This window comes from Acyrthosiphon pisum, chromosome A2, assembly GCF_005508785.2.
Source record: "Acyrthosiphon pisum isolate AL4f chromosome A2, pea_aphid_22Mar2018_4r6ur, whole genome shotgun sequence".
NCBI lineage: Eukaryota > Metazoa > Arthropoda > Insecta > Hemiptera > Aphididae > Acyrthosiphon > Acyrthosiphon pisum.
Window position 1 is genome coordinate 6,700,700 of NC_042495.1, and position 54,971 is coordinate 6,755,670.

At 31.9% G+C, this 54,971-nt stretch overlaps 3 protein-coding genes across 3 annotated transcripts; 2 read left to right on the top strand and 1 right to left on the bottom strand.

Moving 5' to 3' along the window:
- The first annotated feature begins 14,754 nt into the window (after positions 1–14,754).
- On the top strand, positions 14,755–17,722 carry LOC100168547 (uncharacterized protein C3orf38 homolog). The gene is given in 3 exon segments (NM_001162318.2): positions 14,755–15,019; positions 15,284–15,567; positions 16,903–17,722. Coding segments are annotated over 3 exon segments (981 nt in total). The 5' UTR covers positions 14,755–14,895; the 3' UTR covers positions 17,476–17,722.
- A 3,263-nt stretch (positions 17,723–20,985) lies between these two features.
- Positions 20,986–25,218, top strand: LOC100169224. The gene is made up of 6 exons (XM_008191982.3): positions 20,986–21,962; positions 22,038–22,329; positions 22,417–22,671; positions 23,234–23,506; positions 24,077–24,600; positions 24,661–25,218. Exons 1-6 carry the CDS (start codon positions 21,661–21,663, stop codon positions 24,977–24,979), a joined length of 1,965 nt encoding a protein of 654 aa, XP_008190204.1. The 5' UTR covers positions 20,986–21,660; the 3' UTR covers positions 24,980–25,218.
- LOC100159654 (tubulin beta chain) lies at positions 25,031–49,267 on the bottom strand. The gene is made up of 6 exons (XM_008191981.3): positions 49,064–49,267; positions 32,547–32,655; positions 28,842–29,086; positions 26,672–27,231; positions 25,624–25,948; positions 25,031–25,402 (listed from the first exon to the last, which is right to left on the bottom strand). The coding sequence occupies exons 1-6, from the start codon at positions 49,118–49,120 to the stop codon at positions 25,337–25,339; spliced, it is 1,362 nt and encodes a 453-aa protein (XP_008190203.1). The 5' UTR covers positions 49,121–49,267; the 3' UTR covers positions 25,031–25,336.
- Between the last annotated feature and the right edge of the window lie 5,704 nt (positions 49,268–54,971).

Below are 54,971 nucleotides of genomic sequence, written 5' to 3' on the forward strand. Positions count from 1 at the left end.
AAGGTGGAAGTGATAATGATAGGTAAATAACGAAAATCTATGACTCCGAACGCGATTAAACATACCTACAGTATAGTCGACTCGAATCGAGCTAGGATATTTTATTATATAATTAATATTTCTACGTTTATTTATTATAATAATATATACATGTGACTACCTACAGAACGATACAGTGCCTATATCGTGTATATTTATGTCAAATCAATCAAATATATAAATACCAATATAAGGAAGCCACGGCGTGACCGAGTAGGCAAAAGGACAAAAGGCAGTGAAATATAATATAATATAATAACACAGTTTATTGAATCAAAAAAAAACATGTAAATATATCAATAAAAAAAATCGAACTTTTCGCCGCATTTATTTAGGGCCTGTATATAGTAATACCTACGCGACGTAAAGTGGTAAAACTCTACTTTTCTAAAAATTTATCGATAAACACGCGCACGGCGGAACTCGGTTTGCACGTTATGTCCGCCGCGGTGGGCCCGCCGGGAACAGAGTACGGCCGTGCGCGGCCTGTAAATTTAGGGGGGAACGCGAATAAGGGACGCAGAAAGTCCTCAAAGCGGGTAAAGACGAAAAATCTGAAGAAATTGATACCTTCAAATTATTTATATCAATAGATATTATTAGATTAATAAATAAGCGAATCAATAAATAATAATAAAAAAATGCAAATTTCTCGGTAAATATACGTTTTTTTTTCTGATAATATTTTCTATTGTGTAAAATTTATATAACCTTTTTTTTTTTCTGATAATATTTCTATTGTGTATTATATTTTATAAAAGTGGAGACCCGGGAGACCGCCCATCGAATTTTTTCATTGGCCGTTTCCTTACGCTAGTTTAAAATATTATACATAGTCGGAATAAGAGCGCCACACGGGTCTCCGTTTTATAGTTAAGGAAAATGAGAAAAACATATTTTTTGATATTTTTATTGAGAATTTATATTAATGTTGAAAAAATCTGTATGTTTCAAATTTTTTTAGTATAACTTCCAATAATAAAAATGGGGTGAAAATGTTTTCATATATTATTCAGAAAACATTTTGAAAAAAAAAATTGAAAAATGAACATATTTTAGGTACCTACTAAATTACATTTTGTTTTTTGCATGATTTTTTGCATTTAATATTGCCGTTCGCTAAATATAGGTTTTTTTCCCCCTTTTGAAGTAATATATTAGTACCTACTATATAGGTAGATCATATATATTACAGGGGCGTCACGTCATTTGGGGTAAAGTCAGCATCATTTTTTATTATATTACACGTAGTCTAATGAATCCTGGAAGTAGTCGGTGGGTAAAATAATAAAATTGGTGGGGTAGCAATATTGCTACCCCTAATTACCCCGTAATCACACCTATGGATATTAGATACTATAATAATAAATAGTATCTAAATCGGTACAGGTAAAGGTTGACGACGTACTTCGGTGTTCCGGTTATACATGGTAATTAGACAAACATGCACCCTCTCTTTTCTTTAAAAATATAGTTGTTCAAATTGAGTTTTTGGAATTTTTAAACATAGATACTTGAGGACCATATTATTTTCAAATGCTTGGAAATATTTCGAAGAATTTAAGATGTGTTCTGTGTCAATACAAACTACAAACTTCCATTTCTCAAATAAAAACCCCCCTTTTTCTACTCTAAATTATATAACTATTTTAAACATTTTTATGGTTCTAAATTAAAATTTGGACGAGTAGTATCCAACTTATTATACAAGACTCACAATAATTTTATATTTAAAAATGCATCACACAATTACATAATACACACACCCATTCCACATAATTTGTATTATAAATTGTTTCGTCCATCGTCCAAATGGTATTAGGATTATTTTTTTGTTACAAACAAAACAAAACTTGGGGCTTATAGATTGTTTATCAACGAACTCTGTTTTTGACAATAGCTTGAGTATAGGTAACGAATATAATACAATATAGGAAGGTACAAACTCCAATTGTCCATAAAAATTGATCATTTTTCTTATGAGAAAAGTTTTACTCGAAGTATTATCAAACAAATTTAAAATATTTTAACGATTGTTTTCTTTGAAAAATATCCCTACTAACAATATCCATTTATTGTAAGTCGTTACTCCTTATATACCGGGTGATTCTTTTATCATTGAACACTCAATATTTCAAAAAGTGTAAATTTTTTAAAAATATTTTTTACACAGTTTCAAGTCGCTTATAAAACAACGTTTTTCTTAAAAAATATATTTTTAAATATTTTTTATCCTTATAATTTTTAAGCTATATTTACTTTTTTAAATGACAACATTGAGTTTTAATTTTATATTCCAAAGCAGAATATTTTTCTTAGTATTTTGATACATGAAAATCGAATTTGGGGTGAGTAGTTTATGAGTTATAAATATTCAAAGTTTAGATGAGTGGAGTGGAGTGGAGTGGTACGGGGTTACCCCACGAAATGTTTGTCCACTTTTCCGCTCATTTAAACTTTGATTATTTATAACTCATAAACTATTCAACTACTACTTGTTTTATAAGCGACTTGAAACTATGTAAAAAAATATTTTCAAAAAAAATGTACTTTTTGAAATAATGAGTGTTCAATGATAAAAGAATCACCCGGTATAAACTTATAATCTGTGTCTATAATTAGTGTGTGTCTATAGGTATAATGTATATATCACCTATGAATGACTAGTTAAAACCCAAATATAAAACCTTAAGCACGCTAGGTACTCAATATTGTTCCTCTACATACAAGGAAAATCTATGAATCATAAATATATTTTTGTTAATAAGTAACCTGCAAGACAACGAAAACCTTACAAAAAATCGGTCAGAAACAAAAAATCTGGGACACCGGCGTATGTTGGTAATAATTATTAGTTTTCATCAAAATATAAAATACTATTTACACGAAATCTGATATTTGAAAATTGTATTTATACAACATATATTTATTAAATAAATATCGATGTGGCTTTTTAACATTCATAGCGGAAACTATAAAAAATTGTCAACACTTTATCATGAAATACGCTCACTGTAAATTATAAACTATTGTACTGAAATTCAAAATATTAAATGTGTTTCTCATGGCGTGAACTGGGCCACTGTGCTACTGTGCAATTGCATAGTGGTCCTGTGTCATATTATGTGATGTCCCCCGTGCTGGTACAAAATAATCCAGCTGGTATAATATTATTATTGTTGGCAATTTTTTTAGAACCTTTTTTATTGAGAGCACCTTGGTAAATGGTAGTAGACCAACATGATCCACTAGCCGCTCAACTAACTTTAAATAATTATAACTATAGGTCCCGCGTTTAATGCGAAATGCATTATTTTTTAACAATTCCACGGCAATGCTTTTTAAATACTAAAATCCGTTTTATCCGTACTATTCTAACCAGATTCACTTCCCCGCACTACTAAATTGCATTGATTATAATATCAATGGAAAGCAGAAGCTAAATAATTTCATCACTTCTAAATTATTTACTGTACATTTATTGATCTAAGTAATTATTAAACCTAAAATCAATTAAATTGTATCTTGGAATAATTCATCTGCTCTCCGAGCAGGCTGTTGACAATGGAACTAGACTGCTGACAGCTGACAGATATTAATAATATATTATAATTTAGAGTATAGACTATCCAACGCTATTTTATTTAAAGAATTAAATAGGTAATACAATATATTTTATGATTATTTATGCTAACATATTATCATAGACCTGTAAACTAATGAACAGCCGCGCATTTTATTAATCTGCTCCGCCCTGCCATCAATGCTAGGCGATGGTATAACCATATAACTGAAAAAAAAGAAGAGAGGAAGAACACAATGTAGTGAAGGAGCCCGCATAAGGTTAGGTTAAGCCTAACCTACATATTTTTTTTAACATAAAAAAAACTACCAAAAAGTCAAGTTAAATTTTTACGAGCATTTGGAGTTGGACATTGGATATTCACCCGTAAATTAACAAATTCTCATTCACCGATTTTTTTATTTTGTTGTTATTCAAAAACGAATAACCGTAGATAATGAGGTAGGTACTTAAAATTTATACAAATGTTTATATTATTTCCTAAACTTGATAAAATTTTAAAAATATTTTGACTCATTTTGAGCTGTTTACGGACATTTACCTATAATAAATTTTAATTGTATAAACATTTAACACCTGTTGATTATGGCGATTGTCGAGTAATCAAAAGTCAAAAATAAAGTTCTAAAAGTTTAAGTTAGTGGCCGACTGGGACTAATCTAACCTGGTGTATCTTATCTATAATTTATCAAAATTATGATTTTTATGCGTAGCAATATAAAACGCATAATATTAGATTATAATATTATTGGATAATAAATACGAAAACAATTATGTTGTTTTTAATCCAAACATGTGCGTCTGCAGTAAAAATGGTATCTACTCGATAAAACTTCACCAATGCACGAATATTCCCCATTATTATTTCTAGTGTCTAGATACTATTATATGAATACCTATCATTATTAGGTATCTATTTATTGTAATATTTTTGTTATTGAATAAATCCAATAACAGTGAAGTGCTCGGCGCAGGTTATCTATCTCATTTCAATTGGGACGAGTTGATTGATCGAGTGACGGATCTCTCATTAAACTCAGCGGTCGTTAGATCTGTTCACGGTTTTACAGCGTTGCACACACTTGACAGAAAAAAAATAATTAAAAAAGTTCTATCGTGCGCCTATTCAAAGTTGTCTGTACGAGATAACATGTTGTAATATATTATACATTATACATACCACGGATAAACAAAAATGGGTAAAGGCCAGACTGCCAGAGGGAATGAAAGACTTTGGAGTGGGTATTTAGTTTTACTATGTACACACAGACATCCCACTCACATGACGTGCCGGCCACTATAACGACGACTCGCCTTTTAGCTCTTGTCCGCTGTCAAATTACGAGTGCGTGTGCGCAATAATAAAATAATATTATGCTCTTTAAGCAACAATGTACCTATACATGGTCCATTTTTAGTATGCTGGCCGACGATAACTTTTAATCATCGATTATCGATGTAGGTACCAAATTTTTATCACACCGATATCGCATATAATCGTTGTAATCGATGTGCAATTATAGGTAAGTGACAATAATATAAGTTATAGTTTTCTTCTTTCGCGATTTTGAGTGGCTTAAAATATGAACAATGACGCTGACATTATACTCATGTAGTCATAATATGGAGTAATGATGTTTACCTACACATATTATAATAATTATTAAATCGCATAAGACGTCATGATATCATTATATATATATAAGAAAAACATTTAAAGAGTACGATCTACTAATTTACGTTACTGCAGTAACCATATATTAATTTTATTGGCACTTATCATATTAGGTATATGTGTACACGTACGTTCTCCAACTAGTTGAGTCAAAACACCATCATATCCTCATATGTGGGTAATAATATAATTTATATTTTACCATCGAATGTAGACGTAACGAATACAACGGTCAAGAGTATATAGGTACGTAAAATAATATTACAATATCTGGTAAGAAATGGAGCCGTGTACATGTCATTTCAGTCGCTGTTTACCAAAACGACTTAGGATTTATTTTTTATTACCGATTCTGCTGCGGTATTTGCAGTTGGCGGGACATTTTAATTTTTAATGTTTCACGCATCACCGATGCTGCGTCGTCACTCGTCAGTCAAGTAACTTTCCGGCTATTAAAAAATATTATTTACTATCCCTCCGATTTAGTATTATTTATAATAACATCATATATTATTGTTTATATTAAATATTCGCAGTACCTAGTTAAAAAAAATAAGGTCGATAAATGTTAAAAAAAAGTTATAATATTTCACATACATTGGATTTAATCAAACACAATAAAGCGGTGCAGACCTACCTGCAAACCGTATCATATTTATATTATATACTATACAAAAGCGATACTGCTATATATATACGATACACTATGCATTTTCAATTCTCTAGCTATTAACTCACAAACCAATGTTTTGGTAATACATTTTTAAATATCCACTGGTTACTGACTACTGAGACGTTGATACGTTACTTCACGAGTATTTACTCATAAAATAATTACTATTCGGTATTTAACCTATACATATAGGTATGAAAACAATAAACAAGCATATATATTTAGTAATAATATTTTGTTTATTTCCATCAACTTAATAGCTTTGTAAGTTTTTGATAATTTGATCACACTACTGAAATTTAGTACTCAAAATTATAGTTATTAATTTATACTTTTTTCTTTGCTTCAGCCGTTCTTCCAATGTTAATTGGAATGTGAAATTTGCAGTTAACTTGATAGTTAACACTTTTTCACAAAGTCCGACAACAATCGTATACGTAGTACCAAAAAACAAACAAAACAAAAATTTACTCGTGTGTAAATTGAAACATCAGTGTGATTAAATCATTTACCGGAAGCCCGAAGAGCTTCAAACTACTATCCACGTCTGTCAAAATATGGATCTGCAGATCTACTAGACTGGCCAAAGACTCGGACCTCCGCTAAAATGTATTATTTCAATAAAATTACAAAATATAAGTATAATGTGTAACACATCGCCGTTCACAAAATGTTATACCGGAAGTAATTCGGGCTTCCGTTTTCCACGCATCAATTGTTTATACATACTGAACGACTGGACCAAGTGCATAAATAGTTATAGTGCGCCAATGTGGTCACATGTATAACCACGTATATGTGAGACCTATACTAAAAATATGTGCAGGGCATCCGGTAAAAAGCAAACATTAACCAAATATTTGAAAATTTAAAGCTTGAAACTTGAACGAAAAATGTAAATGAAAGTTATATAATATATGTTTAAACTTTGTTCATCTCTTTATTGAGTGTCCTGTACATAATATGCATAATATATATATATTTATACATATAAATGTAAGTCCAATCAAAACTTCGTTTAAGACCAGCTAAGTATACTAAATTAACTATACGACCTGACAAATAGTGATGCGTTGACCTGAAGAACCGCGAACTAAGTTGAACCTACACAAAATATGTGCAGGGCGTCCAGTAAAGAGCAAACAATAACCAAATATTTTAAATTTAAAACGTTAAATTATAGTTTTGTATTTGTTAAAAGTTTGGTCATCTCTTTATTGGGCGTCCTGTACAATGTACATCTTATATAAAAAAAAGTAAGAGACTCGGCAAACTTCGATCGGGCACTATACAGCTGAAGGTAGTCTCACTAAAATTCCAGATCATCTCTGTGACTGAATGTACTACGTCACACCATCTTGCAATCAATTTTGAAATATCCATTTGACTGTCTGTGAAATACTGAACAAAATTCTAATCAAAATATAAATTGTTTACAACTCTTTATTATGTAGTGAACTGTTTACCGTTGCGTTGCTACGCGATGCCCAATTCTATGGCTGGAATCGAAAAGTTTATACCTACCTAATTATAATATTTCTTTCATTATTAGAGTAAATCTTATTGTAAAATAAAATTGATAACAGCATATAACGTACGAGGGGATCGAGAGCAAAAATCATGAACCAATCATTGCTAACCATTACTGAGCATGCGCTGGGACTTATAATATTAAGTGATTACACGTTATCAACTTTTTTCAAACTTCGTCTAGAGCCTATAGACCATGATATTATGAAATATTGAATATAGAATGACACATGAATCAGTTTTCAAAATTGCCTCTACCACAGAAAAAAAATTAACATATGATATCAGTAAAGTGCAAGATATTTGTGACACAGATAATTGTAAATTGAAATGCCGTCTCTGTAATATTTGTACTCATATATTTATTTGTGAATGCCCTGATTTTTATTCGCTCGAATATTTGTAAGCATATTCATCTTATTGTATAGTCAGAGAAAGATTTATTTCAGACTGTATATTCACACAGCCTGTTGAACCGACCAAAAATGTTGAAACTTTGGAAAAAGATCTTGTAAATCAAGAAAACATAGAACCAATTGAAAAAGAAAAAAATTAATCATTGAGAAATTAATAGTTAGTGTTAGCTTATTGAAATCAAGTGATTATTCAATAGAAGAATGTACTGTCATGAAACATAAAGTTGATTCACTACTAGATATAAGAAGGAAAAAAAGGAAGTTAACAGATACAACTAATTGTGAGCCATCCAATAAAAAGATTGAAAAACAATTTCGAGTTTTACAAAAAAAAAACAATCGGCAACTTTAACTTAAAAACACTACCACTGCACTTGAAAGAATTGAAGTAAAACGCAGATTCAAAACTCCTATAGCAGCAGGAGAACAAAGAATAATATTACACATTCATAATACCAATGACCATTCATATTAATCAAATAATTTATCTAACTATACTCCGGCCCACGAGAGTCCATATGTCAGAACGCGCCCGTCACTGCGCATCGGCACGTTGCCGAATAGTGGGAATGGCATCATGGTGGGAGAAAACAGACGTCACGTATTACTATATGAATGCGCGGTTTACGTATGGACTCTCGTGGGCCGGAGTATAAAAAAATTTGATCATGATAGTTTATAACATAATAATTGCTTATTTTATAAATGACAGGTATAATGTAATATACCTACCTACTAATTGTAATTGATACATACCTTAAGCCTCTAAATATAAACTACAGAATAATATGTAATATTGTGATAATAATATGTAAATTAATATTAATTTACATATTAAAAACAGTTACATTTGGTATGGCCTTATATTTTAATAATAGCACCAAATAAATATTCCAAGTTCTAACAAAAAATTTTAAAAGTACCTATGTAGGTACAATGTTTATTCTGTAATACAACCCACAAGTTATTTTAACATTAAGAGCAGTACATACTGGAAGTATTTGAAAAAAGCCTTTTTGCCAATTTTTTTTTTTCATTTGCTTATGACTTGCTAATAACTGAATGATTTTTAACTAAAATCGTTTCTGTTAGGTACAAAGAAATTATAATAATATAAATATTAAAATTTTTCATATAATTCATATTATATATTTAAAAAAAAACGTCATTATAATATTAGGATGTACATACCGCAAATCGCAATAAATAAATAATATACCTACTATTGCGATTTGCGGATACATACCTATTACAATATACTACATACTACCATTGATTATAATATAATATTGTGTATAATATACAAGCAATACCACAGTGGCAATACTACATAAGTCATAAACATAAAGCCTAAGTTGATAACGTGTAATCATTGAATATGATTGGTTCATGATTTTTGCTCTCGATCCCCTCGTTATAACGTAGACCTATCGATAGTAACGAGTAAATCGTGACCGTATTTCTGACTGCCCATGCGACCTGCCGACCGCGTCGAACGGATTTCGCGTTCAATACAAACGCTTTATACACGGTTTTTAAATGAAGGGTACCTAGCTATACGAATGAATACGAAACTAGTCATGAAATAACAAAACGGGCTTGAATTTCGGGTAGACTGAAGGTGGAAAGATCACAAATATAATAATAGTACCTAATAAAACAGCTAACATTTTAACGGCGATACGGTACGATCTCGATGATATCCATAGAGTACCTATATATGATATCCATAGACTTACCTAACTTATAGTCTATGGCCGGTGGGTGACAGAAACAGCGCGATAGTTTCAGTGAAAGTACAGAACTGAACTTTTCTACACCTGGCATCGTGTCAAAACGAAAGGTCTTCGTGATGTATTATATAAGAGATAGAAGTAAATCACATATTATTATTATTATTATAATTATTATTATTATTAATACGTACCTACGCTATAGTTAAAAAAATAATAAGCCAACAAGTGTTTTTATTTAAAAGTACATTTTGCAATATTGTGTAGGTACACTTCGGTTTTAAATTTTAATCCGTCTTAATAAAGTGGTGCAAATCTGCAAACCGTATCACATTTACTATGCATTTCCATTTTCAAACACTCGCTTTAGTCAAATATATTTACATATATCAAATAATAATATCATCCAAACTGGATACACGCACTTACGCACATGTGCAGAATACCTAATAATTAAATAATACTATAGATACAATACTATAATATAATATACTATACTATAATACTAAGGATACCGATAAATTCCTGCGTAGACTACAACAACTGCAAGCTGCACTATATACGTTATACGTAAGCACGTTATCGAATTATTGATTATTGATTTGTCATTTCTTCACTGAGATAATAATGCGACAACTGCAATGACAAATGCATTATCGTCGCTGATGCAGTGATGCAGTATTTAGAAGTCCGTATTCCCATGTTCAAACTCGTAAAATAAAAATAAGAAAAAAACGAGTTTCTATATAATTTAAGTAGGTACCGTCGTAAATATTTTTAATTTCTACAGCTGGGGAAATGAGTTTTTTTGAACAATTTATGAGTACTTTTCGGCTGATGGAAAAACAATTAGGAGGCAAGTCTATAAAATTATGTATTATGGATATTTAATATTATAATAAATTTATAATACTTTATAGGATCCGCAATAGTAACGGCCGAAGCAATGGAAGCATTTTTACTGATGAAAAAGTGATGACAGACACAAAAAACACATAATATTGTGTGTAGATATTAATAACCATGTCGTTATTGATTGTTGATCTTATTTTATAAACACAAATAAAATAAATAATACATTTCTATGTTTATAATTATGATATGATACCACATTTTTCTTATATTATCTAATAATTATATTACATTACTTTATCAACGTAACCTACGGTTACCCGTTCTCTCACTATAGCGGTAGTAAAACACTTGCGTCTTGCGTCTACAGAATAATATGTAAGTTGCATCCACGTTTTTCTAAAACATAATATTATAAGAATACAACTAATTTAAGAATAAATACGTCATATTATTTTTATTACATAGTATATATCATTATATACATAAGTAACACTATATTGCTACATACGATCGTATCATAAACTTCCTTAAACTATAATATGATATTAGTGTTGTAATTTTAAACATTGATAAATTAACGATTTAAGTTATTTTGTTGTAATTTATAATATTTATTCAACTTACAGGCTATAATAAAATATAATAACAATATAAAATATACAGACTGACGAACCTTCTCAGCTCAGAATCGTTTTTCGTATACATTGATATGATATCATTAAATTCAAATTTAATACCTACAATCCGTGGACCCCCCTAAATCCGGCCTTGTACTTGGTTAGGCATTATACATTTAGATATCCCGTGGGTCATGGTCAATGGTTATATAATATTATAGTAGTATATTATATGTTACTGTTCATCAACACGTTTTATTTTTTAGCATTTATTGTGCAACGCCAAATTGTGTGTTATTGTTTATAAGCCTACCTACTCAGTACCTACTTAATACAATACGGTGATACAGTGTATTAGACATCAGCGTGTATGTGAGTGTCGTTCTAAAATATAAGTAGACATTTTAAACGTTGTTAATTATTCAAATTTCAAAGGCTTATACATGTTACATCTATTATCTATTTAGAACTTAGAAAATATAAAACTAGGTACTAAGAGTATTTTAAACATTTGAATGTGTGCTACTATAATAGCTATTGCCTATTAGCTATGCTATGTTAAATTAGGTAAACCAAATTATTTATCTGAATAATCACTGTAATTTTTGAAAAAAACCCTAACCCATGTACTAAAATATCTGCTGCATTCAACAGTTCAACACCACCGGGAAAAAACTTCTAGCTCCGTGCCTAGGTATCTTCTGGATATATTTCTGTAAAATACCATGTATTAATAAACTTCTTATTGAACAGTCCTAACGCAATAATATCGCCAATAATTTTCGTAAACCGATAATTAAAAACATTTTCGGTATTTTTCGTTATGACAGTAACAATATAACTATATAGGTAACCGTTATAAACAATTAGTAATGTATATTTTTTTTATTTTATTAATTAACATGTTGCATAGCAATTAGTATCCATAAAAGAAAATTGCGCAATTAGTGGCTTAAAAATGAATCTAGTATCATAGGTGGCGCATGTAAATATTTCTGATTTACAAGTAGGTTAGGACGTTAGGTCGATTTAAGCATCGGAATTAAGACACATGAATTCCACTGGTACAATTTTTTTAAATTCCACCTGTATTACAGGGTACACCATAAAAAAAACGGAATAGCTAAGAATAACTCAAAAAATGTTTCGAATTATATTTTTATTATAATCAAGAAACTGTAGCGAATACGGTTTATGTATGAAACACAACATCACCCATATGGTGGCCATCTTAATTGGATACGGATGAAAATTTAATACAAGGGACCTCATCAGTAGTTTTTTCTGAAAAAAATATAAGCACGATCTTTGTATAGACGTTTTAGGTTAAAATTTGGACGAAATTAGAAATTCAAACGTATAGAATAGTTTTAATTATTTTGTTGCAATTCAAAAACATTATTTGTACGTACTTTTACGTATATGTTATTATTTGTTATATTTCATATAAACAATGATATTTTCAAATCAAATATATATATATATATTTACCATTGTACGGTAAAGCAGTTTTAGATTAAAAGTTAATAAAAATAATAAATTATATAATAATATAGGTAATATGCTATATTAATAATAAAGAAACTAAATCAACCTACCATAATAGAATAATATAATAATAAACTATGCCTACTATAGCTACTAATGAGTCATTAGTAATGACCAAAGTTTCCGATTAAGAAGATCAATATAAAAAAATAAATAAATACTATAGGTAATATATTACCTATTGGTATAGCAATATCGAAAAAAGGTGAGTAAATGGGTCAAAAGGTGTCGAATGGATTAGATAAATACCGTTGTATTTGTATACGAAAAACAATTCTGAGCGGAAACACTGTCAGCCTGAAGTATACATCATAATATGTTTTTTGAAGTCGCTATTAAAGTAACTTATTTAGGTACTATTGATACTACGTACCGAAAACATTGCATATTTTAATAGTGTGTATACTTTTATTATTTTACATTATTGATATTAACTTTTGAGTCAATACCTCTTTACAGTAGAACAGACTAACAGAGTGAATAGGTTCATGGTGTTATAAATAGGTATAAGAGCTTAAAATTATGATATCAAATATTTTTTAAATGTCATTGCGTATAGAACAAACTACAATTAATAATTTTATGAATCCTTACGAAAAACGTTTTTAAATTACAATAAAATAACTAACAACTTTATTCTTTAAAATATTGATATTTAAACATGCTTATAATTCACTTAAAAATAAAAATTTTGCTAAGAACCAACAAGAGAACATAAATAATTTTCTTGCATTTAAGTTTGATAATAGGTAAATTCACTCTAATCCTTAAGCTAGCAACATAAAATTGGAGCTGCTGGATATACATTTTGGTATATTCTGCGTTAGTAAGACGGAGACAAGGTCACAACGAATGCGGAAACGACGTCCTCAATCCTCACTACTCTTAAATATACAAATACAACATAATATGCATTAGAACATTAAGTAGGCAATAAAGTAGCTCGTTAGGTATCTCATTCCTAACTCATTCCTGTTTCACGTAATATTTTTCATATTTTATAAACTATTTGTATTGTATTTTACAATGATGTGTGTTTTATTTTATTTTAATTTTTTTTGTGTCTGTTACCGCCGTTTGGGGCAGTAAAACTGCTTCGATTTTCTTAAACAGTATCTTGTTCGATGGGAAAGTGAATCTAGTTGGTGCATTCGAGAGGTTTAAATTCCCAATAGATTTCAAAAGCACCAGAAAAAAAACATAAAAATTAAGGAAAATGGGTATTTTTACGCAAAATCAGTTTTCGACAAAATCGATTTTGGTTTTTGGTGTAACTCTACAACAAATGACCCTAGATACATGAAATTATTACTGGTTGTTTATATTAGCATTTTCTATACACGATAAAATTTTATCTATAAATATCAATAAAATTTTATTTGTTGGGTAAAAAAGTGTGAAATTTTAATATAAGGCTTTTGATATATTGTCACAATAGCAGTTAAAAAATATATAGACACAATTTTTTGTTATAAGCATTTATAGTTTAAATTTTGACAACATTTATCAAATTTAAAATTTAATAGGTAAGTATTTTGTAGTTAAAAATGTATAATATGTTCAACTTTTGTAGCTAAGGATTGAAAATTTAAAACAACGTTCCACGTAAATAAGTTATATATAAATTACTTTATTCACAATAACATCATCAAATATACTTAGTAATATCATAGGCTGACTGTCAATGACTGACCGTTTCCGCTCAAAATCGTTTTTCTTAAACAATGATACCTATTATAATATTATATCATTGAATTCAAATTTAACAGTTAACACCATCCATTACAGTGACCCACTTATAACCTACTGTACAGCAGAGCGACACCCACTTGCCCACTTTTATAATTAAAGCTTAAATAACAACATAATATTATTAACATTGAAAATGAATGAAAATCCGGGAATTTTCTGGACATTATTAGGTTGGTGTCACAACTCACAGTAAGTTGCGATGAGATTGCTCGGATTTTTACTTTTCTATATTGGCAGCATTGAATTTAAAATTTTTTTCATTCTTATCACTCCGGGAAAACTGAGCTATCACACTATCACCACACAATAGATAAGAAATATAAAATATCACTCATGCCTGTCGATCTCTCGGTTCTACTGTTTTAGCACAGTTTATATAAAACGAAAAATAATCTGATCTTAGGTCGGTGAATATTCAATAGCAGTTATTGCGATTTTACATTTGCCAATTGCTAATTGCTATCTCAATGGTCAATGGATACCGACTGTGAGAAAAGGTTATTAAAACAATTTCTTGACGGGCTCGAAACAAATGAATTATGCAAAATCGTCCGATCCATCTATCATGGTGGTGGAATCTCTGCCAATACCCGACAAGGTAAAGCAATAGCATTTATAAATTATATGTAATATATTTTGTAATATTGAAACTGTTAAATTAACCATTGTTAAAGCATTAAGTATTATGAAACAATTAATTAAATTTAGTGCCACATTACCGAAATCTACAGCTGTAATCATTGACAATTGGCGTTGACAACTGTTGTGGGTGTGGATGTCTATAGATTTATTATATACATGTTTAAATGTTTATATTCCATAAGTGTTGAAGTTTGTTATTATAACTTGTAACTTGTTTTAGATGCTGAATTGTTACTGTTGTCTCAGCCATCTGTACGGGTATTGTCCAATAAAAAAGTTCAAATAACAATGTTGTTGAAGTTTTTAATTTCAAAAGGCTTAATACCTACAACTGATATGACAAAAGCAGATTTGTGTTTGGCTTTTAAGTCATTAGTCGAAAGTCAACCTGATTACATCAGACCACCAGTACAGCCTATGCAAATGTCTGTCCCTAATAATATGCTTGCAATCTCTCAGAATAACAACATAATGCATACTCAACCATACCAAGCTATTCAACAGGTACGTATGACACCTATGTGTTACAATTAATTGTATTTAAAAAAAAAATCGGGTTATTTTGTAGTTTTTAACTATAAGATTCATATGACCATTGACCACCATGTAAAAAAAATATTTTTTTATCGTTAAAGTTATTAATTTTCATACATAATATCAAGCATAATATTTATTATAATTAGGGTTAGGATGTTTATGACTGCATATTTTTTTTTAGGTTGTTCAATAGCATCCATTCTTATACAGAAATATGTTTCATGATATCTGTATTCAAAATATCAAAATTTTATTTTGCATATAATTGCATATTTTACCATTTTTTTTTTTAAGTGCATAATTTGTGTTTTTTCTGTTTTTTAGGGAATATTTAACGGTTTTCGATACAAAATGCTGTAAAACACCGTAATTTTATATTTTACTGAATCTTATATAAGTTTGATTATTTGTATTTCACAAATTATCACTTATTTATTGTCGAGAATTCAATATGGTTAGGTACACTTATAGGTACCTATACTTAAATAGAATTTCCATTAAGCCTCGTCAAGTGTCACAATCAAAACTTATCTTAAAACTGTGAGCCATTACAATTTTATCGGATATTTTAACAGAACATTTAATAATTTATAGTTAGTTTCAATCTTGTCCACGACCGATATTGCGCGTTTCGTGTTATATAATAATTTAAATAATACAATTTTTTACATAGAGATTTTTCGTTTAATAGATTCAAAAACGTATTAGCACCAAACAGACGAAGATTTACAGCGGAACATTTAAAACAAACTTAAATTATTCAATGCAACTTTTTTTAATTTTTTTTTATATTTTATTTAATTTTTTTCAGTTTTTTCAATTTGTCTATATGTTTATTTCATTTTTTATCCAGTAATTTGTTTAATTTTTTAATGCATATTTTTCAAATTTTTTAGTGCATAAATATCCTAACCCTAATTATAATATATAGAGTTAGAAAATACCATACAACATTTACATTTTTAACCGTTACTAAAAAATTACTAGGTAAAAGTGTATAAACAGTTATATATCATAATAAAATTATTAATAATAATTTTGTATTATTGAGGTACTGTTATAATCTGTAGATCATTGAATCTCATGTTAGTTTAAAATAATATTACATAATTAAAACTAAAAATTGTTCTTATACAGTAAATTGTATGATATATAAAAACAATATTTAAGAGAATCCAGAATTTGATTATAATATTGACTGTGAAAATGAATAGTTATTTTTGTTATAGATTCAAATGTCTTACAATAGTTTACAACACCAAAACTTAACTTATTATAATATTAATTTATATATTTTTTTAGATGCCTATGCAAATACCAACACCAAATACTCCTGCAATAGAACCCAATCGAAAATCTCGAAAAGATCGTGACAACGAATTACTAGAAGAATTTATTGAAATGTTTGCTAAACATTTTTATGATTTATTAAATGATCTTGGTATTCCTGGAAAAAATCAACTAGATTGTCGTCATTTTTATGAAAATTGTACAATGTCATTGAAAATTCTTGGTGGCAGCAATGAAATCTTTGAGACTTGTGAAGATTCTACATCTACATTGCAGTGTTTATTAGGTATCAAGAAAGAACACATACTCTTTTTTTCACCACATTTAGGCGATGTAAAATGGAAGAAAGAATCACATGGTTTAGTGAAAGTGCATATTGGTGGTACACTTCATCAAGGTGTTGGAAGAATGGTTGGAATGTTTGAACAGCAATTCATACTCAGAGAAGATCCTCAAGCAGAAAACACCTGGAAAATTCTTAACACAAATTTTATGATGAAAAGTATGGACTTAATAACAGCTGGACCTACTTTAAGCATACAAGGACCTCAACAAACAAACAATTTACAAATTGATAATGTTTAATTGCACTTTCAGTATGTTAGGTAAATTACGTTTTCAAAGTAAATTTCAATTGTATTTACTAAAATTTGTATAATACAATTATATGAAAATATTATGTACCATTGTTTTAAATTTTTCATCGTACTTTTAATCTTTTACAGTGAGTATAGTAATTTCTGAGCATTTTAAAATTGTAAAATAGATATAAGTGATTTTTTTAGTTTTTTTTTTCTAAAAATGTCAATAAAATTGTATTTGTTGGGTCAAATAGCTTTAAAATTTAATACAAGGCTCTTGATAGTAGTTACAATGGTAGTTCAAAATATTAAAAATACATAAGCATAATTTTGTTTCAAGTATTTAAAGTTCGAATTTCAACAACATTTATCGAAATTAAAAATTATTTTGTAGTTAAAAATTTATAAAATGTTAAACTTATATAGCTAAGGATTGAAAATTCAAAAAAAGATCCCACATGAATAGATAAATAAAATGTATTTACATTAATGTCATCAAAATATACTAGTAGGTAAGCATTTTAACACTTTGTTTATCACCATAGCAACGGATAAAAAATAATATCATCAAATATACTTAGTAATATCATAGGCTTACTGACCATCTTCGCTCAGAATCGTTTTTCTTGTACAATTATATTATATTATCATTGAATTCAAATTTAACACCATCCATTACAGTAACCCACTTGTAACCTACTGTACAGCAGAGCGACACGCCTTACCCGCCTTATTTTAGTATTAAAAAGGGTTCTAGTATCTACAATGAATGAGAATACGGTATATATATTATATACCATAGCTTGATTTAATATTGAAGCAGACAGCAGTTAACTTTTAAATTCACTCAATTTAGAAAACATTTTAATTACTTATGTTGTATAGTGCAAATGTAGTATATATATTTTTTAGATTTTTTGGTTACAGTATAAATTACTTTTGTACTTTTCAACAGGAACATTGTATTCAATTTTCAACATTTTTAAATAGGTATCTATAAAGTAATTCCTAAATATTATCGAGATATTGTCGAATTTTGTGAAAATATTAATTTCAATCTAGCCTTAGCCCCTCGGGATCTATGCCCTATTGGTAAATGATTATTACTTATTAGGGTGAGTGAAATTAAATGCTGGTACTGTCGTACGCGTAAACACTCGTCAATAAATTAATAACAATATACAATTCACAATACAAATCAAAACGACATTCTTTGGATAACTTAGGTCTTAGGTTATTATTGTTTTGAATAAATTAATTAAAGTTAACAAATTTAGGTTAGCGTTGTCTGATTTTGATTCTGAAAAAGTATTTGAATTCTGCGAAAAATGTCTGTACATTATATATGAAAATGAAACACTCCGTTTTTAATTTTAATTTTAATTATGATTTGAAAAAACTCATATTTTCATGCTAATATTCAATATTATACTAATAGTAGGGCCTCAAATAATACGTGTAGCCGGGTGGATATATTAAGTTGTTCAAAAATAGCCTTTGTGGCTAAATCCTTTATCCAGTATTTGTATTGTATCAGTATTGTGGTAATTTGCGGCTGCAATGTTGCACGCAAACAACTTACTAAAATAATACCTATGACGTAAAGTCATTATTGATTTAGTTAACATCATAAGTCATAACTAGGGCTGGGATTTCGATGCACTATGCATTGTTTTCCAAAGCTTACAGTGCAATGCTCGTCTTGTCACAAATTTGTTTTACGTACATTTGAATGAGAATAAGAAAGTTTATTTTGCATTTTTTGGCATTTTTTAGTTTTTAGGTCATTTTCTTAATTTTTTAGGGCATTTTAGAGTTTTTGGAGCATTTTTTGAGTTTTTGGAAACCAAGTGTATGAATTTGAAATTTTCTTTTAAGAATTTTACACCAGCATGGATTTTAAATAAATTAACTAGGGCTGGGATTTTAATGCTAGATTATAAGTAGGTACCTACTCGTAATTCGTATAATATTATCGGCTTATCGCCATTATCGGACAACGTTTGAGTAACCTTTACACGCATTTCCTGTTAAATAATCTTAAATCGGTAAAATCGACGTCCGATGATATCGTTCGACGTTCAGTACGAGTTTTGTCGTCGTTAACACCGTTTTATTACTCTAGTTAATTTTTTTTGATAATTTAATATAAAAATACCAAAAGTAAAATGTTCGACAGCAAGTCGACTGCGTGCGTTTGTACAAGAATTTGGACATAATATTTTTTATACCGACGGATTGGTGTTATTCTGTTTACACTTGTAATAGATTTTTATAATACATTTTTTAAAACTTTTTATCGAATTTATACTATAATTATTAAAAACAAAAAAATTTTAGATCATAAAAGCATTTTTTTTTTTTTTATGGCATTTTTCGGGTTTTTTTAGGCATTAAAATCCCAACCCTAGTCATAACCATTAAAGCGATAAACGTTCGGCTTTTACACTAATAAATTAACGACTACAAACCTACATAAAATAGAATGCGATGAATTCGAGGTCGCTAAGATACATGGGCGCAATTTACTATACTATTTTTACTACCAGTGGGCAGTGGACGCAATTTACAATCACCCATTTTTTTTTATTGAAATGTAGGTAGGTAATTAGAAACACCAAACTTAATTTATGCAGAGTTTAGATAATAATAAATACATATTTCAAGTTTCCTGAAAATTGGTCCTGTAGTTTCGGGGGAGAAAAATATTAACAAATTAAGTACAAATTAACTAGCTAAGGGGATAGAAGGGCTACTGCTTCGCTCCGCTCAATAAACATTTTGTGTAAACATTTCAAGTATTTACATTTATTTGTCTTTTGAATTACAGTGTTACACCAAAAAAACAAAATGGATTTTGACGATAGTTGCGTTTTTTTCATGGTTATTTAGAAAAATACTAGGAATTTTACTCTGGAGTATAGACGCCCCACCCCCTCCACCATATGATCCAATTTTCTACTATAAACCACGCTGAAATTTGAAGCATTTTTACTAAACCAAAAGATGATGATGGACACTAAAAAAACACACTTCATTAATTATCATTGTAAATTCAATACATTCATCGATTCATCACGCCGCTCAGAATATAAAATACTGTAAAACGGGAATTAGGTTCTATCGAGCCTTTATCTGAGCTATTTATTATATAATATATTATATACCATACATTTTATCAAAATTAAAACTTCTACATTATTAGCAATGTTTTACAAGTTAAAATCAAGGGAGAAACTATAATGTAATTATTTTTTACACAAGTCATAGGTACCTAATATTAGTTACATTTATTTTAATCCGGTCTTGGATGGCAATGCACCGTTTGCACCGGTGGTATAATCGGAGATGCGCCGTCTTATCTTTATTTTATGGTCTATTTTATTAGCCATGTCTGTAGACTACAGCAGAGTTGTAGTTGTAGAGCTCGTCCTCGTCGTCGGAATATTGGAGATTTGGAGACTGAAATACCGAATTACCGAAGTAGTGACTAGTGGAGCGTCGGTCGTCGGACCACTCGGAGTTCGGACAGTGGCGCGTTCCATACCCACGTCGCAGGGGTTCTCAAATCACCGGGCCCGCCACCTGTTGGCAAATATGCGCGTCCCGCCGAGAATGCGCGTGTGTGACCGTGCGAGACGCAAGTACGGCGCTCGCGGGTGCACGCGCTCGTGCGTGTGCGTGTGTCCGTCGTCACATCTCCGCAGCATCGTACTCGCGGACAATCGAAACGGATAACAACGGGCGGATCGCGTACAATTATTATTATATTCTCCGAGTCGTTCGGTTGATAAAAAGTAAAAACGTACTATATACGATAAAACAACCAGTGTCGGTGAGCGGCTACAATAACGGTTGTGAAGACTACAATATTATTATCATCGCCACCTTTGTTTTTTCCGGACGTATTTTCGCGCGTACAACAGGTAAGTGACGCAGCCGGTCGTAGACCATCGTCCATCACGTCTTCCGTCGACATCCCCACGACGATAACGAATTATAATAACATTGTTGACATCGCGTCGGATCGGTGCGAGTTTTTCCACCCTGCCCGTGTGTCGTTTCTCGCGATGATACGCTTGCCCGACGTGGTGTCATGACTTAGACACGCGACGTCCGTTAAAGTCTCCGGTCGTCGTCACGACCGCGACGACGACGGGCCGAAACATGATCACGCGACCATCGTCCCATGGCCCAGTATGAGTTCCTGCCGCTGTGCGACGTCCTGTTCAACATCATCTCGCTGGCCGCTTACTTCTGCGACATCGTGTTCGACGTGGTCATGGGCTACGCGCTCTACTCGCACGGCCGCTACGTGCCATTCGTCCTCACCATGTTCTTCGTCGGGGCGTCGGCCACCGTAGAGCAGACCATGTCGCTGCGGTGGTATCTGGCCGCGCGAGCCGTCGGCGACAAGTCCACGCTGGCTGACCGGTTGAAGCGGTCGGCCGTGCAGGCGTTGCACTTCGTCCAGCTGGGCGTCCTGTGGAGGTGCGCACTCGTAATTTTTGTACCCATGCACCCACCGCCTACGGTTTATCTGACGTCTGCCGTGTCTCGTTTCAGGTACTTCAAGCTGTTCCTGCCCGTCGACCTGCGGTACGTCAAGTTCGAGGTGCGCGACCTGTGCATGCTGCGCCTGTTGCACGCGTTCTGCGAGTCAATGCCGCTTCTGCTGTTGCAATCCTACCTGCTGTGGACGGATGGTGGGGACCGCAAACACTTACGTGACCTCAACAAAGTGGCCGTCACGTTATCCACCGTCAGCGTGTGCTGGGCTCTGGCGTCGTTCGGCAAGAATGTGCGCATGCAGAACGTCCACAGGCTAGTCCTCACGTGGCTCGGAGTTATATTTCAGGTATATGTCTCTCAGTATATCAACCTAACAGTTGCACCTATGTATGTTTACAATATTTGTAATGATGGCTGTTTTGTCACTGTGCAGTTCCTGTGGCGTTTGGGCACTGTCGGGGCCAGAGTTATTTCGTTGACCGCCTACGCCGCCATTTACAAATATTGGGTGCTGTTGGTACTCGGTTTACATTGGTTGTCAATGCTACTGTGGCTACATTCGCCCAAGAATGTGTTTCACGGTGAACGGATATCTCCTAAACGTAAAGCTTTTTTGTTTGCACTCTTAGCTTTTGTGTTCACATTTGAATACGTTAACCTACTGGAGAACAATCATAGAGAAAAAATGGTGAGTACCTACGGTGTGTTAAACTTATAGTGGAAAAACAATTAAAATCCATATTATACTTATATACTTAGTATATATTAAAGTTTTTATATTTATTGTTCTACCTATTATCAAGTTTATCTATAGTTTAACTATTGTACAACTACTCATTTTTAAATGAAAAAATATAGTTTTACTTAGTTGTTTGGTTTTTAGTTTAAATTAGTCATTAATTGTGTAGGTACAATGTGGATTGTGCATATTTGTTTTTGTTGCATTTTCCAAAAATTGTTTTCTCTTTTTTGTATTTTAAATAATGTTTTGTCTTTTTATCTCAATATTCTATTATTTTATGCTTTATTGGGTACTATAAATCAATTTTATTAATTTTTAATTAAATTATTAATCAGTATCTACCTACTGTAATAAAGTATATTATAATTGATATTTCTTGATTTCAATAAAATTTTACATTTTAGAAATATAAATTTTTAATTGTTTTAGAATTTCTATGGTTTGAAATATTATGTACAAAAATAATGATCTAAATTGCTTATTAATTTGAATGAACATTTTTTTGTAGTTGATGTTTTATGTGGTGATGGCATTAGAAAACGCTCTTCTCATGTTCGTGTGGAGCATTGAAAGCGGTGATGCAATCAAACCATTTATTGTTCTTGGGCTGTTCTGTTGTGGTCTTGTGTTCATGGCAGTTTATTATCAGTTTTTCCATGTACGGAGATTGAAATATGAATCTGGAGGCAGACTGAGCAATGCTACAAATAGTAACAACTCAACAGCAAAGCTAGCATTAGAAGCCAAGTATAAAGATCAACTAAATGTGCCTAATGGCAAGGTAAGACTGCAGTTAATTACAATATTTATATTATGACTAGAGATATAATTAATACCTTAACAATTCTAATAAATAAATAAAAAATGAATTTATGTATCTTTAATTGATAGTTCACATCTACCTAAATTGTTGGGTAGACTGTTCAAAAAATAACATTTCATTTACATCTAATTTTATTTATTTTTATATAATTAGGCATATAATATAAGTCCGTAGATGTTGGGTCCAGTATTACATTTTTATTTTCATCAAGGGGCAAAATTAACTGGCGGAGACTAGATTTGAAAACTAGAAATGTAATCATTAGGTATAAAATTTTGAGTGTATTGGGAAAATCTAAAAATGTAAAATATATTTATTTGTGATTATACCATAGGTATCACACTGTAATTATTGAAATTATTGTCTTTTTGATTACAAATTAGTTATTTACTATTTTTACTGAATTTATAATTGATTGACCTTACCAGTATACTGATATTTTAAAGTATTGTTGATATATATATATATTTCATTGATAACCCTACGCTTATCTCTATTAATAACATTATTTTTTTATCAATTTAACAGACTGACCTTATAAGGAGACACAGTTTTAGCAGTGTGTATGAGAACATACCACCAGGTGGTTACCACAATCAAGCTATTGCTAGTGATCCCCCTCCAACCTTGCAAAGAAACCAGAGGTATTATAGTGCATTGCCAGCAAGTGTACATAATGGTATTCCCGGCGTTTTCAACTGTCGTTTCACAAATCCATATGTGGCGGCCATGCAAAAGCGCAAAAAAAAGAAGCCGACCACGTTTGTGCCCCCACCGTCTGGCACAAGTGGTCGAGATAGTGTTGCGTTTTGGTGCAAGCCGCCGCCGTCCAATCATAGTCAACAGGGTTCCAGTGAAAACGAGAGTGCCAGCTCTCACGTGGATATCCGGCAGAAATTACAAGAAAAAAGACAAAACCAACTAGCCGAACTCCGAGCTATTGAAGAGGAGATTAGGCAAGGCAAGTTAAAAGAGCCGCCAGAGAATGGAGAAGTACTGTTGTCTCCTCAGGGATATTTGCAACAACAACATTGGATTGCTCCACCTTATAGGTAAGTTTTCATGTGAGTGTTTGTTAAATTGTTAAGTATTAATTAACGTCACATTTTTAGTGCTCAAGAAAACAATGCTCAACCAAACGATCAAGTGTTCACATTGATGTACAAATCGTACAAATCACCATCAGATTTAGACTCTCAGATATCACTGCCTCGTTCATACACACTGCCTAGAGAGTTTAAATTCTACAGAAAAGTAAGGCCCAGAAAAACTATACGTTCTGATCACTTTGTTGCATCTACAAATTCAAGTGATGGAGATGTAGATTCTGGTGATGATGAGTCGGACACCTCGCAGCCAAAACTATCACCACAGCCCTTGCGGCTCCCTGATCGTAATGCTCTCACCACTCGACACGAAACCAAACTATAAGCATTGTTGATTAAAAATTAAGTTAAATGAATGTTTTTTTTTTTTTATTAGGTTTATTAGGTTTACTAAAATACATGAAATATTTTGTAAATATTGTTTTGTACGATGTTTTATTATTATTATTATATTTAATTATAACTTGCATTTTAAACGCTGATTATAGTTTATTGATTAAAATGTATTATTTATAATATATATATAAAAATCATAAACTATTAAAATACAAAACTTAATTAAAATCAAATACAAAATGTTTAATAATTTAATTGAGAAAAATTATACATAATATGTTTCTATATAAAAAAAAAATACATAAATTAAGGTTACATTAGAACGATGAAACTTACAGAAATAAGTTTAATCGCACATATCTGTCTCTTCGGTTTCTTCTTCTTCTATGTACTCCTCGTCCACCGATGCCTCCTGTAATGCAAGATAACAACAGGCATATTAGAAAATAGGTAGGTACCAACTACGTCTAGCAAGGTGTATTTGCATATATTTATTTATATTCATATGTATTTATAAAAATACCTATTAATAGGTACGATAGTGAGTTGTGACAAAAAGTGGTTCCTGATCTTATGTGAAAAATACCTTGTCAAAAAAAAAAAATAATAATACATTTATAAGGCAAACTTTACCTGATACTGTTGGTATTCGGAGATCAAATCGTTCATGTTGGATTCAGCTTCGGTGAATTCCATCTCATCCATACCTTCGCCGGTGTACCAATGCAAGAACGCCTTCCTTCTGAACATGGCCGAAAACTGTTCGGATATGCGCTTGAACAGCTCTTGGATGGCCGTGGTGTTTCCGATGAACGTGGAGCTCATCTTGAGACCGCATGGCGGGATATCGCAAACGGCCGTTTTCACGTTGTTTGGGATCCAATCGACAAAGTAGCTCGAGTTCTTGTTTTGCACGTTCAACATCTGCTCGTCCACCTCTTTCATGGACATGCGACCCCTGTGAGTTGAATGCATACAATATTAACTCGAAAAAGAATATAATAGTCGTGTGCGACGACGACCTGGGTTAACTAATCCATCGTAATATGTTGTCTATATTAGATAATATTATGATGCACCTATCACCTATATAAGAAAGACACCACTTGTTATTTGGGTGCTTGCGAATATCATTTATAGCCGAAGCATTTTAAGTATTTTCGTTAAATAACAGAAAAATTGATAGGTAATAAATATATGACTATGATTGTATATTTGTATAGTCAGTAATTTAGGTAGGTCAGGTAATCTATTCACTTTAATTAAAAATATTCTTTGTTATGAGTGAGAGTGGTGGGGCAGATGACTTGTAGTATTTGCGCATGTTTGTTTCACACATCCACAAAAATAGCACAGCAAATATATTTCATGTTGATACAAAGCTAGATGATTTTGAACGACAAAAATACCTAAGGGTATACTGTAATTTTAAGAAGGTAATTAAAGGAGTGTCTACTGAAACTAGTAACTATCCTAGACAAAATAAAAATAGATGTTTGAATTGAATTGATGACATTTTTTTCAATCAAAATTATGGTGGCAGCCCCCCTCCCACCCCCCCCCCAAAAAAAAAAATTATTATTTGTGCTATTTGCACCCGCAAGAGTTTGTAGGTATAATAATAAATTATACATGGGACATTGGTCATGTCATGTGCGTACATGCACGGCCGTATACCAACCTGAATATGGCGGCGACGGTGAGGTAGCGGCCGTGTCGTGGGTCGCAGGCGACCATCATGTTCTTGGCGTCGAACATTTGCTGAGTGAGCTCGGGCACGCTCATGGCCCGGTAAGACTGACTTCCGCGGGCCGTAAGAGGCGCGAATCCCGGCATGAAGAAGTGGAGCCTGGGGAACGGGACCATGTTGACCGCCAGCTTGCGGAGGTCGGCGTTCAGCTGACCGGGGAACCGGAGGCACGTGGTCACGCCGGACATTGTCAGCGACACAAGGTGGTTGAGGTCGCCGTACGTCGGGTTGGTCAGCTTCAGCGTCCGGAAGCAAATGTCGTACAGCGCCTCGTTGTCGATCAGGTACGACTCGTCGGTATTCTCCACCAGCTGGTGCACGGACAAGGTCGCGTTGTACGGCTCCACCACCGTGTCCGACACCTTTGGAGATGGCATCACTGAGTACGTATTCATTATGCGGTCAGGGTACTCCTCGCGGATCTTCGATATCAGAAGTGTACCCAGTCCGGAACCGGTGCCACCGCCCAACGAGTGCGCCAACTGGAATCCCTGTGACCACCGACCATCGATTAATATCATTATATTATTATTATTTATATATTAGTCTGTGTGCTCATACAATTCTAGCCCCCCAGAAATATTTCCATAGTTGTGCCTACGGCCTGCAACTTTCCCCACACATTTTGGGAACATTAAAAAATTAATATTCTTTCAGCGTTCTGTGAACGCGTATTACGTATAAGACATAACCATCGTAGGTTCCCATAATGTGTTGTTATGGTAATTCCTAATTAGTATGAAGGTTACTCTGCAAAAGTCTAAAAGCTTATAAAGATACCAATGGAGTACAGGACATCCGCAGCATATTATGCCAAAAAATACCTATTTAATTGGCTCGTATTTGTAGCAATTTCTTGGAGTGTTATAAAAAGGTAATCTCTTTATAAACCCGTCTCAAATAATCGCATTATTTTGATTGTACAATGAACTCAAATTTTTTTTCGATATTTTCCCCTAAATATTCTTTTCTCCTAACTTTTTCAAAATTTTCTCGAAAATATATTTTTTTTAATTCGTTGTATTATTATAGCCAGGTTACCTAAACTATAACCAGAAATATGTGAAATTTTCATATATCGTAATTCGTAAGTGAAATCATTTCATTTGTTATCGAGGTAGATGTAGCAAAATATTGATGTATGATTTAAAATTATAGCACTAAGTTCCGATGTCAACTTAATACTTGACGGACATGTAGTCATCAGAAGACTGTTTTTTGTAGATTTATCAAAGTGGCCGTTTTGACTTTTGGAAAAATATAAAAATTGTATACGTCTTGTAAATTGTAATAAAGGTTTACGCGTAAATTATAGGTAAGTACCAAAATATTTAATATCCGTCACGGCCTCACGTGATAATATTAATCAATATAAACGTATAAGAGAATATTTTTAAAAATGCAATAGAGGCAGGTAACTATAGAAAGGTGGAGTTGTTGGAGTTTACATCATTGAATTTTCAATCGATAATCGCAACTAATGAATTTATAAATGTGCACGATCCGTGTTAAATCGTAAAATATATATAGGTACTTATGCTGTATATTTTACATCGCACAATTGTCGGATTTATTTGTACAATTGTACAAATATAACATCTTTATTAAAAATTTAAAATAAATATACATGTATATTTACCAAGTTATGTATAAAGAAACAATATAAGTCCGTCGCAAAGTTAAATATACAATGTATAATGTAAAATATAACCTATAGGTATACATATAATACCTATAAAATAATAATATTATAATATATGTTTGGACGATTTCCAAACTTAGGTCGCCGTCGCGACGTATAGCGCATCTACCTATCTATATAATATATATACAATAAAAATAATTTATATGTTTATATTGTTTACGATTTATGCTTATAAGTTATAACATCATCATAAATATATTGTGATAATCGCACTGCAAATATATCAGAAAATAAAAATTCGATTTTTTTTTTTTTTTTTTTTTGTCGTCGCGCGGATTGTAAACGTAAAATACAATGGGTGCTATTCTGGTGGGTTTTGGACAAGACAATATTTATAGGACGTATGTAATATTTATACCTAAAGTTAAAATATATTTTTTAAATCGTTTTATATACCTGCAAACAGTCACAGTTCTCGCTCTCTTTGCGAACCACGTCCAACACGGCGTCCACGAGTTCGGCACCCTCAGTGTAATGACCCTTGGCCCAGTTGTTTCCAGCGCCCGACTGACCGAACACGAAGTTGTCCGGCCGGAAAAGCGCGCCGTAAGGTCCGGACCGGATGGACTCCATGGTACCGGGTTCCAGGTCGAGTAAGACGGCTCGTGGCACATATTTTCCACCTTCCGAACGGTTGGCGGCTAGAAAGACCAGCAAAATGTAAATCAAGAGTCATCCCAAGATGTCTTTATGTTATCTATGATTTATGACATATTATTACAGTAAATAATAAATGTAATAAACAATAATAATGTTATAGGTATATCAGACATACTGGTAGGTTATTTACGTAATAATTTCAGGGTTACATAAGTCGTTTAAAGAGGTAGGTAGGTTTAGGCATATAGGTATGTACTCAGCAAATTTTTTTTTTATTCACAAAACCAAATTATTTTACCGCAGAGCACTCCGTAAAATAATTAATTATTTTTTGGCATAATATTGTGATCATTTGTACTTGTGCTAATTATAATATGGTTGTCGACTTTTAATAATTTATAAAACATTTAATCTCTAATATTCGCACGTATTACTGCAAGTCAATTAAATATTATTTTGATTGGTTGGCATTGGCATAGTCGACACAAACACAACATTTTTTTACTATTAGATAGTTTCTGCAGTTAAACTATTGATTATATGTATAAGATATTATATAAACTATAGTAATTATTATTAATTAAAGAATAGTGTCAGAGTATAGTTACGTCCGCATTCACTATTCAATTTTCACCTAATCATCATTATATATACACATACATATTATACCTATTATCAGTGTTTATTGTTTTGTACTGTTTAAAATACACGATCACAAAAACGGAAGTTAAAATGTCGGCAATAATGCAATTATTAATAGTGTCGATTGTACCTACCTTATACCCATTCTTATATTATTATATGAGTACTTATTCATCTTCTATAAAATAAAATTAATCACTGTACTATATGGATCACTTATAATGATTGTTTTTATTTATAGATATAAGATATGAACAGATTATTAAACCATAAACAAAATGAAATAAAATAATGATTTTTAATTAAAATAAAATGAACAATTAAATAAATTGTTCCATTTAAAAATACATTTTTTATTTTAATGTCATAATCATAAATATTACTTATTTATACACGGCTGAATTTAATTTAAATATTATTATTTATTGTTATTATTGTTATTGACAAAATAAAAGTGCGTAAAATAGGTGGTATTTTGCAAACGTGTTTATACGATGGTTGATGAAAATATAAATAGGAAAAGACGAGTTGCAGTGAAAAATTATAATAACCGGCAACCGCATAAGCTAAATATTTTTTTTTAAATGTTTTCATTCTACGTATACAATATACATATAGATAATACGAAGTGCAAAATAATAATCGTAAGTAGGTACGTGTACAAATATATATTCGTAATTCGTATAATGTTCCTATAGTTTAATGTGCACACTTATCTCAATACTGTATTGACAATACATTGTTCTCATCTCTAGCCTACACGCCTACAAGTTTAAAATTATAGGTAAATCGAAAAAGAACACGAAATCAACAGCGCTATAGCCAAACCGCAGACAGACTGTGTCGTATCCATATTTTGTTCTCTTTGTCTACCATCACGCGTGTTTAATATAATTACATTGGTTTATCAGTATAATTATAGTGAACGTAAAATAATGCATATTATAGCTACCTAAATCTAAGTACCTAATATGTATTTAGTACAATTTTATCATTATAATAATATGAGAGTACATATTTTTTGTATCATACAATATTACATTGTATACAAACATATTACATAACAGTGGCTGGTGTGAATTTTTTTTCAGTTGGTAGGGGTTTATATGAATTTTTTTATTGCGTGATTTAATGTTATTCGATCGTTTGTTATAATGAAGTAAATGTAAAGCTTATTCAATTGAAAACACACATTTTCCGACCAATGTTTATATAATTACTACATAGTATGATATGAAATACTTAGCAGGTATATAGGTACCAATATATTATATACCTATCCTATCGCATATACTCTTCGCAGCTATAATATCGTTAATCATTATAGTTTAAAATAGTGATATAATCTATGGACACATAAATCGACTTTATTCTCTACACTACCGTGTATAGTTGGCCCTTACTTACAATTTATACACGGACACATTCTCTACCTATATATGTATAACATCGAAACTTTTGTTCTAGTCTATAGACAGTATAGACTATAATAAAACGGCGTGTGTATATTTTGCCGGCTTATATATTATTATGTAATATTTTAAGCCCATATTTTAAATCTATACTGTATTATTACAACTTTGAACTTATAATAAATTAATAATAGTAAAAGCACTATACTAGAGGTTGGTTTTTAAAGAAATATTCAAACCATATATTTATAAATAGGTACTCAATAGTCAATATCTTCTAGTAATTTTATGATAAACTGATAAAGGGCTTATTACAATTAATTTTCATAGGCTACATACTTAATACGAAATTAAAACGTAAGAAATGCATTTTCGGAAGATGAAGAACTGAATTACCAATATACCTAATGAATATTATCGTCATCTGATCATTGTATTGGTGTCACCTGGATAGGTACTGGATAGTGGTTAATATTTAATCAAACAATTTAAATGATTTGGACACGGCTTTTTAAATGGAGGTTTCATACTCTGATGTAGTAATTTTTATAATTTAATATTTACCTAATAAAAATCTCGTCTAGATTATTTGTTCGCTTTTCAAATTTATTTTATCCAAATACCTGAATAATCGGTATCGAGCTTACAATATTTCGTGATTGTAATGAATTTACTGCAGTTCACGCAAGTCGCTATACCTATTATAGATACGTATTATTGCCGGGCCTGCGTCGACTGGCCAATGGAGAATTTTAATCGATTTCTATGCTTGTTATATCATAATATAGGCACCCACCTAAATATTAACATTATTACAAAGTATATAATAAAGGTATATGTTCGCCAGAATATTATATCATGGGCGGTCGCCAAAACACGAACGGTACAGCACGCTGGATATATACAGGGCGTTTACTATAGAGACATCGTAGAAAGCTGAAGTCTTAAGCATTAATTTAAAACCGTTTATGAATTACGATACACCCGCGCTGTGTTCATATATTTATACATTAATATATTATTATACACGCGGTGCGTGCTCGGTAACATACGATGTCACGATCCTCCCGCATAGTTATCCGCCTTTAAACGCGGTAGTAATAATCATTGACCGCCGTCGTAAATATTATACAATTTTATATTAATTGTGGTGCTCGTATAATACATAATATTATTATACATGAAGCCGTCGTATATCGACATGAGTAGTGCATGATACGCGACGAAATAACAATTATCGTCGATTGGCCTCGTCGTTGAATAACCCCGACGACCGGGCGATAATAAAAAGTACGTCCTATAATATACTCGTATATTACTATTGCGATATTGCACACATGAGGCTACACACTATATTACGTATATAATATTATGTGCATCACATTATGATGGCTTTATAATGTGCGTTACGTCAAAGGTTAAGATATATGGTTGTAGAGCGCCTTACCAGACCCTTCGTTATAGTAAACGTTAATGCGTTCCAGCTGTAGATCGGATGTGCCCTTGTAGAATCCTGTATAGTCGATTCCGTGCTCTTCGGATATGACTTGCCAGAACTGTAAGAAAGAAATACACATGACCATTAGTACTACATATTGACACATGTCCGATACAATATTATATTATATGCCGGTAAACACGTCGTCTGGGCGATTATATCCTATATGCAGTCCTGTAAAGTATTTAAGTAAAAGTATTCAAATACATTTTTAAGTATTGAATAACTTTTTAAATACTTTCAGCATGAAGTGTTTTGAATGGTATTTTAAATACTTTTTTTTGTATTAAATACTTTTTGGTATTGAATACTTTGGTTTTTTATTTCGAACATTTTATTTCAATTCGAAATAATTGGTTGGAAAAATATTATTGTCAACTACAATAATATAATAATAGTTTTATTTAATATTCTGTATTTCTGTGTTAGCCAAAGCCCAAAGGTTTGTGAAAACCAGATTTCTAAAAAAAGTTATTGAATATTGAATAACAATATTCCCTTTAAAACTATTAGATAACTATTAGATTACCTACTTCCTATGTGTTTATATTACGATAATTGGAAACCCACTTTAAAAACCAAAAGTATTTGAAAAGTATTTGAGTAGTATTAGAAATACTTTACAATTAAAGTATTTGAGTAGAATCTTAAATACTTAAAAAAAAATGTATTTGAGTATTTACTCAAGTACTTTTTAAAAGTATTCTTTACAGGACTGCCTATAGGGCATATTCTATATTATAAATGTAATATTATGTCTTAACTTCCGAATAACTCTATATTTTTCTGGTAAAATTGAAAAGTTGTAAATTGAGTATTCACATTAATAATTATTATATTATGTATGATGATAATATCATTTAAATACTATCAAAAAATTCAAAAAGTAAAAATGTATTTTTCTCAAAATAGTGCTTCCTGCGGCAGAACATTTACGTCATCTCTCCTTACATTATATTTTTCCATAACATTTCATTATAAAACAAAATGTGTTCTTGTGGCACTACACGCCTCATAAATGAAATACTACATGCCAAATACCTACCTAGTACCTAATATAATACATTATTTACAGACACGAATTCGAATTAGCGCATTAAGACGTCTGTAATTTTGTGTTAATGGTTTGTAAAATTATATTTTTAGTATGTACCTACCCTTGGTAAAAAAAAAATCATATACCATATTATAGATAAGTAAACTACCTACAACACACTATATATTAAGAAGGTTATTCTACATTAATCGTTATTTAATATTCGCGCTATACCACATTATACGCACCAACGCACATGCTCATTATAATATATATATATATATCTTTTGTGTAGACCAAAAACAGACGTTTAACGCGTGCGTCATTGTGTACACGTCGATTGTACGACAATAATCGTATTGTCAATGCGAAATTCCTGAAATCTAACAATAAATGTAGACGTTGGAGGTCGGACACTTCACGGTGAATACAAATTCGCAGTGTAAAAAACATATAAAGTCCTAGATTTTCAACCGCTTGCAGACTGCAGCTATACAATAATTATTAGACGTTATAATGACGACGTTTCGAGGGCTAAAAATCGCTCCTACCGTATATTATTATTATAGAGAAAAGTTCGTAGTATACCGTTTGCCGACTACCGCGGAAACCGGTTCCGATTCCCACGGACAACCACCACCCCCTTCGGAGATGACTTTAAGCACCCGTTAAACGACTTTTTAATAACGCCCGTTTCCGGATGATGCGTACCTATACCACTATATACCAGCTATAAACATAATGTAGGTACTAACCGTCGCGGCACGACGTAATTTCGTGTGATTTCGGCGGAATGGATTCGCCGCCGCAACAACGACTAATGCGAGAAACGCGTACCTATACACCGTATTTTATTATTATTGTTGTTGTTGCAAATATATATATATATTTTTTTGTTTTTCGTTTACGAATAACACCAGAGAAATCATTATAGATAATAATATGCCACGTGACTACGCGAGTGACGAGTGCGTATTTCCGTCGAAAATCGTTTCAAATAGGTACATATAACCTATAGGACACCATAGGTATTATAAAATATACTTATACATATAGATATTATACGCATAGAGGGTGTTCACAATTACGCACTCTGACCGCCATTAACGCTTTTTTTTTAATTTTTTTTCCATACAAAAAAACATCCTCGGCTATACAGCGGCCATTGGATTAATACCTAATATTGTTTATCAAATTGTAAGCTTAAACTAAATATACATCATTACATCAGCATTAAATAGGTACATATTATTATCATCATAATATCTTAACGATAATAAACAAAAATCTAACTTTTAAGCAATAACAATGGTAAGTCAGTGATATTAACACTGTGTTAATATTTATGGCCTTAAAGTAGTAAGGAAAAGGTGTCTAATCAAATTAAAAATTAAAAATATTATAATGCCTAGGTATTTGGTTACGTTTGTTTTTACAGGTCAAAAATGAATGCCAGTGGAATCTACTTGTTTTATTTTCTGGTAATATAATTGTACCGGTAGATTTACAATCGCTCCGATATTCGCATATAGATACCAGCAATTTTTCGGCGTAAATCGCTAAATCTGAAACCGACCGCGGTCGTAGACACCGGACCGTGGTAATATAATAACGTACGGTGGCGTCTCCGGGATACGCAGCGTTGACCGCGCGAATCTTCACTATAATTATTATTAATTCCGACTGCGTGTAATAAATAAATTAATAAATAACACACGTGCGTACCGCGCCAAACAGGTATTTATTTATTTATAATTTACACGGGCTTTATACGAGAATTTAGGTTTATTTCATTGCAACAAATTATTACCTATAATATAGTTGCAAAAAATGAATAGTTTAAAATAAGAAAAATGTTATAATAACAACACAGCAAACAGATATACCTAACATTGGGAATACATATATTATATATAAGTGCAATTACCATTAATAAAATATAAAATGGGGGCCAGCATTAACATATTCTGTCATATTAAGACATATTGGTGGAGTGTGAATGGTGGTCCATTTGATAAATAACTATCAAATATTTAATATTTATAATTGTATCTCCGTAATAATATACAAGGTGATCAGATTTTTTAAAAAACACGATTTTGAGGAAAATTCAAAATTAAGTACTCATTTTCCTTATACCGTTTTTCATTATAGCGTTTTGTTACTCGCAATGAACGACAATTTATACATTTTCCATTACATAATAGAAAGCCGAATACACCATTCTAATAAATATTTTGACTTGTATAAATATAAAATATTTGATTAGTACCTATTACATAGGTACATATTCTCAATATAGCTAATCAAAATTGGCTGAAAGTTGGTTTTGGCTGCTAAATTCCGGCCATGGTCAAAGCGTATCCAGTATTTCTATTTCCTATCACCTTCGAATTGTGCGGGTGATTGTGCTGGTAGGTCAGATTGTCAGAATATAAATCAAGTATTATAATTTTTTGATTTTTAAATTGAAAGTTTTTTCTATTATTTGATTAACACAATATAATTAATATAACGTATTTAAATAAATAATAAAAATTACCAACACCTTTAAGCTAAGTTTTTGTTGGTGTATGGTGTACCAGCACACACATGTGATTTAATTAGATTGCATAATACAACAAATAATAACAAACACTGTATAATAAAAAGAGAGAAAAAAACGACTATATTATGTATATATTTTACTTACAGTAAACATTGACTTAGTTCATCAAATAAAACATCATTGATACATTTGATTATGTTAATATTATCATTAAAAGTATTTTTTTCCCATCAATTGGCAAAGAGTTAAAGTGTACAGGACCCATATAATTAATAAACATTAATAAACATTTATGATTAATGAATATAAATTAAAAATTATTAGTAGATTTTAGTCATGACTTATATAGCAGTGCAACGCGTTGTGTTAGCTCATAATAAAATATTTAAATATTATTTATAACTGCACAAGAACGGGGATGAGATTTTTCGGTACACCTTCATTTTCAAACATGCAGGAAATTAGTGCGACCAATTTGACGGATCACTCTGTATACAAAATACAAATGTACAATGACAGAAGTGTTTCGTGCAGTGTTTTTGACGCGTGCAGTTTCGCGGTATAATTTGTGCGCACATTTTTATAGTTGTTATTCAATTTGTGCGCCGTGTGGAAATTAAACTTCACATGCGAAAACACTATTATATACGGGCTGGGGTGATTGTGTGTGCGACGTACAAGGCACGCGTAGAGTATGGGTATTATTATTATTATTATTTGCAGGAAAAAAAACGTAAACGTTTCGGCGGCTTGTATAATGATATGATTTTTTTTTAACGATCTACCTAAACCCGACTTCTGCCGCCACCGCCGCCGTCGTTTTGACAGAACTGCATTTATTCGTTTACATACACACGATGATGACCTGCGTGCGCTAAACGAGTCTGACATTAACATTAAATTTATAAATGTGTATATAGGTAGAACACGTGGAGACACCTAAGCTATATATAGATTATAATATATGCATTGGTTGCCGGTAATATAACGGCTATATTAGACATTTTTCATTTTTTTTAATGTATTTCTTAAATCGTATCTTTTCTTTCTTCCGTACAACCGTTTTGCGGATATTCGAAGCCGGTTTAAATTGTTTACGATTGAAATCGATGATCATACATATTTTACGATAATTTTTTTGTGTGTGTGTAAAGAAAAAAAACACTAAAAAGTAGCAATGCATAATTCGAACGGCTGATGACAGTTTCAGAGGACAATAATTATTTATAAGCATTTTTTATATTTACTTTATACTCGTTTAATCTGTAAACTATATTATAATATACTTAGTACTTACTAAGTTATACATAGTATATACACAGAATAATACAGAATATTTATACAATATTATGTATAGCCGTTTGACAGATGATAGCAATAGTTTATTACAATAAGAAAAACTATTACAAAAATCATATATACCTTGTTTCAAAATTTAACGTACTTAACTATTTATCGATGGCACATTTTTACACTTTATTCATATTTCAATTTTAAGGTCTAGTGGCTATATTAATTTATGACTTCTTAGTTCTTATATGAAACCAACCTCGAATGTTTAATATATACATTATATACACAACACTACAACAGTATTTATATTATATACCTAAACTGTTTTATGAACACACTACACAAAAATAAAAATGACACATTTTACCCGACAGATATTTTTGTTTATACATTTTATACATACCACAGGGCACGGACATGTAGGTATTTATTATTTACGACCACTCAATGAAAGGCATACTTTAGAATGGTTTATTATTATTATTATTATTATTATTTTAGAGCAATATACTAATATATAGGTACCTATTCAATACCGTTTACGTGCGTTTTTATACGGAACTTAAGAGGCGCCCTAAGTTTCGAATACCAGACCCGAGACCGTTTGAATTTATTTAATTTTTGTATTCTACTGTAGATTTTAGTATATACTTTAAGCATATAGTGGGGTGGGTGGCACATTTTGTGGAACACATAAAAACTGAAAAAACCATGACATGTTTACACATACATTACACGCGTCGCCCTTTATTTAATAACACTATAGCTATATAGTCGTTACCAGGAAATTGAAAATCGTATCATTTTAAGGGATTGGCCGTGTAAAACGTATAAGTGGCGTCGTGGCGAGTGTAGTATTATAATATAGTGTACGCATTATTATATTATGATATTAGTCATCGGCTACATACGCAGACATACTTAAAACTAAAAAGGTAGGTATACATTTTTTTGTGTATTCTGTATATTATACATTCCGATTAGTTGTTCGTACTAATGATACGATCGGCGACACATAATAGGTCTGAAAAGAAAATAAAAACGGATAAGATTTACACAGTTGTATTATAAACGATTCATAAACGCGCACTCGGTGAATGATTTTTTCGAAAATCTACGATAACCACACTTGTATAACAACGTTGGTTCATACAGCGTGCTATATACTTACAAGCAAGTAAGTAGGTATGTATAGTTGTACCTACATAAAAATAAGTGGTTGTGCCTATAGTGGATATAAGTGTGTGTATGTGATAAGTATCGTAACACGATAAGAGTGTATATTATATGATTTATTTCTATAAGTCCGTTTTTAACTGCCTGCAATTGCGCGAACACTGCAGACATTTTTCCTATCGCGGTTTTTATAATAATATATATTATAATAAACACATTTTATATACCTAAATATCTACCCCATGATTGTTTTCCATCGGTCGAAGCAGAGTGCTAATAAATTGTTAAAAAAACAACTTTTTTTTTCAATCCTACAGAAATTTAAAATATTTACGAAAATTGAAACGTAAAAAACCCACTTATATTTGAAAATAGCCGTTTTTTTCTAAATTTTTTCTAAATTTATTAGTTTGACCACGGGAATTCGTAATTCTGAACACTGCGGCTGCAGCGACTATAACGCGCCTGTCACTCGGCTGTAGTTGTCGCTTCATAATTTTACTAAAGAAATGACGAATCAATAATTCTATAACGTGCGCACATATTATTATATATGATACCTATATATAGACTTCTGCAATAGTCTCGCGCAGGAATTTGTATTTGTATATTATCCTCTACGAGTGCGTCGTAGGTGTGCGTATCCTGTGCAAGTTTTGATAATATTATATTATCCTATGCGCGTAGATAATATAAACGTGAGTTGGAAATGTTACGCAGCTATCATCGTTTGTGTAAAGTGTATTATATGATAAATATAATATATGACACGGTTTGCCGGTCTGCACCGCTTTATTGTAACGGATTAGAACCGAAGCGTATAGAATTATATAAATATATAAAAAAAAAACACTCGTCGACTTATTATTTTTTTTAATAACAGCGAATGTACCTATATATTATTTTATATATGAAAGTAACCGGACCGTCGACGCAGCATCGGTGACGCGCGAAAAATTAAAAATTCAAATTGCCTGCAAACTGCGAAGACCGCAGCGGAATCGGTAATAAAAAAAAATCTTAACGCGTTTAGGTAAACGCGCTCGTTGTACATACGACTCCATAATTTACCAGGTATTATATTATGTTACACTCGACAGCAGTATTCGCTATTCGCGTTCATTTATTATACATATATTATTACCTACATCTGAGGATAAGATCGGGTTTTGGACGCGACGAGATGGAAAACGTACGCGTATAATAAGCGCCAACAAGTGGTTACTGTAAATCGTACGGTTTACATTTTTTTTTCTTCTAAATATTATACCGCGGTAAACGACGAAGCGACGAACGTGTGCGTGGGAGGCTATAAAAAAAGTTTGCGCCGGTATGTAACGTATAATAATATATAATAATCAGTGACAGCTATATAATAATCATTAATCAGCTGCAGACCCACAGAGGGTATATGGGTCTAGTACTAGAGGGCTAATGGCTATAGCCTATACAGTCTATATACCTATATATTAGTAAATACCGCGTTATGTTTTGAATTCACTTGAAAAAAATTTGACACGAATTATTACCATCATTACCGTAAAATTACCAATATTTCAACATGCCTTTTAAGTGTATATAATATCGTCCCACTTATATTAATTTTTTTTAATCGTTGAAACTATAATGTCTTATAATATTGGAAAACTATATTATTCTCAGACTCTCTACTTAATATCAATTGACATGCACTCACTTGTACCCCACTAACGAATATATTCGATATGTGATGAGTTAGGATTACAACTTAAGTTAAAACAATGTCTTAAGATATCATAAGATCATAAAGATCAACAATTGAACAATATTTTTGTATAATATATTAGGATCTAGCGTTGAAGTCTGCAAATGTAAAACAAAAATTCCGAACAAATAATTATTGTTGGTACGTACCTATAAATAAAGGGTCTTCACGTTCACGATTGCAAAATAATATTAGTTCGATTTAAAATAATATATCAAATTAATTTCATTACAACTTAATGAATTATTTATAAATTATAAGTATGACTTCCATAGAACAGAACAGATCGAAGTTTGTCAAACATCTAAAAATTATTGTTGATGTGTGTAATTGATTTTTTTATACTTATTGTAGGTATACTGTAATTCAATGTATATCGATCAATTAATTTATTTACTCGTCTATACTGTATACTCGTATAGTAATATAGGTATTGAAACATCAAACTACTAAGGCGATGCATTTTTTTACGACCAATATGCACTGGTAAAACATAAAATTGTATTGGGTAAAATAATATAATATTATACTTGAAACAGTTTAAACGTTGTATCTGGCGCCGATGGAAGAACCCTCGACGCTGCGGCGGTATTTAAGCGTATATGATAGCATATACAGTAATACCTTTATAATAATATTACGCGTTCAAACACGTGCAGTGTAACAATTATTATTAGGAGGAGGTCTACGTGCGTGCCGTGTGTGGCGGCGGAAGTGTCTCTTGGTCCTTTTTAAGATGTAAAAATAAAATAATTGGCAGCGGCGGCGAAGACGAGTCACATATAATTATATCTATCCTGTATAGGTTCTGCGCGCTCGCGTTCCAGAGGGAAGACCAAAAATAAACATTCCAGGGGACTCGTCTGGAACGCTGTCAGGAAAGACTTTTCGTGTGAGTGAGTGTGTGTGCACGCAATGTTTATTTTGGTTCTTTTGACGCACTCCAGACCGACCTGGTCTGACGATGGATTTGTGTGTGTAATGTGTATAATATTATTAAAATGTATATACTTATACATCGTCGCACTCGGAAACTGTGGGGCGATTTATCTTTTCGACGCACACGGTCGGTGTTTTTTTTCTCTAAACTCTATACTCTAAGTATACTTAGGTCTCAATAATAGTCTTTCGCCAACGCGCTGCAGTTACCGTCCAGCGCGGCTAGGTGTTATTTATACAATAATGTTGCACGAGCTACGGTAAAAATCTGCCGTCGGTTGAAATAAACTACGTCCCTGTGATGCATTTTTTGTTGTTTTCTATATAGTACTATATACGAAGAGTGAAAATATCTTTAATTTTCGTGGTATATATGAAGATATCGCTACTAACGTACGATAGAATGCCAGAAATAACTCCTGCACACCGGATTGAACACGAGACCCGGAATCCGCACTCCACGGACCTGGTCGTCAGCAAAATGTGATTTAAATTACATTTTAAACCAAACATACAAATAGATCGGACCAATTTATTTAAAAAAATTTAATTATAAAATAGGTGTCTATATACCTACATGTACCCATATAAAATTATAAACCTTTTTAAAGTAAATATTACATTATACTAAATTTCCCCTGTAGCCGGAGTTGAATCGGTAGTTATCTATTACAATTTAAAGATCTATGGTGCGTAGTGGTTTTGATGATTTACCGCGATACATCGCGTTAATAATACAAAATCGCAGCATAATTTAACTACTCTTCGCCCTTCGGTCCGGAACGTTTTCTGATCAGATTTTTAGATTAGATCTTTCCGATCCAGGCTCAGTGTACACTGCGTGCGGTACATGCGATTATAATATAAATTATAATAATAATATATACACTCTGCTGTGTATCCCGAGAAAGTAGACATATATAATATACAATAATTACGGTCGTTGTACTCGTTCGAGGCATCTAGTAAATAACAGGCGTGTATTTATAGTAGTACACTTTTTACATCTAAAATATGTCTACGAATCGGTAGCCAACGCGTTGTGAGCCCGGGACGTTTAGAGCTTTCTTAGTAAAAAGTTCCGACCATATTATTATATATACCTAATATATAAAACGTTTTTAAACTATAATTTTTAATTGTTCGTACATTTGTAAACCTATTAGGTAGGTACTAGGTACCCACATGCAAATTTCCTCTCTTTAGAAAATTTCCACATTTTAAAATACTGTGCAGTACATGCTATAATATATTATATTATAATATATAAGTATGTTTTTACGTTTATAGACTAGATAATGGTATACCTAATTAAGAAATATTTCATACATTATTATTATCATTATTATCTTTAATTATTTTGGGAAAATAATATATTTTTGTATATCATTATCTAATATTGTACTAATGTTACTGCTGTTAATTATAATTTATAAATTGCATTTTCTACGTACGAATTTAAAATAAATAAATACCTAAGTTTTAATTAAAAATTTTTTCGTTTTTTTTTCATTTATATAGATAATTGTTTGTGGAAATGCATTGTAAAATATCGTAAAATGTCAATTTTTAATTAATTTGAACTTGAATTTAGTATTTTATTTTTAGTTTTTACGTAAACTATGCGGAACTGTTAAAACGTGAAATATGATGTATGCGTAGGTATATGCTTGTTTAAATTGTTATGCATTATTTTAGATTTAAAATTATAGTAATTATTGTTAGCGTGCACCATCCTTAAAAATACGCAAACGACGTTGACGCCGCGCCGTTGCGGTCGACGCGGTAATATTATAGTCGTTATATTTCGTCGCGATAAAATAATGATAATCGGCTAAAATATATGATGTTGAAAAATAAATGCTCACTGAAATGACACTTGAGTGCCATGATGTGCAACAGTATGTATATTACAGCAAATCACGACATAATCACTGGTTAGGTATATGTATAATATTGTTATGTTATGCATTATTGCATTAATCAGCAGATAATACCGCGTTGGCGCATTGCAGATTTGCAGTAGGCTATACAATCAGAATATTCGAGTCCAAACGTGACAACATTATTGTATTGGTTGCAACTCGTTTTCGAGAGTGTATGTGAGTAATATATGAAATATTTAGAAGGGTTATCAATGATAACTTATCATAATATGATGACAATATAATATTTTATAGGTAGGGAAAATAATTATAATATACCTAATAAAATATTACAATCGATTATTGTTCACCGTGACAAAGTCACAAAGACGATCATCGTGAGTGTCCCGTGGAGATACAAACTAAAAAAATAAATGTCTTTTTTCCCATGATAAACAACATATTTTGTAAACTGTCAAGCAAATGATTTTTATGAAAACCTAGATGTATCTAAATCAAAGTTCAAATGAGTAATTTCTGATAGTTATGGTTTTAAAAAAAAAACATAAAATTGATTTTATTTTGAATCAGCAAGCATATTTATTATATTTGGATAAATTATAAAATATTGATGGAATAATATTAATAATATAACTATAATTTTTTTTCAAATTATTTTAATGGCCTGTATATATTTCCATTTATGATTTGTACCTATTATCATGAACCAATTATCCTTAGCTGCCAGTAAGTACTTATTAGTATGCTACATAAATAATTCATAAACAATACTCGTTCAGATATCTATGTAAATACATCAACAATTACATTAAATTTTTTACAAAAAAAAAGTGGGTCTTCGTTTGGAAAAAAAAGTTTGTATTACTACGAGTATAGTTTGTATATGGCTGGTATAAAAAATCTATATAATTGAAAATGTGTTTCTTAAGTGTACCTGTACTTATAAATTCCAAGTCAAATTTTGAATAAATACATCATTATTAAAACAGAAACAGGGGTGAACATGGTTGGTGATCACGCCTCATATAATAACTATATTTACGTATTATATAGAAAAGGATAAGACGGCGAGCAACAAACTGCAGCGCAATAGTGTATAATAACATTGTGTGCATTGTGTACATAAGGTACCTAATACCTATACACAATGCGCGTGGTGCAGCGTGCGTAGTATGCGTATTTTAATTTATAATAAAACCGCGGACAGCGTGCAGTACCTATATACAGCGGCGATTGTAGGTATATATTATATTGGATATTTTTTAAATTGAAAAAAAAAACGAATTTGTTCTTTTCGGCTTTTAACGAGTATACTATGTTCGCGTATTCGACCACGCCGGGGCGATACGACGTCGTGTATAACAATATAATAAAATACCTAGGCATGTACAATACACTCGCACATTCACCGCCGTACTTATAATAATATATAAATAAATATATATAGTATATAATGTGTGTGTGTGTTATAATAACGACGACGACGACGACGACGAAGACGCGCGACTACGTACCTATAATACGTCATAATATTAATAATATCATCGTGAAATACGTGAGCAGAACGTTGAACTTATCTCCTCACCGGCGATGCGTTCACGGAGTATAGGTAGGTTAGGTACCTCTACCTGTATAATATGGGTACCTATAATATGTACTATGTTTATACGTGTAGTATTTTTATAACGCGTGTACCGAGTTTGCCCCGATCGGAGACCATTGTGCTCGATGTAATATAAAATAAAGTATAATAAATTATATGGGAGCGAGGTATTGTTAAAATAATATTCTACCGATTTGTCAGGGTCTTTTCGTCCTGCACTGCTAGCTGCTGCTGCTTCTTCTTCTTCTTATACAGCACCGTCGTGCATACAATGACGATATTATATTATAATATTATACAGTGTGCGTGTGTGAATCGCCGCCGCCGCCGCCGTTAACAAAATAATTGTAATAATAATATATATATATTATATATTGTATCAGTCGCGTAACGGTAAAAACGCGAAAACGCAATTTCTTTATTTTTTATTTTTTTTTTAGTCCGACCGTCGCCGTTCGTCGTCACGAAGAATATAATATTATAATATAAATTATTTGAAATCATTCCGAAAAACGGGGTCGGTGGAATAAATAATAATGTATACTATATTTATATATATTGGTATTGGCCGGCGAGTCGGGGAAGAATAACAAATATTTATATGCACTAACACAATAGGCGGACTCCTGCTGCACCAGCGAAGACGATTGCTATGACGCTGATGCTGCACCGCGAAACGCGATTGTAATATTAACATTAACCGTATAATAATAATAATAATAACAACGATATTATAATATTATATTATATAGACGATGCCGGACCGGTTTCCGTTCGAATTCCGGAAATCCAGATCGCGCGTGTCCGTAAAGGTGCAATTATCCCCAGTGAACTTTTATTACTTTTCCCGGCGCCCTATATATTATAATTTTTAATACACATGTAATATGTATCCGCTGCAGCGTCTTCTCGTCGTTATGTTATGATATACATAAATACATAGGTAATACATATGTATAATATGTAGGTAGGTACATAGAATCTTCGAACGCGTGCGGTATAGTTATAAACATATATATTATAATAATATGCTGTATAGATTTCTGCTGCGGTCGTCGTTAAAAAATTACGTCTGTAGACATACGCGTGCGCAACGCCACGACGATCCGTCGGAAATGTATATTACAATAATATAATATGTATTATATTATAATTTATGGAGAGAATAAAAACAAAAAACTCGGCTCTCACCGAACACGACGACGCTGATGCGCGAAACCACGCCGTGCACAATATGTATAATATAATAATATAATGTACTTATTACACTGCAACTACAATTTCGATCGAATTTTCACACAAAACCTAACCGCCTCGGATCACGACTTTGCGATGCCGTTTGTTATACTTATAACATAGTAACATGATATAGATACCTACATAGATTGTGTTGTAAATCATTATGATTTTTATAGGACTCGAACATTGTTGCAGTGTTTTGGTTATTGGATATTTATCTATTTGCTAGGAAAGCAATACATTCATTTCACGACTTAACCGGATGAAAATGTCTGAAGGTTTTCATCGCATATATTTGCGCATACCAAATTATATTATTTAGACGTTCTTAAATTAATAATTTCAAGCGCATGTTATAACTGCACTCGTTTTTCCTACGTTTTTGGGCGTTGGTCGTTTGTAGGTACTTATACAGCACTACCCATAAAGTTCAAGCTCTAATTGTAATGATAATATTTTATACGAATATTATAGTGATGCGTGTGCGGACGTTATAATATAAATATTATCCAACGGACCGTAGTGGCGCCGTTGTTATCTGTTTTACATTTATGTATATAGCATACTAAGTACACATACATAATTATATGAACTACCTATAAACACAGTGTGACGTGACAGTGTTTTGTTTGACGCATAGACAGAGCACACAAAGGTTGCGGTTTTGTGTACACTGACCGTTTCGAACGATCATGGGATAGGCTATAATAAATAATATCACAGAATAGAATAATATGCGTTTGTGTATCAAAAGCAAGGAGTGGAAACCTAAACGGTCAAATATAATATGTACTGAAACAGGAATGTCGTCTTATCGCGTCCAATATGTATATAGTGACCAACGGCGATAGATTCCGGCAGACCATGTTTACAAAATTGAAATACCTAAAACCGTAATATTATACGCATAAAATTATAATAAGAATGAGCTTATAACTGCATCGTTTAAAAACGAATTAAGGCGCCGCCGCCTTAGTCTTATCGCTGTGGCGATTATTTATATTATTATTTTATCTACGAGTAGCTAGGCGATTTGTGAGTCAGAAACGTATGACCATTATTTGTATACTACAGTAGGTATCTGGTATACAGTATATTGAGTATACACTATATATGATAATATAAAATGTTATATTTGTATAAGATCATACGCGCAAATAAGGGAAATAGAGCTTTAGAGTTTTCAGTCCCCTTCCCAAAAATTATAAAAACTCTCTAAATAAACGTTTAACAAAGAAATTAAAATAAGAACAAATCAAAAGGATTAAAAAATGTATTGGCACTCAAGTTTCTTTGTGGGTGACTAGGCTCTTAGCGATTTGTGAGTCAGCAAATCTATGATCATTATTTGCATACTACAGTATACACTATATACACTAGGTATACAGTATGTAATAACTAATAAGTAATAAGCTGTTGTATTTGTATAAAATCATACGTGGAAATAGAAGAAGTGGAGCTTTGGAGGCTTAAACCCAACAATTATTAAAACTCTCTAAAAACCGTTTCAGAAAGAAATGAAAATATGAACAGTTCAAAAATATTAAAAAATGTATCGACATTCAAGTCACGGAAAAAATATAACATAAAACTGAACAAGAGGTGGAATTCCGAAGCTAATCATCCGTACGATTAATGATCATATAATATTTAACTTTATTACTATAGGAATAGCAGGGCATTTGTAGAACGGTGTATTTAATTTCGCTTATTGTATAAAAAAGCTTTTTTTAAATAAAAAAATTGATTTATGGAACAACGAATTTAATTTTTAAACTTGTTTTATATTTTTGATGTTTAGGTCATTTTTTCCTTTTTTATTGCATTTTTAAGGTTCTATATTGCTTTAAATTCACAGTATTAATTATAGGTTTATAGGTATATGTTAATAATTATTACTGTAAGATGAACAACATTTTCGCAATGTGTCACAGGAGCCGTTTCTTTCGATGATTTTGACACGCAAAACCGGTAAATCATCACTGAAACCGGAAATGTTACCGCGAGGAAACTATGTGGATATTAAAGGGGGAATATTGATTTGACAAATTGTCTGTTTGAAAATGTATGTCGATTCAAAATCATACCTAGTCATGGAAAAAAAAATCATCGACTTGTGCGTAAAAACCAAATTGAGTTTATTGTACACAATATTCTATTTTTGTACTCTTTCAACGTGGAATACCTATCATGGGTAGAATATTATAAAATTTTGTCCGAACGATAAAAAATTATTTACTTACAATGAAGAAGGTAACATCTACTTGACTACTTCCAAAGAACCACTGAACTCTCAAATTGAAAAATTACATTTTTTCACTGAATTAAGACAATGTTTTGAAAATTTCAGTTATTCAAAACAAAAAAAAAATAATAATATAGTTAAAATCCAAAAAAATACCATATTTAAAACATAAACAATTTTTCCTATGTGTATATTATAATGATTAATAATAATAAGGTAATAATTGACACGTAACATAAGAAAACAACTTGGCTATTTCGATCTACCTATACTTAATCTAAATTTCAACAGTACTACAGCGACAGTACTCATACGACACGATGATAATTGCATACAGAATAAGTATCTATTTAAATGTTGACACTCATTATTTCTAATAGTTTTAACCTTTTAGAAAATATTATTTTTGAAAAACAAATATAATATTTTTATTGTAATAGATGTTTGTTTATTATTTTTTTGAATGACAATATACATTTTTAATTCCAAGTCCCGAAGCAAAATATTTAGATACATAAAAATTGAGTTTTGAATGAATATTTAATGTTTGGATGAGCATATAGTTGAAAATTGTCTCTTTTGTCTTTTTCTGTAACTTTTGCAATGAAATCAAATTATGTAGATAAAAAAAATATTTAAAAAAAGATAAAACTTTTTGAAATAATGAGTGCACATGTAGACACTACAAACGTATCACTCCGTATACCATAAACTTTTCCAGGGACGAAGACGATAGTAATAAGGGTTTACGACTTACCTTGGCGCCGATCTGGTTTCCGCATTGTCCGGCTTGCAAGTGTACGATTTCCCTCATATTGATGATATGCGCTGTTCAAGTTAACAAACTTATTTGCAAAGAGTGAAGACTGTGTCTGTATTCGCTGCTGCTACTGCTAACTTCCTTTTGACTTCCGACGAGACGAAGAGTGCACCGAAGAATGGAGCCCTCGGACCGCGTAACGCTACTCAATCGGCCGGGCGCTTAGACGGTTTCCCCTACCACCGAGTGCGCGCGAGCCTATACTCCGTGGTAACATTATATATTTTTTGTATGTACAATGCACATAATATATATAATATAATATATACACCCATGAAACATATATATGGGGATATTGTGTACATAATATATAATGATGATAATAGAAATTGCTCGTTGCAGTAGAGAATACAAGAAACCCATCTCTCCTTACCCACATCACCGAATATAGGTACTATAATATATACATATTATTATATATCTGATGCAGTGGTGCACCGTGCACGTGGATTCTCATCCGCTTGATTTGCATAGGTATAGTATACTCACTACACACAATATGACGTATGCTGTGGCAGCGATTTAAGGCTACGCAATTATTGTCATAATATATGCATGATATATATATATATTATTATGTATTGATAAATTGATATGCATACATCAGACAGTCAGACGTTTTCAAACGAAATCGGCAGATTAGGTTTATTATTTTATTCATGATAACACGTGTAATTATATATTATCGGAATAGTTTATTAGTTTCATATGATATTCATCCATCGACGAATAAAGGTCAAACTATAATACCTCATTCTTTTCAACACCTCAACGGCCAAACTTCAAGACGTTTCTTATGTTTATCGCTGTGTTTTAACGGGTCGGAAAGGCGGAATACATGAAGTAGGAAAGTTCCTGCATTTAGGTTGGACGAATAATGAATGGGATTATGATTTTTACTTTCACAAACGAAAATCTCGGATTAATCAGAAAAACTGTTTTTCGTCTACTGATAAGCAATCAAATGCTTCAAACGTTAAAATCATTAATCTTTCAAAGTTATTTGTTTTGATCTATACTAAAATATTACTGTACCTATAGGTATATTTACCATATTTTCGTTTAATGTCTAAGTTAAATGGCTGTAATGTTATGATATATATATTATATATTATATATTAATTGATAAAATGTCACGATAGAAATAATGTTTTTTCAAGTCTAATAACGATAAACAAATAACTGTTTTATCTTTTTTTGTAACATTCTGTAGGAAAATTATTTTTATGTATAGGTACTTATTGACGCTTGTGGGTATATCACGTGCACATGTTAGACATGTATATAAAACATTTACTTGTGATCCGTTTTTTTCTAGGGCTGAAAGAGAAAAACAAATTAACGGACTAGTGCTATATTATTCGGCACTGAAGCCACCCTCCATCAGTAGTTATATTATCCGTGGTTTTAAACTAAGGTCATCGTTATCGTCGAGTTATTATGAATATCCGAATATTATGTATACACAACACGTCGTCGGCCACAACCTCCTTGGCGGATTTCGTCTGCAGGTCTGCTATAATAACATAATGTAGGCACATAAAAATGTAATAATATATAAACTGCAGCAGCAGCTGCGTGCATGAAGAGACGACAAGGCGTTCCGATGCACCGTGTGAATGGACTTACGAAAATAAATAACCAAACCGCCTCGGGTTTTGATTTCATTGTTCGCTGGAACGTGAAACGTGCGTCATCGACTGTAAGAAATATTATATTATAAATAGGTACCCAGCGAACCGCAGCTCGTGAGTAAAACTTTTCTAAAGTATAATTATTAGTCATCAGCTACGCCGATCAAAACACTAACATTGTCTGCCAGCTTTTAATGAGTATACTACTTAAGAAGCTTTTAATGAGAAATAACTATAATCCGCGAGTCGTTAAAAAATAAAAACATTTTCATTTTCGTCTACCGCGCAGTTGTATGACGACCACACGCGTGCATCACTATACCACGTGGGGTATATTATATATACAGGCACACAATGGGTATTATACTTTATTCCCCCTGTACCGTTCGCGTACTAGCTATATGATAATAGAAATAACACGAACATCGTGCAAGAAAACATCCAACTCGAACTTCGAAGTTCCGTTGCTGATAGTCAAGATCTACGGTCGTGTATCATAACAAAAATCAAAATCATAACACTAGCAGCCCACTACAATAGGTACTAAATATAATATTATGTAGTGTGTAGTGCGTTTGAAGACTTGGCCCCGAGTTTGGACGTGCGGTCGTGGTGTCCCGAAGGCTGAGGATGAAAAAAATATTTGTTACGCAGTGATACAGAACGTTGTTATACATTGTGACCGGATGATTAATGCGCATATTATATATATATGTATAGAGAGAGAGAGAGAGAGAGAGAGAGAGAGAGAGAGAGAGAGACAGAGATGTAATAATATGAAAACAGAAATTGTCAACAAAACGAGGAAACCGTCATCATAGCAGGGTCATTCGACCAAATTATATCCTGTTCGGGAGTAAAAAACGATTGGATAGATAGGTAGGTATATACCTAGGTACTATACCTAAATATACATATATAATATAAACGCGGGTGAACGCATACCCGCGTATAAAAATATAATATATAATCATCGCACTACTTATCCAGTCGACCGCGCCGGTAACTGTAAGGGAAACATCGACTTTCTAGTTTTCTGATGTCGACAGTTTATATAATTGGAATACGTTTTTATTATCATTATTATTATTATTAAGTATAGTTATCTGTCTGTTTAATGCGCTGCAGAACTGCACTACCGCTGAAGACAATAATTAAACAATGACCCGTTGATACTTTTTTTCTACACTAATAGAAATACGGTACATGTCAGGCGACGGCCGACGACGGTGTCATTTTAATAATAATAATTGTCTAATGTCTTACCCGTATAGAATTACGTTGACGTTGCGCTGCTGCAGCAGCTGTATATTATTATTGTTTAAGTGCACCATATATACCTATAGGAAATTTTGTAATTTCACATTTAGTAGTCATTCGAGAACACCTGACCATGGGAGATTTCGAATCGACACGACTGCTGAACAAGACAAATTTTTTTAATACTAACATAATTAAATATTTTTGAAGCTAATTAGCTAATTGTTTTTAAATAATTTCAAACTTGAATCGTTATAATACGTGCGCGGTAGCCTGTGAATTTAATGTTTAAAATATTTTTTTTATTTACTTTGTAGAAGAAATATGATTTAAAGAAAATTTGTTATTTATTACCTACCACACTATACAGACATTCAGTGTAAAAAAAGTGCATATACGAAATTCTATTATTCTGACGGAAGTTGTGTTTTTTTAAATTTATTAACCTACTAAAAAAATGATTTGTTTGACGATACGTGTTTTTGCATAGAAAATATTATGTCGAGTTTTATTGCATTATGTAATTTTACAGCCCTTGGTTATGGGTACATTTAATTTTATTATTGTAACAATCTCATATTGTCTGGCTGACGTTGTTATATGAGGTGAATTATGATATAGCGTGCATTATAAAAAAACGTCCCATGAGTGTTGCACCGGTAGACGGTAGTTGACAACTGACGAATTGCAATCACAGTAACAACGAATAATGTCACCATAGCTGCAAATGCAGATATAATATTGTGAAGTGTGACAAAAAAAGCGTCTTGAGAATTTCTGATGGACCTCCGCCCAAAAGACAATGTGCATGTCGACAATTGACACGAAATAACTTCACGGTCGATCCGGCGTTATATAGGTACTCGCGGAATGAATGATGGCACCGGTACGTAGATATAACGTTGTTCTTTATCAGGAATTAATGTATTATATAGTTACTATATTATTATAATACTATACTGTCTATACTATTCGGACATGCACGTGTTATATCGTTTTACTTGTATTACGTGCAGAGGACACGTCAGCGTTATTCGGTTACCGCACACAATACACCTTCACGTTATACTATATAATATCGTCATTATTATTGTTTATCCGGGCACATCGTACCTACAGCCGATGACACGGTATTATTGGAAGGAAGACCCAGCGATGTCGGAGCAAACGGCCTGAAGGCGGATACGCGTGGAGACAGGATGTGGAGAAAAAAATTGCGGTGACCCGGGGTGTCGAGTGCACTATACTGGCAGGCTGCAACAGTACAGTATTCCTATACTTTTAACGGGTCTGCATATAGGTTATACACTTATAGTTTATATACCTGCCACCATTGATTACCTATATCTATATCAAAAACTAAAAATGATGTCCATTGTCCGCGGTGAAAATAAATTAAAATTGCCAATTTGCCATTTACAAAAAGTCGCGACTAAATTAAACGCGTTTAAATTTGAAATAAACATTATATTATATAAATGTTGAATCTACCTATACCTCTGCAGAGTTCAGACAAGTGACAACATATTTTATTATGAGGAATCTTGTATTACACTACCTTTCAAGTTTTTTACTTAGATATTATCAATATAAATCGGAAAAGTTTAATAAATAAAGTCGAAAATGAGTGATTAATATAAAATCATATAGGTGTTATAAATATTTTTTTTTATTAAAATGTACCCATAGTTATATAATAATACATCAACCTGAGTAAATTGGTCCGGCCAGTCAAATACTGAAGTGCATCATAATCATGTGCATCAGGTACCTATATGCTAAGAAATAGCTATATGTATCTATACGCAGTTTACTGTTTATTATATTTATTACTTATATTTATAGGTATATTTTGTAGAGACGCGTACGTGTGCGGCGCACTAACCATTTACGGAATTGTCAAAATCGAATAGATTTTATTATTCACGCGTACTACTTTTTGTCGGGTCCTGACGATGCGTTAACCGTTTATTACGACGACAGTGCAACGTTTGAGAGTCCGTTTTCGGCGACGCGAGCCATCGATCTATAGCCAGGAATACAAATCGTCATGCGATCTTTTCGCCGAAGCCCGCCGGAACCGTTTCTTCCGTCTTCCGTTATTGTCAAAACTCGCGATAGGAATAATTATTATTATTTTAAACCACTGCAACACGTTCTGAAACAACAAACACGCACTGCGAAATGTTATTCAGTGTTCCAGAAATCACAATCACCTTTTTAATCCTAATTGCGTAAGACTGCTGCGGAATAAAAACAACGATTATATTGAACTATTATAAAACAAAACAATAAATAATTGTAATATACTTTATTGTTATAATGTCAGTAAACCCAAATCTAAAACTATCGTATATGAATCTTGCTGCTGTACTGTGGTGTGTATCCTGGAGAATTTATAAATACACCTTGCTCTGGAGGATATTATGTTTAACGATACCTACTCACAAATAAAAACAATTTGTACCCATTTTTTTTTTATAAATAATTTAATTTAAAAATCCAGGCATAGTTTTAGACATCAAACTTTTGGTAGGTACCCGAAAAATAAAAGCCAAATATACAATACTGACCTACTTGCGCAAGTTATATAAGCTACCCTTATGCTTAGCTGATGCCGATCTAAATATCTCTTTTTTTGTAAGATTTATGCGAAGCGCTGCCTGTGTAAATGGTAGTGGCTACTGACAGGGGCAGACTGGCTATTTTTGGCCCGGGGTGCAAAATTAATTAGGGGCCCGTAATTTTTTTTCAAACCTACCTAAATTAGGATAGAGCACTTAGTTTTATAAGTAAGTATAAAAAAAAAATTAAGAATAACATGTTGTTTATTTGTAGAGATGTTGAAATATGTTATTTTATTTTTATTTTGTATAATACCGTATTATACCAGTATTATACCGACTGTGGTAATCGGGGGCCTGGATCATAAATACAAACGGGGGCCTGGG

Coding starts and splice junctions, on each gene's coding strand:
- LOC100169224 (XM_008191982.3), top strand. CDS start 21,661: ATGGCCCAGTATGAGTTCCTGCCGCTGTGCGACGTCCTGTTCAACATC. Junction 22,330..22,416: donor GGCTCGGAGTTATATTTCAG/GTATATGTCTCT, acceptor GTCACTGTGCAG/TTCCTGTGGCGTTTGGGCAC. Junction 22,672..23,233: donor ACAATCATAGAGAAAAAATG/GTGAGTACCTAC, acceptor ATTTTTTTGTAG/TTGATGTTTTATGTGGTGAT.
- LOC100159654 (XM_008191981.3), bottom strand. CDS start 49,120: ATGAGGGAAATCGTACACTTGCAAGCCGGACAATGCGGAAACCAGATC. Junction 32,656..49,063: donor GAAACCAGATCGGCGCCAAG/GTAAGTCGTAAA, acceptor TCTTTCTTACAG/TTCTGGCAAGTCATATCCGA. Junction 27,232..28,841: donor AGAACTGTGACTGTTTGCAG/GTATATAAAACG, acceptor CGGTGGTCACAG/GGATTCCAGTTGGCGCACTC.